The 72,089-nt window shown below is 41.9% G+C and overlaps 2 protein-coding genes across 2 annotated transcripts; both read right to left on the bottom strand.

The window, feature by feature from the left end:
- Positions 1 to 1,565: 1,565 nt before the first annotated feature.
- Positions 1,566 to 8,617, bottom strand: LRRN4 (leucine rich repeat neuronal 4). The gene is made up of 4 exons (XM_075269505.1): positions 7,969 to 8,617; positions 7,394 to 7,598; positions 4,799 to 4,933; positions 1,566 to 2,667 (listed from the first exon to the last, which is right to left on the bottom strand). The coding sequence occupies exons 1-4, from the start codon at positions 8,615 to 8,617 to the stop codon at positions 1,566 to 1,568; spliced, it is 2,091 nt and encodes a 696-aa protein (XP_075125606.1).
- Positions 8,618 to 32,348: 23,731 nt separating this feature from the next.
- On the bottom strand, positions 32,349 to 65,700 carry FERMT1 (FERM domain containing kindlin 1). Its single transcript, XM_075267420.1, has 15 exons — positions 65,611 to 65,700; positions 57,950 to 58,118; positions 56,128 to 56,361; positions 52,526 to 52,666; positions 49,842 to 50,055; positions 48,296 to 48,398; positions 47,504 to 47,611; positions 46,724 to 46,855; positions 45,237 to 45,286; positions 42,986 to 43,110; positions 38,920 to 39,026; positions 37,610 to 37,837; positions 36,023 to 36,147; positions 34,062 to 34,203; positions 32,349 to 32,974 (listed from the first exon to the last, which is right to left on the bottom strand). Exons 2-15 carry the CDS (start codon positions 58,098 to 58,100, stop codon positions 32,801 to 32,803), a joined length of 2,034 nt encoding a protein of 677 aa, XP_075123521.1. The 5' UTR covers positions 58,101 to 58,118; positions 65,611 to 65,700; the 3' UTR covers positions 32,349 to 32,800.
- Between the last annotated feature and the right edge of the window lie 6,389 nt (positions 65,701 to 72,089).

Genomic DNA, 72,089 nt, shown 5'->3' with positions numbered 1-72,089 from the left:
TGCGGTTTTTTGAACCAAAGGCAAGAATGGCTTCAAAAGGACTGGAGAATATATAGGAAGTTCTTCTACTTCTCACTTCGACTCAATCCACTCCTGGCTTTAGCTCAAAAAACTGCATTTCTGCAACATGGTGCCTCAGCCTAAAGTGGTTTTATAAGATTCCTTTTTGATGACCTAACATTAGATCATCTATATCTGATTGCCGGGGCTCTGCCTCCTAAGGATAGGTCATCAGTATCTTGGTGTTGGAAAATCCCTTTAATTGAATGCCTCTGAAGAAAGTGCATGGTCACAACAGGTTGTGTCTACATCACGAGAAAGAAGGCTTGGCCTCACCCGAAAATGTTTGCACTGCACTGTTCTCCAATTGTTGGGAATTATGACACTCACTACAGTATATACTATACATGCACATGTATGTGATCTACTGCCATATATATCACCATGATTACAAGTCTCCATGCTGGCAATGCTGTATACGACTCACCCTTCAGTAGTTATTTATTGATATGACATATGACTGGTCACATCCATAGCTAATCCTAGACCAAAACCTAGTAAATAGTATTGCAGCACCCCTCCTGACCCAAACGCTGTATTAACCCCCTAACAGTCACATTAAAATGGTAAAAACCCTCCCCAAAAAAGTCAGCATAGCATCTAAGGGGTTAAATAGTAAGTATGCATATGATTGATAATGGTGGTGGTTGGGGGGAGGGTTTATGAACAAAAGTCCATGGGGTTATCTGAAGTGACAGGAGGATAATAAGATTATTTCCTTTCCTCTCTGCAGGTTTTCTCCAATACACTGGTTGAAGCGGAAGTAGTGAGTCTATGCAGCTCCGCTTTAACCAGTGATATCCTTAAATCTAGGAGTCTACAGACATGATCATCTCTATTTTAGCTGCTAAAACGTGACTGTGTTCCCTATAGATTTTTCACATACAGGGGTTGATAAATTCCCTCAATGTTTTTGTGCTCATATTTCTAGATAGAGATGGGCAAATCGCTTCATTCTGAGTCGGTTCAACCCAAATATTCTAAATCGTTCAGTTGCTAACTAGAGATGAGCGAGTAGTATTCGATCGAATACCTTGCTCCCATAGGAATGCGTCAAACACCAAGAGGTTAAGTGCAGTGAATATTTGTTGCGCTTAACCCCTTGGTGTTTGGCCGCTTGCACGCATTCCTATAGGAGCGAGGTATTCGTTTGAATACTACTCGCTCATCTCTATTGTTAACTAAACCAACATTGGAGATTTGTCTCTGCCAGATTTTTGCCATCCCTTTTGGATTTGCTCCTTGAAGATAACCCTCACACAGATGTGCTGGACATTGACTGTTGTAGATCTGCTGAGTCGATTTAGGATTTCTGCCATAGATCCCTTAGTAAACACATTGCATTTGTCATGGGCTGATCCGTGATGTGTGAACATACCCTTAGGTGTCTGTAGCTGCTATCACGTCTTATGATTTAGGTATATTCACTGCCTATACACGACCTATACTATCCGCTCCATAGGGATAAAGAAGGGAGTCTACAGAAAAGGGTCAGTAAGAATATTTTAATGATATGATGGGATAGTACAGTGATACTCAAATGCAGGGTTCTTATAGGACACGAGATGGGTATCGTATTTACTAACACTGTTATTTTTACACACTTTATACAGACAAGTAGCGAGCACGGCGATGGTCACTAGAAACAGCCCACCCAGAGCACATAATATGGAGAGGATGAGGATGTAACTCGGCCTGGTCTGGAATTCCGCACAAGGAGTTCTTGATGCCCTGTTTATTACTATGCTATGCCCCTTCCTATTATAGGCCAGTACACAAACCTTGTATGTTGTATACGATGTTAGGTTATATAGAGTGTACTGTCGCATCGTCCGGTAAATGTTATCGACAGTCTCATGGGCCCCACTTTCCGACTGATAGACAAGCTGGTACTTTTCTACTATAGAATTTGGGGAGCACCAAAGTATCTGCGCTGATGTGTCCGATATCTCATATACTCCTTGTAGGTGAGGTGGATCTGGGACAGTATCATCCCCCGAAAGTCCAGGGCATAAGCATGGCCTCAGTAGCTGCAGCTCAGAGCAAGGTGTTTGAAGATGTCTACAATGGTCATAGTCGCAGGCGGCCATTCTGTTCACCACTGTGGTTCCATTAGGTTGAATGTCATCCTCATACTCATCCGGGTAGTCTCTTAGGATTTCTGGCTGGTCCCCATTAGAACTGCCACTCTCTGGGAATTTGTGTTCAGTCACTGGTCCATTGGTGGTGCTAAGGGACAATGTAAGGTCTTTTGGTGAGAAATCCCCATCACTGGTTGAGACAGTCTCTGGAGTTACCATACCAGATTGTGTCATGGAGGAAGTTGTTGAGTCGTTTTCAAGGACGGTGATTGCAAAATCTATAGTGTTTTCTGTGGGAGAATATTTTGGCTCTGTAGTATCCAGTGTTAATGTTGAGCTCAAAGAGTCTTCCGTCATTAGTTCTAGAAAATCAGATTCCATTGCTGTAGTACTAGAGGTGACACGATCCTCAGTTTCAGTACTTGGTTGATTCTGGGGTAATGTGCACAACTTATGAAACTCAGGTATAGATATGCTTGATGTGTCCCCCTTCAAGACTCCCCCTCTGCAGAATGTTTCATTTGCTCTAAAGGATAAAATGGGAGACAGATGTCAGATCTAATGAAATAGAGTAGAACATAGTATAGTACAGTAGAGACTGAAATGTATGTCTCCACTAGAGGGAGCTCAATGTATACAGTGCATTCTATGATAAAACAGTAGGTTCCCTCTAGTGGGCACTGTAGACAGCTGGCAAGTTATTGATCATGGATATGCGAGGAGTTTGGGGATGTACTGCAGAGATATCCTGCTCTAGAAGCATTATTTCTTGGGGTGAAATACTTCTATAATGTGGTGCTGTAAAGAGTTCCCACAAAGAGAGATAGGGGCTCTATGTGCCAGTGTACAGACTCCACAAAGAGAGATAGGGGCTCAACGTGCCAGTGTACAGGCTCCAGAAAGAGAGATAGGGGCTCCATGTGCCAGTGTACAGGCTCCACGAAGAGAGATAGGGGCTCCATGTGCCAGTGTACAGGCTCCACGAAGAGAGATAGGGGCTCCATGTGCCAGTTTTATAGGCTCCACAAAGAGACATAGGGGCTTACGTGCCAGTGTACAGGCTCCACAAAGAGACATAGGGGCTCCATGTGCCAGTGTACAGGCTCCACAAAGAGACATAGGGGCTCCATGTGCCAGTGTACAGGCTCCACGAAGAGAGATAGGGGCTCCATGTGCCAGTTTTATAGGCTCCACAAAGAGACATAGGGGCTTACGTGCCAGTGTACAGGCTCCACAAAGAGACATAGGGGCTCCATGTGCCAGTGTACAGGCTCCACAAAGAGAGATAGGGCTCCATGTGTCAGTGTACAGGCTCCCTGCACACAGCTTCTCTAAACCCAAAGGTGTAATGTGAAGCTCCTAGTCTCCAGCTACAATGTATTATATATAGGACTGGTCTTCCCATATTGAAATGAGACAGCTTATGGGACCCTAACCGCACCCTCTGCATCCCGCAAAGTCACCCCCTTCTTAACCATAACTTTTTAGTATCTCATTGTCAACAGAACACCAAAATGATCAGGGTGACAGCATTGATTAGATGATGGATGTCACTGGGATGTTCAGATCTGGTGATGGGTCTTCCGTAAGAGGGTTGTCCAGGATATACAGTTTTCTGCAAGGAGGCCAGGTGAGAAATAAGAAAAAACCCAAAACATATTTGTCCCCGGTAATACCGGTGTCCCCCACCGCTGTCTGGTCCAGTGGGAGTCCTCGCTGCTGTGACACCTGTGATGTTCCACGTCCTTTTCTTAGGCCGCTGACTGGTCTCAGTGGTCACCTGCAACGAGGACTTCCACCAGGCCTAGACCTTGGGAGCAGCAGGACCGGAGATCAGTGGGAGACACCGGAGCACCTGGGACAGGTGAGTGTAGGGTTTTTTTTTTCACCTTCCCGCCCACCTTTCAGAAAACTGTATATCCTGGACATCCCCTTTAAGTCACAGTCATCTTCAGATTTGTGGTCCCAAAGATCAAGAATGGAATCTTGCCGTCTTTCATATGTCAAGAGATTAACCTTAGAGCCCGATCTGCAGTCTTTGCGGAGTGACTCGCTCTCGTCTTCTGGATCAATGTCTATCTATTTAATTCACATCAGCAATTATGGAAAAATAGCTTCCGGCCCTGTTACTGTGAATAGACATCAAACAGCTCCAATTCTGCAGACTAGGACACATCTTAATGAGTAAAGTTTCTCTAGATTTGGTAAAGTCAGAACAATAACTTTTGCTTTCTATTTGATATGCTAAATTTTTACTGCTATATTTGAGCAAAAATGAAATATGTTAGAAGAATCTATGGCAGGTCTTGACTCCATGTGCACATGTTCTTCTGCAGTCACGCTACATCTCCGATGGTCCCTCAGCGGTAAAGCTGGCTCTAGCCATGAGATATCTATCTGCAGATCATTGGCAGAACCAGCCGTGAATCTTATGTGTATGACCATCACAGATTCTTCAACCTTCACCCCCACAATCTTTACACTGCAAACCTCCTCCCATCTTCTTATTATACACTGCCTTTATAGTATACACAGGGGACTGTGTATACAATAAAGGGGTGGGATGAATGTATAATGTAAAGGTGGGGGTATACTATAAAGATGACAATATTTTAATACATTTAATCCAGACATCACACGTGATCTTTTCACATTACCTTGCCAAGGACAGGTTCCCATGGGTTGACAATAACCAGCCAACTTCACAATCGCACGTTAATGGATTGCCATGAAGGTCAATAGTTAAAAACTCTGAGCTGATATACCAAGGAGATAGAGCCCTGAGGTTACAGCTGCAAAGGTAGAAGATGAAGAATTATTATTCCTCGAACATATAATAACGTAACGTAAATGGGAAGATCTAGTTTCTATCTGGTATTGCAGCTCAGGTACATAAAGGTGAGACGTGGACGGGTGTCGCAATGATTTGGGAAGTAAGAAGTTATTTTTCTCTATAACCCATTTAATAGGGGTTAGACCTCCCCTTCCCCCGTGCACCCATCAATTATATTATCATCATGCGATCATTGGCAGACGCATCTGGTGTTGGCTTCAAAACTGCATCAGTGCAAAATGGCTACCGAACTCAGTGGCCCATACACCTAAACACAGGCGTAAACATGGCGCAGTGTGGTACCTCTAGGTGGGCTTGGAATTTTTGGACATGCTTGAAATGTGGGGGTTAAATCTTATAAAAGGGCGTAGCTTAAATACAAATGGAAACCGCCACAGTGAGATTCCCAGCCGCTACACCCAATATTCACATGCACGGATAAAGTCTTCCGGGTATAGACAAACAGACTTATATGTAGCTTAAATACACCACAATGCACCAAAAATGCGCCAAAATAGTGTCTAAAAAGTCTAAATACAGCCTAGTCAGTCTAAAGACATCCAGCATTAGTCACTGTGATAAATCTGGTGTATTTGCATTGTTAAGCGGTGAGCAGGGAAAGCACATGGACCCCATAGACCAGTGATGGCAAACCTATAGCACGCGTGCAGTCGCCTGGATCACTCAGTAACAGGGAATTCGGTACAGGATTCTCCGTTATTGAGCGATCGCACATCCAGCTGAAAGCTGTCAGTGTAGGCCGCGCGGCCTACACTGACTATACAGAGTGTGACCTCTGCACCGGCGTGGGTGTGATGACGTAAGTCATCAGCTCCCGCAGAGAATAGAAGAGAGGATGCGGCCCTTCAGGTAAGTATATTTGTGTGTGTACTGTCTGGGGAGGGGGCTACTGTGGACCATTTTATGCTGTGTGAGTAGGGGGGCTACTGTGGATCGTTTTATGCTGTGTGGGGAGAGGGAACTACTGTGGAACATTTCATGCTGTGTGGGGAGGGGGCTACTGTGGAATATTTCAGGCTGTGTGGGGAGGGGGCTACTGTGGACCATTTCATGCTGTGTGGGAAGGGGGCTACTGTGGACCATTTCATGCTGTGTGGGAAGGGGGCTACTGTGGACCATTTCATGCTGTGTGGGGAGGGAGCTACTGTGGACCATTTCATGCTGTGTGGGGAGGGGGCTACTGTGGAATATTTCAGGCTGTGTGGGGAGGGGGCTACTGTGGAATATTTCAGGCTGCGTGGGGAGGGGGCTACTGTGGACCATTTCATGCTGTGTGGGAAGGGGGCTACTGTGGACCATTTCATGCTGTGTGGGGAGGGAGCTACTGTGGACCATTTCATGCTGTGTGGGGAGGGGGCTACTGTGGACCATTTCATGCTATGTGGGGAGGGGGAATACTGTGGACCATTTCATGCTGTGTGGGGAGGGGGCTACTGTGGAGTATACAGGTATAATCCTTTGGGGGGCCACTGCAGGACAGATTGTGCTGTGTAGGGGCCACTGCGGGGCAGATTGTACTGTGTGTGGGGGCCACTGCGGGGCAGATTGTACTGTGTGTTGAGGCCACTGCGGGGCAGATTGTACTGTGTGTGGGGGCCACTGCGGGGCAGATTGTACTGTATGTAGGGGCCACACGGGGCAGATTGTACTGTGTGTGGGGGCCACACGGGGCAGATTGTACTGTGTGAGGGCCACTGTGGGGCAGATTGTACTGTGTGAAGGGAACACTGCGGGGCAGATTGTACTGTGTGTGGGGGCCACACGGGGCACATTGTACTGTGTGTGGGGGCCACTGTGGGGCAGATTGTACTGTGTCTGGGGGCCAGACCTTTACCTTTCAGTACAAGCTATGTAAAGGCCCATTCACACGACTGTAATTTGTGGGTCTGCAATTGTGGATGCACAGAGTTTTAAGGTTAAGTTGCCATGTTGGCACTCCGCAATAATTTATTGGCTTTTGGGTTACAGTTTTGGGACTCGGTCTCAAAAAGGTTACCCATCACTGCCATAGACTATAATGGGGTCCGTGTGTTTTCCGCACGAGACATGCAGAGAGGAAAGTAGTTCACAAAATGCTTTTCTCTCCGCATGTTCCATGCAAAAACCGTGCGGAAAACACACGGACCCCATTATAGTCTATGGGGTCCATCTGCTTTCATAAGCTCATTGCTCGTCAGTGTGTTCAGTATTCCGTTCGGAGGTTCCCCAAGCGGACTGCCCGAACGGAATACCAAATGCAGATGTGAACCAAGCCAGAGGGGGAAGCCAAGCACAGTATAAATAGCTTCATTGCGCCTGGTGGCAGATTCCCCTTAATTCTCGTTGATAGCAGCTGCCATAAAGAGCACACACCTCACCGCACTGTCTGTACAGACAATACGCTTTATTTTCCACGTACTTTTGAAAATCCAGATACGTAAGATTTGATGCATTATTGAATATCTCTGTTCTGATGTAGTGAAGTCTCTTGGAATCTGCACAGATCAGACGCTCCAAGTGTGGGAACCAAGTGATGAGGTCATCTTCGAGGACTACCATATTAATCATCCTCCTCATGAGAAGCTCCTTCAGGTTGGGTAGATCTTTGCTCCATGAATGATTCACTGAAAAGCAGATATTAGAAAAAAAAACATGAGATCCTTGGAAGATGGCCGTTTTTTTAACATCAGTTTTTGACAATTGATGGGTCTATTTTTAATGGGCTTAAATACAACGACTGCCGTCCGAGTCATGGCCTTCAAAAGCAGATCATTGGGTTGGGGTAAAAAAAACCAATGAAATTCATCAGTTTTTTAGCAGTCCATCAAAAATAGATACAAAACGAATGATGTTTGGTAATAGGGACACGGAACGGATGCAAGGAGACCTGCAAAATGACCATTATAATTGATCGATTCTTCCATTTTTCACACTAGTGTGAATATCGCCTTATGGTAGACTTTTAGGTTACGTCTGAATTATTCCTTTACTCACCTCTTCTTATGTATGTCTCACTAAGATCGAGGGATTGAAGTGACCTTAAGGAATCCTCTTGGGCTTGTGTTGTGTTCACTGCAAATGCCGACTCATCGATATCTACAGAGGGATTGCTTCCAATCAACGTCATTGATAAATTAAGCGACACCAGATTTGGGAAACAAGAGAAGGCAAATGGATGGATATGGATTATAGGATTTTCAGCCAGAGATAAGCGTCTGAGATTCTTCAGCATAAGGCACTTTGGTACAAACGATAAGAAATTATTGCTCAGGTCCAGGGACTCCAGTTCCGCCAATACATGAATTTTCCAGTGAATGTCTTTGACTTGGTTGTGCGATAAAGACAAGGTACGAAGCTTGGAGAAGTCAACCACATCTTGGTCCCCAATTACAGTTATATGGTTGAAGCTCAGATCCAATTCCTCTATAGTTCTAGAGAAACACGTTGGGAACACATCAAAACTTTGATTCCGTAGATGACATTTGACATTACATTGCTCCCCACAGTAAGTAACATTCACTGCTTCTGTTAGATTCTTGGAGACGGTAACTGTTTGGTCGGTGGTTTGGAGCTGAGACGCTAACATCTCCATCTTACTCACAAGGAGCAGCAAGGTGAACGTTATCTTCTGGAGGTTGTCCATGATCTAAGTCCAAATCTGCAAAAGTAATATCATACCAACATAAGGAAATAATGAGAAAAAGGATTACACATTGGGCCAAATTTACTACTGGGGCTACGACCAGACAATAGAATAGAATTAATTTGGTGGATCTAGCTTGAGATAAAATTTTTGACTTGCTACACATATTGCAGATGGTTTCTCAGAAAATGCACCAAAAATACATCATAAAATTCTTTTCCAAAGTAAACCAATTAATGATTAGTGTAAACTTAGACTAGGCAGCCTAAAGATCATAGAGCTCAGCTTCTCTCCTCTATCATATAACCTATATATCAGAGAACTCAGCTTCTCTCCTCTGTCATATAACCCTATATATCACAGAGCTCAGCTTCTCTCCTCTATCATATAACCCTATATATCGCAGAGCTCAGCTTCTCTCCTCTATCATATAACCCTATATATCGCAGAGCTCAGCTTCTCTCCTCTATCATATAACCCTATATCACAGAGCTCAGCTTCTCTCCTCTATCATATAACCCTATATATCGCAGAGCTCAGCTTCTCTCTATCATATAACCCTATATCACAGAGATCAGCTTCTCACCTCTATCATATAACCCTATATATCACAGAGCTCAGCTTCTCTCCTCTGTCATATAACCCTATATATCACAGAGCTCAGCTTCTCTCCTCTATCCTATAACCCTTTGGCATTGTCTAGCTTTGGCAAAGCCAAATATCTATTCGGACGTGCCAATAAACCTGTTTGATTTGATTTGAACCCTATATATTGCCAGAGCTCAGCTCCTCTCCCTGTATCATATAACCTATATATCACAGAGCTCAGCTTCTCTCCTCTATCATATAACTCTATATATTACAGAGCACAGCTTCTCTCCCTCTATCATATAACCCTATATATCACAGAGCTCAGCTTCTCTCCTCTATCATATAACCCTATATATCACAGAGCTCAGCTTCTCTCCTCTATTATATAACACTATCTATCAGAGAGCTCAGCTTTTCTCCTCTATCATATAACCCTATATATCACAGAGTTCAGCTTCTCTCCTCTATCATATAACCCTATATATCACAGAGCTCAGCTTCTCTCCTCTATCATATAACCCTATATATCACTGAGCTCAGCTTCTCTCCTCTATCATATAACCCTATATATCACAAAGCTCAGCTTCTCTCCTCTATCATATAACCCTATATATCACAGAGCTCAGCTTCTCTCCTCTATCATATAACCCTATATATAACAGAGCTCAGCTTCTCTCCTATATAACCCTATATGTACCAGAGCTCAGCTTCTGTCCCTCTATCATATAACCATATATATAACAGAGCTCAGCTTCTCTCCTATATAACCCTATATATCACAGAGCTCAGCTTCTCTCCTCTATCCTATAACCCTATATATCACAGAGCTTAGCTTCTCTCCTCCATCATATAACCCTATATATCAGAGAGCTTAGCTTCTCTCCTCTATCCTATAACCCTTTGGCATTGTCTAGCTTTGGCAATGCCAAATATCTATTCGGACGTGCCAATAAACCTGTTTGATTTGATTTGATTTGAACCCTATATATTGCCAGAGCTCAGCTCCTCTCCCTGTATCATATAACCTATATATCACAGAGCTCAGCTTCTCTCCTCTGTCATATAACTCTATATATTACAGAGCTCAGCTTCTCTCCCTCTATCATATAACCTTATATATCACAGAGGTCAGCTTCTCTCCTCTATCATATAACCCTATATATCACAGAGCTCAGCTTCTCTCCTCTATTATATAACACTATATATCAGAGAGCTCAGCTTCTCTCCTCTATCATATAACCCTATATATCACAGAGTTCAGCTTCTCTCCTCTATCATATAACCCTATATATCACAGAGCTCAGCTTCTCTCCTCTATCATATAACCCTATATACCACTGAGCTCAGCTTCTCTCCTCTATCATATAGCCCTATATATCACAAAGCTCAGCTTCTCTCCTCTATCATATAACCTTATATATCACAGAGCTCAGCTTCTCTCCTCTATCATATAACCCTATATATAACAGAGCTCAGCTTCTCTCCTATATAACCCTATATGTAACAGAGCTCAGCTTCTCTCCCTCTATCATATAACCATATATATAACAGAGCTCAGCTTCTCTCCTATATAACCCTATATATCACAGAGCTCAGCTTCTCTCCTCTATCTTATAACCCTATATATCACAGAGCTTAGCTTCTCTCCTCTATCCTATAACCCTTTGGCATTGTCTAGCTTTGGCAATGCCAAATATCTATTCGGACGTGCCAATAAACCTGATTGATTTGATTTGAACCCTATATATTGCCAGAGCTCAGCTCCTCTCCCTGTATCATATGACCTATATATCACAGAGCTCAGCTTCTCCTCTCCTCTATCATATAACTCTATATATTACAGAGCTCAGCTTCTCACCCTCTATCATATAACCCTATATATCACAGAGCTCAGCTTCTCTCCTCTATCATATAACCCTATATATCACAGAGCTCAGCTTCTCTCCTCTATCATGTAACCCTATATATCACAGAGCTCAGCTTCTCTCCTATCATATAACTCTATATATTACAGAGCTCAGCTTCTCTGCCTCTATCATATATCATATAACCCTATATATCACAGAGCTCAGCTTCTCTCCTTTATCATATAACCCTATATATTACAGTGCTCAGCTTCTCTCCCTCTATCATATAACCCTATATATCACAGAGCTCAGCTTCTCTCCTCTATCATATAACCCTATATATTACAGAGCCCAGCTTCTCTCCCTCTATCATATAACCCTATATATCACAGAGCTCAGCTTCTCTCCTCTATCATATAACCCTATATATCACAGAGTTCAGCTTCTCTCCTCTATCATATAACCCTATATATCACAGAGCTCAGCTTCTCTCCTCTATCATATAACCCTATATATCACTGAGCTCAGCTTCTCTCCTCTATCATATAACCCTATATATAACAAAGCTCAGCTTCTCTCCTCTATCATATAACCCTATATATCACAGAGCTCAGCTTCTCTCCTCTATCATATAACCCTATATATAACAGAGCTCAGCTTCTTTCCTATATAACCCTATATGTAACAGAGCTCAGCTTCTCTCCCTCTATCATATAACCATATATATAACAGAGCTCAGCTTCTCTCCTATATAACCCTATATATCACAGAGCTCAGCTTCTCTCCTCTATCCTATAACCCTATATATCACAGAGCTTAGCTTCTGTCCTCCATCATATAACCCTATATATCACAGAGCTCAGCTTCTCTCCTCTATCCTATAACCCTATATATCACAGAGCTTAGCTTCTCTCCTCCATCATATAACCCTATATATTACAGTGCTCAGCTTCTCTCCCTCTATCATATAACCCTATATATCACAGAGCTCAGCTTCTCTCCTCTATCATATAACCCTATATATCACAGAGCTCAGCTTCTCTCCTCTATCATATAACCCTATATATCACAAAGCTCAGCTTCTCTCCTCTATCATATAACCCTATATATCACAGAGCTTAGCTTCTCTCCTCTATCATATAACCCTAAATATAACAGAGCTCAGCTTCTTTCCTATATAACCCTATATGTAACAGAGCTCAGCTTCTCTCCCTCTATCATATAACCATATATATAACAGAGCTCAGCTTCTCTCCTATATAACCCTATATATCACAGAGCTCAGCTTCTCTCCTCTATCCTATAACCCTATATATCACAGAGCTTAGCTTCTGTCCTCCATCATATAACCCTATATATCACAGAGCTCAGCTTCTCTCCTCTATCCTATAACCCTATATATCACAGAGCTTAGCTTCTCTCCTCCATCATATAACCCTATATATTACAATGCTCAGCTTCTCTCCCTCTATCATATAACCCTATGTATCACAGAGCTCAGCTTCTCTCCTCTATCATATAACCCTATATATTACAGAGCCCAGCTTCTCTCCCTCTATCATATAACCCTATATATCACAGAGCTCAGCTTCTCTCCTCTATCATATAACCCTATATATCACAGAGCTCAGCTTCTCTCCTCTATCATATAACCCTATAAATCACAGAGCTCAGCTTCTCTCCTCTATCATATAACCCTATATATGACAGAGCTCAGCTTCTCTCCTCTATCATATAACCCTATATATCGCAGAGCTCAGCTTCTCTCCTCTATCATATAACCCTTTATCACAGAGCTCAGCTTCTCTCCTCTATCATATAACCCTATATATCGCAGAGCTCAGCTTCTCTCTATCATATAACCCTATATCACAGAGATCAGCTTCTCACGTCTATCATATAACCCTATATATCACAGAGCTCAGCATCTCTCCTCTGTCATATAACCCTATGTATCACAGAGCTCAGCTTCTCTCCTCTATCATATAACCCTATATATCACTGAGCTCAGCTTCTCTCCTCTATCATATAACCCTATATATCAAAGAGCTCAGCTTCTCTCCTCTATCATATAACCCTATATATCACAGAGTTCAGCTTCTCTCCTCTATCATATAACCCTATATATCACAAAGCTCAGCTTCTCTCCTCTATCATATAACCCTATATATCACAGAGCTCAGCTTCTCTCCTCTATCATATAACCCTATATATAACAGAGCTCAGCTTCTTTCCTATATAACCCTATATGTAACAGAGCTCAGCTTCTCTCCCTCTATCATATAACCATATATATAACAGAGCTCAGCTTCTTTCCTATATAACCCTATATATCACAGAGCTCAGCTTCTCTCCTCTATCCTATAACCCTATATATCACAGAGCTTAGCTTCTCTCCTCCATCATATAACCCTATATATCACAGAGCTCAGCTTCTCTCCTCTATCCTATAACCCTATATATCACAGAGCTTAGCTTCTCTCCTCCATCATATAACCCAATATATTACAGTGCTCAGCTTCTCTCCCTCTATCATATAACCCTATATATGACAGAGCTCAGCTTCTCTCCTCTATCATATAACCCTATATATTACAGAGCCCAGCTTCTCTCCCTCTATCATATAACCCTATATATCACAGAGCTCAGCTTCTCTCCTCTATCATATAACCCTATATATCACAGAGCTCAGCTTCTCTCCTCTATCATATAACCCTATATATGACAGAGCTCAGCTTCTCTCCTCTATCATATAACCCTATATATCGCAGAGCTCAGCTTCTCTCCTCTATCATATAACCCTTTATCACAGAGCTCAGCTTCTCTCCTCTATCATATAACCCTATATATCGCAGAGCTCAGCTTCTCTCTATCATATAACCCTATATCACAGAGATCAGCTTCTCACCTCTATCATATAACCCTATATATCACAGAGCTCAGCTTCTCTCCTCTGTCATATAGCCCTATATATCACAGAGCTCAGCTTCTCTCCTCTATCATATAACCCTATATATCACTGAGCTCAGCTTCTCTCCTCTATCATATAACCCTATATATCACAGAGCTCAGCTTCTCTCCTCTATCATATAACCCTATATATCACAGAGTTCAGCTTCTCTCCTCTATCATATAACCCTATATATCACAGAGCTCAGCTTCTCTCCTCTATCATATAACCCTATATATCACTGAGCTCAGCTTCTCTCCTCTATCATATAACCCTATATATCACAAAGCTCAGCTTCTCTCCTCTATCATATAACCCTATATATCACAGAGCTCAGCTTCTCTCCTCTATCATATAACCCTATATATAACAGAGCTCAGCTTCTTTCCTATATAACCCTATATGTAACAGAGCTCTGCTTCTCTCCCTCTATCATATAACCATATATATAACAGAGCTCAGCTTCTCTCCTATATAACCCTATATATCATAGAGCTCAGCTTCTCTCCTCTATCCTATAACCCTATATATCACAGAGCTTAGCTTCTCTCCTCCATCATATAACCCTATATATCACAGAGCTTAGCTTCTCTCCTCTATCCTATAACCCTTTGGCATTGTCTAGCTTTGGCAATGCCAAATATCTATTCGGACGTGCCAATAAACCTGTTTGATTTGATTTGAACCCTATATATTGCCAGAGCTCAGCTCCTCTCCCTGTATCATATAACCTATATATCACAGAGCTCAGCTTCTCTCCTCTATCATATAACTCTATATATTACAGAGCTCAGCTTCTCTCCCTCTATCATATAACCCTATATATCACAGAGCTCAGCTTCTCTCCTCTATCATATAACCCTATATATCACAGAGCTCAGCTTCTCTCCTCTATTATATAACACTATCTATCAGAGAGCTCAGCTTCTCTCCTCTATCATATAACCCTATATATCACAGAGTTCAGCTTCTCTCCTCTATCATATAACCCTATATATCACAGAGCTCAGCTTCTCTCCTCTATCATATAACCCTATATATAACAGAGCTCAGCTTCTCTCCTATATAACCCTATATGTAACAGAGCTCAGCTTCTGTCCCTCTATCATATAACCATATATATAACAGAGCTCAGCTTCTCTCCTATATAACCCTATATATCACAGAGCTCAGCTTCTCTCCTCTATCCTACAACCCTATATATCACAGAGCTTAGCTTCTCTCCTCCATCATATAACCCTATATATCACAGAGCTTAGCTTCTCTCCTCTATCCTATAACCCTTTGGCATTGTCTAGCTTTGGCAATGCCAAATATCTATTCGGACGTGCCAATAAACCTGTTTGATTTGATTTGATTTGAACCCTATATATTGCCAGAGCTCAGCTCCTCTCCCTGTATCATATAACCTATATATCACAGAGCTCAGCTTCTCTCCTCTATCATATAACTCTATATATTACAGAGCTCAGCTTCTCTCCCTCTATCATATAACCTTATATATCACAGAGGTCGGCTTCTCTCCTCTATCATATAACCCTATATATCACAGAGCTCAGCGTCTCTCCTCTATTATATAACACTATATATCAGAGAGCTCAGCTTCTCTCCTCTATCATATAACCCTATATATCACAGAGTTCAGCTTCTCTCCTCTATCATATAACCCTATATATCACAGAGCTCAGCTTCTCTCCTCTATCATATAACCCTATATACCACTGAGCTCAGCTTCTCTCCTCTATCATATAACCCTATATATCACAAAGCTCAGCTTCTCTCCTCTATCATATAACCTTATATATCACAGAGCTCAGCTTCTCTCCTCTATCATATAACCCTATATATAACAGAGCTCAGCTTCTCTCCTATATAACCCTATATGTAACAGAGCTCAGCTTCTCTCCCTCTATCATATAACCATATATATAACAGAGCTCAGCTTCTCTCCTATATAACCCTATATATCACAGAGCTCAGCTTCTCTCCTCTATCTTATAACCCTATATATCACAGAGCTTAGCTTCTCTCCTCTATCCTATAACCCTTTGGCATTGTCTAGCTTTGGCAATGCCAAATATCTATTCGGACGTGCCAATAAACCTGTTTGATTTGATTTGAACCCTATATATTGCCAGAGCTCAGCTCCTCTCCCTGTATCATATGACCTATATATCACAGAGCTCAGCTTCTCCTCTCCTCTATCATATAACTCTATATATTACAGAGCTCAGCTTCTCTCCCTCTATCATATAACCCTATATATCACAGAGCTCAGCTTCTCTCCTCTATCATATAACCCTATATATCACAGAGCTCAGCTTCTCTCCTCTATCCTATAACCCTATATATCACAGAGCTCAGCTTCTCTCCTCCATCATATAACCCTATATATCACAGAGCTCAGCTTCTCTCCTCCATCATATAACCCTATATATCACAGAGCTCAGCTTCTCTCCACTATCCTATAACCCTTTGGCATTGCCTAGCTTTGGCAGTGCCAAATATCTATTCAGACGTGCCAATAAAGACTGTTTGATTTGATTTGAACCCTTTATATTGCCAGAGCTCAGCTCCTCTCCCTGTATCATATAACCTATATATCACAGAGCTCAGCTTCTCTCCTCTATCATATAACCCTATATATTACAGAGCTCAGCTTCTCTCCCTCTATCATATAACCCTATATATCACAGAGCTCAGCTTCTCTCCTCTATCATATAACCCTATATATCACAGAGCTCAGCTTCTCTCCTCTATCATATAACCCTATATATCACAGAGCTCAGCTTCTCTCCTCTATCATATAACTCTATATATTACAGAGCTCAGCTTCTCTCCCTCTATCATATAACCCTATATATGACAGAGCTCAGCTTCTCTCTTCTATCATATAACCCTATATATGACAGAGCTCAGCTTCTCTCCTCTATCATATAACCCTATATATCACAGAGCTCAGCTTCTCTCCTCTATCATATAACTCTATATATTACAGAGCTCAGCTTCTCTCCCTCTATCATATAACCCTATATATGACAGAGCTCAGCTTCTCTCCTCTATCATATAACCCTATATATCACAGAGCTCAGCTTCTCTCCTCTATCATATAACTCTATAAATTACAGAGCTCAGCTTCTCTCCCTCTATCATATAACCCTATATATTACAGAGCTCAGCTTCTCTCCCTCTATCATATAACCCTATATAGCACAGAGCTCAGATTCTCTCCTCTATCATATAATCCTATATATCACAGAGCTCAGCTTCTCTCCTCTATCATATAACTCTATATATTACAGAGCTCAGCTTCTCTCCCTCTATCATATAACCCTATATATGACAGAGCTCAGCTTCTCTCCTCTATCATATAACCCTATATATTACAGAGCCCAGATTCTCTCCCTCTATCATATAACCCTATATATCACAGAGCTCAGCTTCTCTCCTCTATCCTATAACCCTTTGGCATTGCCTAGCTTTGGCAATGCCAAATATCTATTCGGACGTGACAATAAAGACTGTTTGATTTGATTTGAACCCTATATATTGCCAGAGCTCAGCTCCTCTCCCTGTATCATATAACCTATATATCACAGAGCTCAGCTTCTCTCCTCTATCATATAACCCTATATATTACAGAGCTCAGCTTCTCTCCCTCTATCATATAACCCTATATATCACAGAGCTCAGCTTCTCTCCTCTATCATATAACCCTATATATCACAGAGCTCAGCTTCTCTCCTTTATCATATAACTCTATATATTACAGAGCTCAACTTCTCTCCCTCTATCATATAACCCTATATAGCACAGAGCTCAGATTCTCTCCTCTATCATATAATCCTATATATCACAGAGCTCAGCTTCTCTCCTCTATCATATAACTCTATATATTACAGAGCTCAACTTCTCTCCCTCTATCATATAACCCTATATATGACAGAGCTCAGCTTCTCTCCTCTATCATATAACCCTATATATTACAGAGCCCAGCTTCTCTCCCTCTATCATATAAACCTATATATCACAGAGCTCAGCTTCTCTCCTTTATCCTATAACCCTTTGGCATTGCCTAGCTTTGGCAATGCCAAATATCTATTCGGACGTGACAATAAAGACTGTTTGATTTGATTTGAACCCTATATATTGCCAGAGCTCAGCTCCTCTCCCTGTATCATATAACCTATATATCACAGAGCTCAGCTTCTCTCCTCTATCATATAACCCTATATATCACAAAGCTCAGCTTCTCTCCTCTATCATATAACCTTATATATCACAGAGCTCAGCTTCTCTCCTCTATCATATAACACTATATATAACAGAGCTCAGCTTCTCTCCTATATAACCCTATATGTAACAGAGCTCAGCTTCTCTCCCTCTATCATATAACCATATATATAACAGAGCTCAGCTTCTCTCCTATATAACCCTATATATCACAGAGCTCAGCTTCTCTCCTCTATCTTATAACCCTATATATCACAGAGCTTAGCTTCTCTCCTCCATCATATAACCCTATATATCACAGAGCTTAGCTTCTCTCCTCTATCCTATAACCCTTTGGCATTGTCTAGCTTTGGCAATGCCAAATATCTATTCGGACGTGCCAATAAACCTGTTTGATTTGATTTGAACCCTATATATTGCCGGAGCTCAGCTCCTTTCCCTGTATCATATGACCTATATATCACAGAGCTCAGCTTCTCCTCTCCTCTATCATATAACTCTATATATTACAGAGCTCAGCTTCTCTCCCTCTATCATATAACCCTATATATCACAGAGCTCAGCTTCTCTCCTCTATCATATAACCCTATATATCACAGAGCTCAGCTTCTCTCCTCTATCATATAACCATATATATAACAGAGCTCAACTTCTCTCCTATATAACCCTACATATCACTGAGCTCAGCTTCTCTCCTCTATCGTATAACCATATATATAACAGAACTCAGCTTCTCTCCTCTATCCTATAACCCAATATATGATATAGCTCAGCTTCTCTCCTCTATCATATAACCCTATATATCATAGAGCTCAGCTTCTCTCCTCTATCATATAACCCTATATATGATATAGCTCAGCTTCTCTCCTCTATCGTATAACCCTATATATCACAGAGCTCAGCTTTTTTCCTCTATCCTATAACCCTATATATCACAGAGCTCAGATTCTCTCCTCCATCATATAACCCTATATATCACAGAGCTCAGCTTCTCTCCTCCATCATATAACCCTATATATCACAGAGCTCAGCTTCTCTCCTCTATCCTATAATCCTTTGGCATTGCCTAGCTTTGACAGTGCCAAATATCTATTCAGACGTGCCAATAAAGACTGTTTGATTTGATTTGAACCCTATATATTGCCAGAGCTCAGCTCCTCTCCCTGTATCATATAACCTATATATCACAGAGCTCAGCTTCTCTCCTCTATTATATAACCCTATATATTACAGAGCTCAGCTTCTCTCCCTCTATCATATAACCCTGTATATCACAGAGCTCAGCTTCTCTCCTCTATCATATAACCCTATATATCACAGAGCTCAGCTTCTCTCCTCTATCATATAACCCTATATATCACAGAGCTCAGCTTCTCTCCTATCATATAACTCTATATATTACAGAGCTCAGCTTCTCTGCCTCTATCATATAACCCTATATATCACAGAGCTCAGCTTCTCTCCTCTATCATATAACCCTATATATCACAGAGCTCAGCTTCTCTCCTCTATCATATAACCCTATATATCACAGAGCTCAGCTTCTCTCCTCTATCATATAACCCTATATATCACAGAGCTCAGCTTCTCTCCTCTATCATATAACCCTATATATCACAGAGCTCAGCTTCTCTCCTTTATCATATAACCCTATATATTACAGTGCTCAGCTTCTCTCCCTCTATCATATAACCCTATATATGACAGAGCTCAGCTTCTCTCCTCTATTATATAACCCTATATATTACAGAGCCCAGCTTCTCTCCCTCTATCATATAACCCTATATATCACAGAGCTCAGCTTCTCTCCTCTATCCTATAACCCTTTGGCATTGCCTAGCTTTGGCAATGCCAAATATCTATTCGGACGTGACAATAAAGACTGTTTAATTTGATTTGAACCCTATATATTGCCAGAGCTCAGCTCCTCTCCCTGTATCATATAACCTATATATCACAGAGCTCAGCTTCTCTCCTCTATCATATAACCCTATATATTACAGAGCTCAGCTTCTCTCCCTCTATCATATAACCCTATATATCACAGAGCTCAGCTTCTCTCCTCTATCATATAACCCTATATATCACAGAGCTCAGCTTCTCTCCTCTATCATATAACCCTATATATCACAGAGCTCAGCTTCTCTCCTCTATCATATAACTCTATATATTACAGAGCTCAGCTTCTCTCCCTCTATCATATAACCCTATATATGACAGAGCTCAGCTTCTCTCCTCTATCATATAACCCTATATATCACAGAGCTCAGCTTCTCTCCTCTATCATATAACTCTATATATTACAGAGCTCAGCTTCTCTCCCTCTATCATATAACCCTATATATTACAGAGCTCAGCTTCTCTCCCTCTATCATATAACCCTATATAGCACAGAGCTCAGATTCTCTCCTCTATCATATAATCCTATATATCACAGAGCTCAGCTTCTCTCCTCTATCATATAACTCTATATATTACAGAGCTCAGCTTCTCTCCCTCTATCATATTACCCTATATATGACAGAGCTCAGCTTCTCCCCTCTATCATATAACCCTATATATTACAGAGCCCAGCTTCTCTCCCTCTATCATATAACCCTATATATCACAGAGCTCAGCTTCTCTCCTTTATCCTATAACCCTTTGGCATTGCCTAGCTTTGGCAATGCGAAATATCTATTCGGACGTGACAATGAAGACTGTTTGATTTGATTTGAACCCTATATATTGCCAGAGCTCAGCTCCTCTCCCTGTATCATATAACCTATATATCACAGAGCTCAGCTTCTCTCCTCTATCATATAACCCTATATATTACAGAGCTCAGCTTCTCTCCCTCTATCATATAACCCTATATATCACAGAGCTCAGCTTCTCTCCTCTATCATATAACCTTATATATCACAGAGCTCAGCTTCTCTCCTCTATTATATAACTCTATATATTACAGAGCTCAGCTTCTCTCCCTCTATCATATAACCCTATATATGACAGATCTCAGCTTCTCTCCTCTATCATATAACCCTATATATTACAGAGCTCAGCTTCTCTCCCTCTATCATATAACCCTATAAAGCACAGAGCTCAGATTCTCTCCTCTATCATATAATCCTATATATCACAGAGCTCAGCTTCTCTCCTCTATCATATAACTCTATATATTACAGAGCTCAGCTTCTCTCCCTCTATCATATAACCCTATATATGACAGAGCTCAGCTTCTCTCCTCTATCATATAACCCTATATATTACAGAGCTCAGCTTCTCTCCTCTATCATATAACCCTATATATTACAGAGCTCAGCTTCTCTCCCTCTATCATATAACCCTATAAAACACAGAGCTCAGCTTCTCTCCTCTATCATATAATCCTATATATCACAGAGCTCAGCTTCTCTCCTCTATCATATAACCCTATATATCACAGAGCTCAGCTTCTCTCCTCTATCATATAACCCTATATATCACAGAACTCAGCTTTTTCCCCTCTATTATATACTTCTATATATTAGATAGGGCAGCAGAAACCTGGGAGGATCCCTTTAAGGCCTATAATAGCTGTATCTTTAAAAAATAAAAGACGTTAAGCTTTGGTGGTGATACCTTAGTCTTATTACATCATGATACAAACCCTAATGGAATATAATAAGTGATATATAAAGAGAATCTTCAGATCTAGCTGAAGCATATTATTCAGTGAAGCAGATCGCACCTCATTCACACAAGGAAATCTTCATCTATTTGTTCTGCTTCAGTAAAATTCATGAAGATTTAATATTTTGAAATAAGTTTGACCCTACAACCATGGATTATACAGTATAATATACAATCTGCGTGCACTTCCAGGCCCGTGCACAGAGCTATACAACCGCCAGGGGACATTTGTGGACAAAATAATAAAATTGGTGCGTTTCATTAGACCAATCTCAAGATGGAGATCCCTCTGGTTTTATCCAATGTGGCAATGAAAACATTTTTGTAGGGTTTCCAGCATTTGAAAATCCATAATTGTGACCCTTGTATTGTATTTAGGCCCTGCTTAGATTCCTGGATTTCCTAATTTTAGCATTCAGGGCATAGCACCTATCATCAGTGGTGTAAATGCAGCCATAGTGGCTGACACAGGACCCGCAAACTTAGGGGCCCCAGTGGACCCCTGCTGTTTTTTGGGTTTTTTTGATAGGTTTTTACCCGCTGGAGTAATCCTAGCACATAATGGGCCCTATTTACTTACTGATCCCCGTTCCTGCTCATGGCCACCTCCGCCCTCCAGGGCGTCCCATGCAACACTGGGGCCCCCCGGAGGGAAGAAGGGGAATCAGAAGCAAACGTGAGCAGGAACATGGATTGGTAGGTAAGGCTGTGGACCATTGGCAATAGTAATTGTTGGGTGAACCCCAATATATACTGCTATCATTATACACTGGGTTCTCTTCAGACCCCAGGGTATAATGATTGTATATAGAGGTTGAGCATTTGACTACACTGAGGTCTTATATATCCCTTTGCAGTTGTCGCCTCCTAGTGTTGGCTTTATGCATTAAAAATTGCATAATTATCAATCAATAACAACAATAACCATCTCTCCTATACAGACGTAGAATGAAATACACCAGTAGAGGATACAATCTGAACAGTAAGCTGAAGCTCGAGGACTTGGCCCAGCTCCTAGAAGGGAGTAGAAGCCATTCAATTTTTCCTACAACCCCCAATGATCTTTGGCTGCCCCTTGGCCTGTGTGAATTCCCCCTAAGTGAATTGCACAGCTTTAAGGCATTACTGTAATAGTTTTTTTTAGGACTTTGGCTTTTTTTGGCTGCATTTTCATCAAAAGAATGAAACAAATAGGATGCGCTGATGTTTTATATAAAAATATAACTCATTTCCTAAAATCCTATTTATTACAGAGTAACAATAAGAGGCGGGCGGTGCGGCCCAATGTGATCCTACAACCATATAACAGTGAGACAGATGGAGACTATCAGATCGCTTACAGATGACCTCTCACCTCTCCTGACATGTCTGCTTAGTAGAAGCTTCTCCTCCCCATAAGATAACAATTCTGTAGCAGATTTTAATATAATGTTCCCCTCTGTTAAGGTGACCGTACACATCAGTCTATGGTTGGCTGTGATGTTAGCCATCCGTCAGTCATCAGACAAAAAGACACTGAGCCAAAAATAGCAATGATGGGCCAAATTCATCCGATCATATAATACAGCTGTATTTTTGGCTGACCACCCCCCAAGATTTTCCAACAGATGGGCCAGAATGCTGTTGTCCATCACAAATGAGGACGGTCACTGTCGGAGAACATTGGCCATTTTGGCTGACTTTTATGCTGGGTCTGGCTTTCTATGGTCCTCCTAGAAATAAATCATCTGGGTGTCCCTATACAATGTGAGATTGTCAGTGCCCCCAGGTAACACCCAGTTGTCACTAATTCATAAATTTCCAGGAAGAACAACAGAGGGACGTCACAATGTGCACTGGTTTTTACTGCAAATACTGATCTGCAATCTGCATGTCATCCACAAACATGGATCTGCGACTTGTATGATCCCCTACACTTATAGGACATGTTTCATAATATATGGCACGGACACATGGCTGAAAATACTATGGCTGTGTGTGTGAGCCCATAGAAATGAATGGGGCAATACTTTACCCACAATTACAGATCCGCAATTTTGGATGAAACCTAGGGTTGTGTATATGGGACCTAAAACAGAGCTCCAGGGTAACATCACAATGAGAACCCGAGGCAGAATCTTGTGGATCTCTAGGAAATTATTGCAGCTTTTCAGTGGTATCATACATGTTAAAGGGGTATTCCAGACTAAATAATTGATAACCCCCCATTAGGATTTTACAACAATTTACAGGGCTCACATAGGGAAGTGTCTGATCTCTGTTTTGTTGCGGCCCTTAGGATCTTCAATTGTTGACTTATTATAAGCAATTAAAAGTCCTGAAACATGTCTGCAAAACCCGCACGGAACTACATTTAGAACTATATAAGTGCACGCCATAGTGTCCAGACCCGGAGTACTACATGTGACCTCGCCCCCTATAGCGTGATGGGGTCATCAAAGCCTTCTGCAGCTGGTTTATGCAGAAAATACAGAGAATGTCCAAATTTACGTCCTCTAAAGAATTAAAGGCACAGATACGTATTTTGTTACTTTTGCAGAAACGTGATGTATATGTGGACTGTGATCGACCCCACTGACCAACCATTGTCAGAAGAAGATGCTACATGAGAGTCGGCCATAGGTAATAACCTGGGCTGGATAGTAACTGAGAACTAGTAGCTGCAAATATAAAAATAATCTTAATATAATATATAATATCTGACTTATAAATTATCAGGAGTCACAGAGAAATAGATATAAAGTACAGGCAGCAGGTGCAGAACTCTGATGCGACTTCTTACATTTTTGCAAAAAGATTTGAGGTTTTGAGGTTTTCATTCTAATATTCTGCAGTCGCTGACCTGTCTAATACACGCTGCAGCTGCTGAAGAGCCTCTTTATAAAGAGAAAGGGAGGCTGCGTGTACAGTAAGTCAGTCATTGGCTGGCACAAGAGAAAGAACGTCCTACAAAACAATGGGCGACAGATGAGAGCTAAACAGCGTCTAAGCAGCGCCGCTTATCTCTGTATCACCATCACAATGCAATGTTCATACAGATATTATTGGCAGAAAGTTTACAGTGAGTTGTGTTATAATCTTAGTATCTTCAACATTATCATGGAAGGATTATAAGGAAACCAATTTGTAATACAAAGTATGATGAAGATGTAGCAAACCATACATAGAATTACAATGTATTACATAGTATCATCTATCTATCTATCTATCTATCTATCTATAATCATACCTCTGAATTTGCAATAAATCTTGACGGATTCTCTTTCTTCTTCTTCTACAAGCCAAGGATAGAGCTGTGTACAGGATGTCTTTGGTTTCTTTGCTCTCCCACCTATGTGAGACGCTGCTGCCTCTGGTATGTGGTGGGAGGTCTTTGTTCCCTTTAATCACTATGAGCCCTGGACATTGGTTATTGTGTAGAAATTACATATTATTTAGTAGGAAAAAGCAAGCACATGATGCTAATGGCACAGGGCACCCAATGTACTAGACAACGACATCTATGATAAGTGCTCAGCATTGTCTGGGGAGCCATTGGACAGTCATTACTCTGAGTTCCCAAAAATAAGGGGTTTATCCTCAAATCAGGAAAGGGGCTGTCATGGACAGTAGAGGTATAGGCTTCATTACTAAAAAGGAGTAAGCCTACAGTCAGACGGCCAAGGTGCTCTGAAAAACGTACACGATTTTTGCCCTTATACATTGCAGTGTACAGAGGGATTCTTGGAAAAGGACAAAATTAGGTCATGACCTATATTTTGAGGGTCTGCTACAAGGACTGTCAAAATATTAGTCATGTGAATATCCCCATTCACCGACACTGGCTGTCACAACAAGGCCGATTTTCACTGTCATGTGAGTATAGGGTAAGGAAACTTTTGACCAAGTGGGCTGGAAATTACCACAGGCCAAGATCCAATGTAACAGGACCTTGCATTGATTCTGCTTCTGCCTAAGGTTCACATCTGCACTGGAGTCTCTGCAGATTCTGCTTAAATTAATAATAATAAATATTATTTATATAGCGCCAACATATTCCGCAGCGCTGTACAATTTGTAGGGTTCAAATACAGACAGAAAGATACATTACAAAGAAATAGTCATTTCACACAATGGGACTGAGGGCCCTGCTCGCAAGAGCTTACAATCTATGAGGTAGAGGGGGTGACACAAGAGGTAGCAGGGGCGGTATTGCTTATGCAGAGGTCAGACACTTTTGTAATAGAGGTGACTGTCATTACACAAACATAAGACTTTATGAGCCGTCGACAGTCGTGTCCTTTAACATGTGGAAGTAGCTTGGACCTATAAAGTTAACCTGAAATGGCATCATATCGTGGGGTAATGTGGGAGCGGGGACAGAGGAGGGTTAAGGGTTTACGTTAGACATTGTGATCGGCTTGTCTGAAAAGATGTGTCTTTAGTTTGCGTTTGAAACTGTAGAAATTGGGAGTTAATCTGATTGTCCGGGGTAGAGCATTCCAGAGAAGTGGTGCAGCTCGGGAGAAGTCTTGTATACGAGCGTGGGAGGTTCTGATAATAGAGGATTTGGTGGAGAGAAAAGTCTTTCAAAGAAACCGTGCAGAAACCTGGCGCTGGCGGACCCCATTATAGTCTTTGGGGGTCCGTGGTTTTCCACGGGTAATGATTTTTAAGCAGATAGGGTCACCATATAACATAAATAATATCAATCTGAATCTAGAAATAATAATAATAATAATAATAATAATTTTATATATATATATATATATATATATATATATATGATGAATAAGTGTTTATATAATAATATTATTTTATTTATATATTTCTATTATTTCTAGCATTACAGTTTTGTCTGTTTTTGATGTTTTTGGTCATCTTTACATCGTGAACCCTATTGTGGAATGTGAACGGTTGCAAAATCTGTCCAGAGCTTCTGAAAATGTCAGAGCTGTATAAACAATCTAAACTTGAGATATATATATATATATATATATATATATATATATATATATATATATATATATACCTTATGCTACCAGTTTTCTTCTAGGATGTCTCAAGTTTCAGCTAAAAGGAAATGTATTCTTTCAGACAACTAAACAACAAGATATTTGGGTGACCTCAATCATTCCTGGAAACTGCAGAGAGACAGAGGGGCCAAGGATCCTGGAGAGATTAGAGTCTTCTAAAAGCAGGTGCTAAAGTGCAATTCATTGTCCCATCTGCTGTTATCTCCAGGAGACTGCTGATAAGGGGCTGGTGGAGGGATAAGCAGCACTTGTCTGTTATTTAGGATCCTGTGACCCCGCACCAGAGGCCATGGCAGGGCTGGGGGTAGGACATGTGTTAGTACTGACACAATTGCTGCTGGAATTTTCTACTGGTTCCAATGGGGTAACATAGAATTTCTTAATTAATGGTTTATTTCTAAGTTCTTAAATAGGGGTCCCCTCAAAATTCAGGTCTCCTCCTTTTGAGGAGGCCAGAATCTGCCTCCCATTGAAAAAAAGAGGTGTGCTGCTCGATCCTTCCACCCCACACTCCAACTGCAACGATTAACCTCTTTGTGTCTGCAGCTAATTGATTAGCAAAGCCCAGCTTTGACTTTCTGCCACAGTATCCACAGATAGCAAGACTTGTAATGGCTCCCCCTCTACCATGACCAGTAAATTCACAACATGTAGGTGTCTTGGGGGTGCAGACATGTTCCTCCTCTTCTATGTAATGCATGGGGTAAAATCTTTGGCAAATGAGCAACAACATTTGCAACAAATCTGCACATAATAGAGAGTTAACCATGGATTTTTGCTTAAATCTTTAGTGGAAAATCATAGCAGAAAATTGTGACCTGAGTAGTTGAGGATTGACCACATTTACTGCTTTTTATGTTTCCTCACCTCCCTCCGATCATCATACTTGGGGGTCTAAAGAGGCCCCGGAGTATAATGATAGCAGTTTTGGTTGGGACATATGTGGTCTGAACAGAACCGCCATGTGAACCTCACGAGATGAATCATGAATCTTGCAAGGGTTCACCCAACAAATACCCTTGCCACGGACTCTACTAGTCGATCCCCGCTTCTGGCCATGGCCACCTTCACATTCATTTGAGCCTTGTAGGGGGCCTCGTGCACCTCATATCACATCAGCATCAGCTTAGTTACATCATTGCTGTAGGTGTTGATGATGTGAAGTCTAAGTCTAATTTTTGTTCTCAGACCCATAGGTAACAACACCTTAAGTCACTCACAAAAATTGTTGCAAGTGTAATTTATAAGGTGCGCTCACCAGGGGGCAAGACCATTGGCCTCCCCATACATATTACTAGACTTAGCATGTCATTCTTCTCCTCTCACAGCAGTAAGCTCGCTGCAGCCCTGGGTTCAAGAGTGAAATATATAACATGTTTATTCATATGTGAATTTATGGAATGGGAAATGTCATGAAGTTTTATGGCCATTTTATCACATTACTCCTCAGGTATAAACATGATATAATACTTAGGGATATTTCATGTGGAGTGGACGTGTCTGTGGAATGTAATATAAGAGATATAGAGCAGATGTGATAAGAAATCATAAGGTCATGTATATAGCAAAGGAATCTCTGATGTGCTCAAATCTGGGTAATGATAATAGATCCTATAATAATGGGGCAAAAAAAGTCCAACACACTTCATAGCGGGGTGGTGCAGTTGGAGTTGGGACTGATTTTGGGTAGAGTCCATGGCTGTCAGCCATTTATGAAAGAATTGGAATCGGGCTGTGGGAAAATAGAGGAAATGGAGCCAGAGTTGAAGTCAGGGGTTTGACCTGCCAACTCCACAGCCATCATTTATAGAGGATTTTTGTATTTATTTCTGCAATAGGGTGCTACAATTTTTTGCGTGATCTGTTCCTACCAGAAGTTGGTGACATTGGGCTTGTTCCTGCTCCTTGCATTACATAGTTACATAGTAGATGAGGGTGGATGAAGACACCAGTCCATCCAGTCCAACCTATAACCCTACAATCCCTACAGTGTTGATCCAGAGGAAGGCAAAAAAAAAAAACATGAGGCTCATGCCAATTGCCCCATTTCAGGGGAAAAAAATCCTTCCCGACTCCAATCTGGCAGTCAGTATAAATCCCTGGATCAACGTGTCCTTAAAATCTAGAGTCCTACAGTGCCCTATAGTATATTGCATTATTTCTGTTATACACAGGAGGTACATGCCTTGGGCAACTACCCTTTAGGATCTTTCCAGTGTAGTTCCAGTATAATAAATGATTCAGGGGTGGGAATTCTGCTCAATACATGTGATGTAGCTACACAGTCTTGCACTGACCCACAGAGGAGCAGGTGACTCCCCTAGTGGGCCCCTAAACCAGGGTGGGCCCAAACCCCCAGCCTCCAATCCTGCACAGTCTACAGCACAATACACTCACTATACTATATACAGATTGGCAGTATACATAATCTCAGCCAACCTACATGTCCATATAATAAACTGGTAGACTATTTAACAAACCACCTAGTTTATAATTACATAGATACATTGTCGGCTGAGATACATCTGGACGCAGAAGCAGCCCAGCCTGGAGACATTCCCCCCCCCCATCTTATTGGTGCCCCTCATCTAGTAAATGACCATCTAGTAGTGATTTGCAGCTAGATGAGGTCTGCTGATGTGTGAGCTTGTGTCCCGGGCTCACAAAGCTTTGCGTACCCTACTTTATGGTAAGAGTCAGTCAGCAGACTAAGGTGGTCCTCCTATATGGCTGCCCTCTAGAAGGCGCCTACATGATATGCTAATATAGGACAGCCCTAGTGGTAAATGATAGGCTCCACAGGGGACTCCATATGTGACTGTCTGCTGCTGGACCTTTGGAGCCAACTATTAGGTCATACCCTGTACTCATTGGAGGACTCTCTGGTAATCTGGGCTCAGTCCAATAGTTGAGACCTTCAATACATAAATCCCAGAAGATATTAGAAAATCATTGAATAATATTCTGCAAATTCTTCCCAGTGCAACATTTTATTAAATCAAGTCCAATGTTTCCTCGATGCTTGAGACTGTAGTAGCTCTTTATTACTTCTTGGCAGCCCGACCTTCCCCAGAGGGGTACAACAGACCCCTGACTCCGATTGAGAAATCTTGCTCTTATACTGACCCAGTCACACATTCTATGTCGGGCTTCTACAACCTTTTGGTCTCCACTCCTGCTGCTACATACTTCCCTTTCTAGAGAAGTGGGCAAGTGGTCTTGTCTTCTCTTTGACTCCCATCAATGTTCCAGAGCACTGGAACTTGGTAATAAAGCGAGTAAGTACTAGGAGGCCGGTTATAAATTGTTGACCAAACTTCACAACATTTTCCCATTCAGATGGCGGTGGGATGTGGAGGAGGAGACATTACTTCATGTCTTTTGGGACTTTCCCAGGAGTTTTTGGGAAGTTGTACTGCAGGTGATTTCTAGGGTGTTTCAGATTGATCTCTATTGACTGTCGGCTTTATTTCTCCTCCACCTGTCTGATCTCTTCCTGCGCGCTTATCGAAAGTCATCTCTCAAACACTTTATCAACACAGCTAAAGTTTGCATACCGGCCCTCTGTAAGTCTGGTACTCCTCCGCTCTAGTCCATTGGATTCATAAAGTGGGGGACATCCAATGCATGGAGAGCCTTACCGCTTCTGGACCTGCTTTGAGGTGTTCTACCTCCTTGAGTTTCCCTTGTTCAGAATTTAATTTGTTTCTCTATGCCAGATATACTCCTCCTTTTTTTTTCTCCATCTCCTTTGGCTCCTGATTGTTATGGTTTATGTACTGGTGATTTCGGGCGTTGTATTGATGTGCTTGTTCATTGCCTACCCCGTTCTCAGGCTCTGTCCTGCTTTGGATTGTCTTTATTGTCCGGCCTTTTGGCTTGGCAGAGTTATGTCGCTTGTTTGTGTTCAGCTTTCACCTCCTCATTGATCTGGATGTAATGTTAGGAGTGAAAGTAATAAGCAGCCAGTTCTCAAGTCCTGTTAGTTTGTCGCTATATTATAGCATAATGTTTGATTCTTTGCACCATATGGCGGCACTACTTATACATGACACATATATGAGATTTCCCTGCCTTTGTATGCTGCTAGAGGGCAAGGTGCTCTTGTGTGACTTATCTTAATGTTGCTGCTGGACTGATACCCTGTGACACGTACATGGAAGAAGCCGGATCTGTGGAATGTTAAGGATGAGCCGAACATTCCCGACTGACAGGAGGGATAAGCACGGCCTGATATGAAACATTTGTGTGAATGGTACCAGGTTTCAGCGTCTCCGGCCTGGGCACCCCCATCAGAATGCAGAGCCAAGTACATTTGCAGACATGATGTACACTTGTATACATTACATTCTCATTATCTTACAATGTTCATTTATCATAAGCAAGTGTTTCCATGTGTGCAGTGTATATTTGGTATGGTAGACATTGTAGGATATGTTTAGGATATCTATAGGATAGGTCCCGGACTCACCTCTCTACAATGTGTGGCGGTCAAGGTGGGTCATGGCAGCTCCTATTCAAGTATATCCCCAGTATACTCTATAAATGCCTGATCGATGCGGGTCCCAGAGATGGGACCTTTGCCGCTGTACATGTATACCCATAAATACCCATTTACACATGTACTCCATTCACATGTATGGCATGTATAGAAAGAGTGAAAGGTGCCTGCTCGCATGTAGCCCCTCTCTATTCACTTTCTCAGACTGGGATTGACATTATGCGTCAGGTATTTGTGATGTAACCTAAGGATATAGCCCTAAATACTGAGATAGAAAAACACCTGTAACACTGTCTATTCACTCTCATGGGCTGTCTACGTAATGCAGGACAGGGGAGCGAGGGAAACCCCATGGACAGCACAGTAGCTGGTACTCAGCGCTTGAGCACCTGGGTTCAAATTCTCCCAACATCTCCAAGGCGTTTGTATGTTCTCCCCGTGTTTGTGTGGGTTTCCTCCAGATACTCCGGTTTCCTCTCACACTACAATGAAATACTGATAGAGAATGTAGATTGTACTGTATAATACAATGTCCATTTCTTATGCGTTTCAGGGTGTATTGCTAGGAGAAAGGGGCCATACATCCTGAAACGCGTAAGTAACGGACATTGGGTTTTTGTAACTTCGAGTTGCCTTTTTAAAAAAAAAAAAAAAAAAAAAAAAAAAAGATAATAAAAGTTAATTTTTAGACCTGTCATTTCTTGGATTTGCTCTTCGTTGGATGCTAGAACATTTATTTTTGCTGTATGTTACTCTGTCGAGTCCGGGGAGTATTTCCGAGCACCACAAGTCGTGAGCTGTTTCAAACCTAAGATCTGGGTGATCTGTAAGGAAATATATTTTTGGCTGTAACAAGTTTGCTTGACTGAAAATGCTGGACATTCCTTCCTATTGCAGATAAAGTCAATCACCGATGTAGAAAATTTTATTGTTTATTGAACTTCAGATGGTTAAGAAAAAGTAACATCTAGACAAAGGATGTAATGAAAGGCGATGGGATTGTATAACTATAGCTGTTCATATGTACAAAATACTAATACGCCTGCATTTTATGTTTTTAAGATCATAGCTGGACAAGTAGGAGTCGCGGTGCCATATTATGTCTTCAGAAGTCTCCAGTAACTCTATGTAGAGCTTTGTAATAATCTTTTACACAGTAACTGTACACACACAACTGCATAGATGCATGTGCGCAACCATAAACGCGCATAGAATCTCATACACAACCATACACACAAACACTACCGCATAGAATCTCATACACAACCATACACACAAACACTACCGCATAGAATCTCATACACAACCATACACACAAACACTACCGCATAGAATCTCATACACAACCATACACACACACAACCGCACAAACATTGTAGAACTGTGCAGGAATCATTCTTGGCCTCCGGTCAGTTTGTGGAATAGTTCTTCATCCAAAGTTTCATTCTGGTCTTTGGAACGAGTAGAGAGGAAGATGTAGCCTCCTATGTATTCATGGATGACTTTGCAGCTCGCACCTTGACATGTAAATGCCACAGCAATGTTGGGGTCAAACTCAATAGCGACCTAAAAAAACATAGGAAATGAGATATAACCAGTAAGATGATTTTTGTTGCATCAAAACCTTCGGCTTGCAGCGTATTCCAGAGGCGCTTCAATTACTGGGGGCGGCATTCTTTTTTTTTTATTTGCCTCCACCCATTGCATTATTATTATTATTTTTTCCCCTATCAGTATGTCTTTGGAATGTGGGAATACCTGGAGGAAATGCAAGCAAACATGGGGAGAACATACAAACTTCTTGCAGATGAGGTTCTTGGTCAAATTCGAACCCAGGACTCCAGCGCTGCAAGGCCACTGTGCTGGCCCCATTGCATTAGTGTAATAGATAGTGGCCGATAATTTACTCAGCTGTCCACACTCCTGTCCAGGCTGGCCTCCGCTGCTGCCTCTAGGTGGCACTGCACATTGCATCGCAACACTAAAGAACACCATGAGGTCTATGGGGTCTTCTAATCAATTCCAATAATAATAACATAAGTCCTATCCGGCTCTGTGTCATCTGAACGGAACGGATTGGAAGTCCTCATAGAGGTTAGTGTTTTATGGATAACACTCGTCGGTCACTCCTAGTGTCATCCCAGCAAATTATGCTGCAAACTCGGCTCCACATTGGAAGCACACTTGGTCATGTGCATGGGGCCTTAGTTTATGCCACATTTGGGTTTTCTTTCATTAATTTTAATAAAATCACTGTTTATGACCTGTATCAGGAGACAAGCGCTAGAATCCTCTCAATATTGTGCACATGCTGTATAGTCCTCCATATGTTGATGGTTCCATCTTTTCACCAGCGACTGACTAACAGCTTTCTCCCTATGCACAGTATAGGGAAAAAGCTGTCAATCAGCAGAGGAGGGCGGGGAGCTCCCACAGGCCAACTCCACTTACTCAAGAGATGTTGTAAGTGATCTTAAGTGAACAGAGTCATGGGAAATATAAAGTTATAAAGTTAAAATCCTTATCTTTCTGAAAACGTGGCAATATGCAAAAACTGGAAACAGCAGCGAAAGCAACTCAGATAGAAACCTCGCAACCCCCTACTCTAAAAAACATGTATGTTGGTAGAAGAATTGATGGGAAGTTTCTGTACCTGTTGTATTTCCCAGTTGACATTCCATTGCTTCATGTTGGAGAATCTCCAGGTTGTTACGGGGTCTCCAGTGGTAATGTCTATCCGGATCAGCCTGTTGTAAGAAACTCCAAGCAGCTCCTCCTTCTTGGCATCTTTAAATCTGGAAAAACAATTGTAAGAAATTGCTATCACAATTCTATGAATTTGCATATTTAACTTAAAAGTTTCTTTTAGATTGTGTTCACATTGGTGTCGGAGCCTCCGCACAACTCGTCTAAAAGCATGGACAATAAAGTCCTGCAAGCTAGACTATTTCCACCTGGCAAAATGACAGATTTCTGATATTAGACAGATCTGTCTTAATGTTTAGTCCATTCTTCTGTTACTATGATTGAACAGAAGAGCGGATCATAACAACACAGATGTGAGCCTTAAAGGGAGTCTGTCATTACAAAATTGAGATATAAACTAATCATAGTACCTTGTAGGGTTGTCAGCACAGTTTACAATTATGTATTTCTTACTCATAACCGCTGCTCCATATGGGTAAAAAAGGGCTTTAGTGGCAGTGATTTTCATCAATGGGCTTCACTATCTGCTGCTGCTAACTGCTGCTCAGCTCGACCCACTAACTGTACTGTGCATGTCTGATGATGTCACACTGCACCCAGAAGAGAAGGAAGCTGGCGTCAGATGGGGAAGTGTGACATCATCAGACATGCACAGTACAGTTAGCAGCAGCAGATAGTGAAGCCCATTGATGGAAAGCCACATCCCTAAAGCCCTTTTCTGCTCATTTGTCTAGGGATAAAAGGACAATTTTTACAGTATATCACCCCAGCCCCACAGATAGATAGGTTAGTGTCACAAGAACTCAGCACATCACCCCAGCCCTGCAGATAGATAGGTTAGTGTCACCAGAACCAGTATATCACCCCAGCCCCACAGATAGATAGGTTAGTGTCACCAGAACTCAGCACATCACCCCAGCCCTGCAGATAGATAGGTTAGTGTCACCAGAACCAGCATATCACCCCAGCCCTGCAGATATATAGGTTAGTGTCATCAGAGCAACATATCACCCCAGCCCTGCAGATAGATAGGTTAGTGTCACCAGAACCAGCATATCACCCCAGCCCTGCAGATAGATAGGTTAGTGTCACCAGAACCAGCATATCACCCCAGCCCTGCAGATATATAGGTTAGTGTCACCAGAACCAGCATATCACCCCAGCCCTGCAGATAGATAGGTTAGTGTCACCAGAACCAGCATATCACCCCAGCCCTGCAGATAGATAGGTTAGTGTCACCAGAACCAGTATATCACCCCAGCCCTGCAGATAGATAGGTTAGTGTCACCAGAACCAGCATATCACCCCAGCCCTGCAGATAGATAGGTTAGTGTCACCAGAACCAGCATATCACCCCAGCCCTGCAGATATATAGGTTAGTGTCATCAGAGCAACATATCACCCCAGCCCTGCAGATAGATAGGTTAGTGTCACCAGAACCAGCATATCACCCCAGCCCATGCAGATAGATAGGTTAGTGTCACCAGAACCAGCATATCACCCCAGCCCTGCAGATAGATAGGTTAGTGTCACCAGAACCCAGTATATCACCCCAGCCCTTCAGATAGATACGGTAGTTTAGGATCACCTGCTTTCACATTGAGAATAGCTGTTTTGGACAATATGCAAATAAACTCTTTGGAGCAATAAGGGTGTTGCCACTTACGTATTTGGAGCAACAGCAATACCTTCATTGCTACAAAATTCTCATTTGTGAATTGACAAAAGTGACAGCGTTTCTTTCTGCCAGCAAAAAAACTGTGTTTCCGCAACGTGAGGCCTTAGTCTTAAATAATTATTTATTTCTACCTTGTTCACCCTCTTAAACACAGTACGTATGATAATCTGATATAATTGGAGAGGAAGTTGAATCTGCTGGTACAACCTGTAAAATATTAAATATATTACCTGACAATATAGTAGGCGATGCCAAACTCAGGGAGAGACTGCCATGCCTGAATAAACCTCATTTTGGCTTCCACAAGAGGCATCTGTGACATGTTCTGCTGAGCCTCCAAAATACGGGACGCTAACTGTAAGAAAAAAAAAAGTAATCGCAATGTGATGTGGTATTGTAAAATACAGTATGTATATACTTTTGTGTCCATGAGAGACACTAGAACACACTGGATCAAGGGTTGCCAATTTTACAATAATTCCAAAAAGGGGGCACCCCCACTAAATAGGATAAAACGTAACCTTTATTTATAATATTTTTTATAAAATTAAAATACCCCAACACAGTATTCGGCCCCTATAATTCTTGCAAAGGGCATATGTGTAAGTGTGTCTATCCACTCTACAGATTGAATAAGAGTTCCTCCCAGTTGGGTCTGGGAGGAACTTAATTCACTCTTATTCAATCTGTAGAGTGGATAGACACACTTACACATATGCCCTTTGCAAGAATTATAGGGGCCGAATACTGTGTTGGGGTATTTTAATTTTTTTAAAAATATTATAAATAAAGGTTACGTTTTATCCTATTTAGTGGGGGTGCCCCCTTTTTGGAATCCATGAGAGACACTGCCAGACCCTATATATACACTGTAAGGGTGAATTCACACTGAGTAAACGCTAGCTTATTCTGAACGTAAAACACGTTCAGAATAAGCGGCGTCTAAAGCAGCTCCATTCATTTCTATGGGAGCGGGGATACGAGCGCTCCCCATAGAAATGAATGGGCTGCTTCTTTCACTCCGTGCAGTCCCATTGAAGTGAATGGGGAGTGCCGGCGTATACGGCAAGCTCTGCTCATGCCGGAGCGTATACGCCGGCACTCCCCATTCACTTCAATGGGACTGCACGGAGTGAAAGAAGCAGCCCATTCATTTCTATGGGGAGCGCTCGTATCCCCGCTCCCATAGAAATGAATGGAGCTGCTTTAGACGCCGCTTATTCTGAACGTGTTTTACGTTCAGAATAAGCTAGCGTTTACTCAGTGTGAATGCACCCTAAGACTGAGGACCCACATTGCGGAAAAACTGCTTCTTTTGTTGCAGATTTTGCTTTGTTTTTTTGAGCCAAACCTAGGAGTGACTGCAAAAGCAATGGGAATTATCTAGGAAGCTCTTATATTTCTACTTTCTGCTCAATCCACGTCTGAATTTGGCTAAAAAAACCGCAACAAAATCTGCAATAAAAAAGCTGTGTTTCCGCATGTGGGATTTTTTTGTTTTTTGTATTCACTTTGCGGACTAACTGATGGTTTAGTTGGATGCGACAATGACAATTATTTATAGATTTGAGATTCAGTGATAGAAAGCAATCATGTTGGAAAAGGTGAGGATAAGACACCCAAAGTTTATTAGAAAATTGCAGAATTTCTCATTTTTGCACTCATCAAGCTTTATAAACCTATAACTGGAAAAGCCGAGTATTGCAGCAATATACACAAGAAGTCTCCGAACACAACAAATGGTGAGACTATTAAAGGATTATCTTATCTTATCTTATCTTACTTCCGGTCTCCATCAATGGCTGAGCATTAGGTACCTGTTTAGATTTGTATTTCTTGGCATACTTAGGTGACACAAAACACTCCGGCTTCATGTCCACATTTTCCATGTTGGGTTTTACTTGACTTGTGTTTGTAGTGTTTGTGTTTTTCATCCTCAGAAATTGTTGGATGTTTTGCACTTCTGACCGATAGGAGCTGTCCGCCATTGTCTTTCCTTTTGATGCCAGTATACAGGCAGCCATCCATTTGGAATATTGGGATTCCTGGTGATCCAAAGTAGAAATAGTAGATTAGACAATGCTGAAAGGTGATGTATTCGCTGCTCATGAGGTGCTCAACGACTGACCAACCATGGATCCATAGTAAAGAAGAAGACACAAGCAAACGGACAACATGGTGCTCTGGCCGCAGCATAGCCACACAATGGACTGGGGACACTGCTGATATATTATGGGATATTTCGCATGGCTTTCTGCACAGATTTGCTGCCAATTAGAGACAACTTTCTGCCCCTTGGGATTCTTCTCCTCACTACTTCTGACTGAGTATGGGTGATAACAGGTGTGATAAGGAGAAGCGAATCCTGAGGGTGGGGGGCTCAACTAAAAAACACTTAAAAAATTCTGAACTGTGGTTCTGGTGTCATATGAAAGATCATATTCCAAGCTATCATATGACCCGAACAGAAACCTAATCTGCTTAAAAAAGTGGCTACCCTTGGAAATTCGCAAACCCCATAGACTATAATGGGGTCCACCCCATTTCCGCCCAAAAAGGGTGGAAAAATACTGAGAGACAAGAGCTATTTGCAGGACTTTTCTCTCCACATTTTTAAAGCGGAATGGGGAATGGAATTCCCAAACGGAGACTAAGTGCAGGTGTGAACCTAGCCTTAGTTACAGACAGAGGAGTAATTTGAGGGGGTGCGGAGGGTGCAGTTGCCCAAGAACCTTAGGGGGTCCATAATCACTGGCATCAGTATTGAGATTGCAGCTTCCTTCTGACCCATAAGCCAAGGAGACCCACAGATTACCCTAACCACACTAAGGTGGATTAAACTCCTTAGCTCCCGTAACCATCACTATCAAGAGTTCATTGTAGGGATGAGATAGCAGGCCCCGACAATCTGGTTACAGGTCACGACTACTCAGTTCCTCCTATGCTGGAACCTCCAGGACTCAACTATGGGGAAACCAGGATGAACCAGCTCGATTTACCTGCAGCGCCACCACTGGGGATACTGAGCATTACATATGAACATGTATCACTAAGTAGGTGCTAGGTACAGATGTACATAGTGTTGCAAAATCCAGTAAAACCTCCAGTTAATGACATTTATACTCACATTATCGCATCTTAGATGTATTTCGTTCATTCCTTCTGCAAATGGTATTAATAGTTTTATCCCAAATCTTCTCTGTGTTACACTGACATCTGGAACAACTTCACAACCTGAGAACAAATAGCAAGACTTCAATTCTCAGGAGGTCAGACATGGTGTAATGGCTGACTTATTGTAGCTATACAAGGAGGTATGAAATAAATGTCCCCCCAATATTGCTGGCAATGATAGGTTATGGTCGGTGACATTAGTAGCATCTAGGCCTCAGTAATTGATGGGGCTCAAAGTCCACAGAAGAGGACCCCAGGATTGTGTACTAGGTAGGTGGGGAGCCGGTGACAAATTTAGTTTCAGATATTGATGGTGCGGCTCTGGTAACCCATAACAAAGAGCAGATAATAATCCAGAAATGTTTCATGCAGCTAGGCCCGTAGTCACATCATGGGGTAGGCCTCTAACATGGTGCTGCTGAAATAGCCTATTAAGGCTAAGGCTCCACGGGCCGTATCCGCAGCACTAAAGCGCTGCGTGAACGCATTGCAGTTCTTTCCGCAGCACTTTTAAGAGAAAGTTCACAGAGTTTTCCTCTGCAGACTTTCTCTTCCCATTATATCTACGGGAAAACCGCCGGCGTTTCCGTAGATATAATCGACATGCTGCGATTTGCAAAGCTGCAACAGCTTTGCAATTTGCAGCGTGTCCGCGCTGCGATCTTTTCCGCAAAGTGGGGATGGGATTCGCATGAATTCCATCCACTTTGCCTGCACTGTACAACGCTGCGATTTTTCCCACAGCATCTCCGGTGCGGGCAAATCGCGGCGTTTCCAATCCGTGGGTCCCCGGCCTAAAATGGCTTACTGGGATCTTAAGGCCCCATGTTGTTTTGTTCTATTGTTTGAGACATGTCAGAAACCCACATACTGGTCCATGTAGTGTTTCTGCCTGATAACCCGGCTACTATGAGGAAATCATGGCTGGGTTTTGTATCCATTGGCAACCAATTATGGCAACAGACTGTCACCACTAAGGCCCGGTTCACATGCTTGCAGGACTTTTCTTGTTTTTTCATGTTTCACGCGGAAACCACACACATCCCATTATAGTCTATGGGGTCTGCTGGTTTTCTTAGGTAACCACTTTTTTGTGTGGATAGGTTTCCTTTCGGGGGGTCTCCAAGGGGACCCCCGAATGGAAACCCAAACAAAGATGTGAACTGGGCCTAAGATAGTTAGAGGAAATCTATAAAACTGCAAAAATTACAATTATTTATATTTGCAAAAATGTAACTTTATGTTCATGGAAAATTCCTTAATGAAATAGGTTTATTAAGCAAGTGGTTACCCAATTAACTGGTCAATGTGAACATGTCCCGGTCAGTAGGTTAGGGGCCTGCAATCATTTGTGAGTCACAGTGTGATTAGTTAGGAATGTGGTGTCTTCGGAGGAGTTGTGTGATGCCGGGATGTGCTGTTTACATTAGCGACTCCTCTTTCTGGAGTTTCTGGCTCATGGTAGGTGCGGATTTGTTTTTCCATCGCAGATATTTGTGCAATAAATCGGCCATTTGTGAATATTTCCTAAGAGGGGATTATACTATTGTAGAATATGGTTTGGAGGGAATGTTTTTTTATCCCGTAAATTCTGTTTCCATTTTAGGCAACATCATGATACTGCCGAGCTAATATATGTGTCAAATCTCCACCTACGCATGGCTAATAAAATCTTAGACTACATGCACACAATATTTTTATAAACTGTTTTTTATCAGATAGCACACAGACTCATTCCTATACATGGGTCTGTCATGACAAGTCCAGTTCCATTCATTGTAGTGCACTGGCTGGTGTGAAAGGCCTGTCTATGTTTTGGACTTCATTTGATTGATTTATATCACGAGTGTCTTATTTTGTTTATTTTAAGTGTCCTGAAGAAGGTCTGTGGGACCGAAACGTTTATAATTTTGGATGTAATAAAGCGTGTCACTATTCTGGAAGTTCAAATGCCGGAAATTTCTTATTTTATGAGTTTATTTCGTAGTCATCGTTCATAGAGACAAATGTCGTGATAGGTGCCGCATACACAAAACAATGGGAATAAAGACTTATTGTGTTTCTATTAGTCCGCTATGACAATGAGAAATATAGCTACAAGTCTTTTTTAAATATGTAACTGAGCAAATATGTAGAGATCTTTGGGGAGACCATTTGCATAGCTGCCAGCTGTCCCAAATTTGCTGGGACTGTCCCCGATTTTCAGTAATGGTACCAGTAAAAATTTGTCTGGGGCATCGTCCTGGCAATTTGGAAGCACAGTGAGCACTTCCATCCATGTGATGGGGCCCCTCATTATGGAAGGTATGGAGGGTGAGGGGTGAGGAATAATTACTCAGGTTACTGTTTCCCACTCCTTCTCCGCACTAGGTGCAGCTGTGTTGTGTTCTGTTGCCTGGACCACACCCTGCAGGGGCATTAAACAGTGTATGGATCTGTAGGGGGCATTATACTGTTTGGGAGCATTATGGGCCATTATAGTGTGTAGGGTTAGTGAGCAGTGAATTATACAATGTGTGGACCACTATGGGAGTATTATACTTTATAGGATATGAAGGAGTGAATTATACAGTGTGTGGACCACTATGGGGACATAATATATTATGTAGGGGGCACTGAAGAGTAAATGATACAGTGTGGGACCACTAGGGGGGCATTATACTGTGTAGGATACTGCAGAGTGAATTATACAGTGTGTGGACCACTATGGGGGCATTATACTGTGTAGGGGCACTGAAGAGTAAATGATACAGTGTGGGACCACTAGGGGGGCATTACACTGTGTAGGGGTACTGAAGAGTGAATTATACAATGTAGGGAGCACTTTGGGGCATTATACTATGTGGGAGGACTTAAGGGGCATTATACTATGTAGGGGTACTGAGGAGGGATTCATACAGTGTGTGGACCACTATGGGGGCATTATACTATATTGGTGCAGTCTTATCTAAAATATGGAGGGGAGCAGCATTAGGGAGACTGGAACATTACCAGACAACATAGCGCAGCATGCTGATGTATCTTGTTCAGGTTTTTTGACCTTTAAATAGTGGAAATTCATTGCAAATAGAGGGGTGTAAAAAGAGACATGGCCACTTTTTTGTCCTTGACGATTGTATATTTTGTGCCATTCCCCCGCCCCATTCACTTACATGGAGACATCCCCTGAGATAACAACAAACACCATCCCTGGAAAAAAATGATAACTTTGACAACTGTGTATTTGATATCTCTGGTCCGGTCACCTTTAGGCAACATATCCCCTAAACAAAATCTCATCTACCTTAGGGTGAATTCACACTGAGTAAACGCTAGCTTATTCTGAACGTAAAACACGTTCAGAATAAGCGGCGTCTAAAGCAGCTCCATTCATTTCTATGGGAGCGGGGATACGAGCGCTCCCCATAGAAATGAATGGGCTGCTTCTTTCACTCCGTGCAGTCCCATTGAAGTGAATGGGGAGTGCCGGCGTGTACGCTCCGGCATGAGCAGAGCTTGCCGTATATGCCGGCACTCCCCATTCACTTCAATGGGACTGCACGGAGTGAAAGAAGCAGCCCATTCATTTCTATGGGGAGCGCTCGTATCCCCGCTCCCATAGAAATGAATGGAGCTGCTTTAGACGCCGCTTATTCTGAACGTGTTTTACGTTCAGAATAAGCTAGCGTTTACTCAGTGTGAATTCACCCTTAACCTGCATTTAGCCAAATGTCTCAGACTACAATGGTAGGCCTCATGCACATAGTCACATCAAATCTGTTGTACGAAGCCATAATGCGGCACTTATGAGATCTTACGGTATCTCTGTATGCTTCTATTTTCGTATAGAAGACTCCATATCTGGTTGACTTCTTATGATAAAAACTGTGCCATGTCCACTGGATGCCATATTGTGGAGATATTGTTACATGGAATGACTTCATAATTCAGTGCCACATGGTGCCCATAAACAGTGTGCCCATAGAGTGCCTATGGTTTCAAAGTAGGGAGCATTTCTTATTGTTTGCACATTTTCTTACCTCTTAGGTTTAGTTTTTCGATGGGTTCTCCATGAGCGGCTTCTTTATTCTTAAAATAAGATATCGATGTATCTTTAAAAACAAACCAATATTGCTTGTAAGCCTTGAGTGTTAGCTTTTTAGGTCTGAAAGGCAAACAGAAGCGGATTATCTACTACTTGTGGAATGCTAGTACATGCTCTTATCACAGTAATACTTTGCTAAACCTCACCTATATTGACCGAACTTCAACATCCATGTTTTAGGTCTATTAACCCCTTCATAACATATCTTGTTTTATAGATTGTTCTATTTATGGGAACGGTGACCCATATAGGGTCAAGGATGGGGAGTTTGTTAATTCTTTATATAAAAAGTGTTTAATATCATAGGAGATTTTTGCAATTTTTTTGTTTGTTTTGGATTACAGCAATTACATAATCCTTGAGATTACATCATGGCAAAATTGTGAATTGCGTAACTTCTTATTCCTGCCATTGTAACCTTTATTAACCTTCTGGATTTTTTCATCCTCTTTACAAAAACTTCATAACAGCCATTGACACCAAAAACGATCAGTATTAACATTAGTACCGGTAGTATTATTACTATTATTGTGAAGTTTATAATTATGTAATGTATGAAAAAAACATTGTTACGCTTAAAAGTTGAATGCTAAATATAGTTGCTTATGCTTGAAACTGGTATAATGTTATATGATAAGATGGCGCCTGTATCCAAGATGGGTGCAAGAAAAACAAATGCTTGGCTTGCTACCAGAAGACAGCTCCCCAAGGTTACCACACAGGACCGGGAGTAGCTGGCTGTATATGGCACTGCTTAAATGTTTTCTGTTTGATTGACATGTACCATACCAATCAGGAATGAATATAAAAACTTATGTTGTTGTTATATCACTTCCTTTCTCTGATACTATTTAACTCTGTGTTCTCAATAAAAAAAGTGCGTCAGCATACATTTTTGCTGAGAGAAGAATGAATACCAATAACAGAGTGGTGAGATTTCTTGACCGCCTGGGACTCAGCCTAATTAATTAGAACGATGACAGTTACCCGAGATTATTGGTCAATTAGTCATAAATGCGACTATGACCTTATCATTATTAGCATTAGTATTATTAGTATTAAAAAGAGGGAGAGGGAACCCTTTTGTCACCCCATTTGGCCCTCTTTGACAAAACTGCAGGGTCCAGGTAAGTGGCCATGGCAGCAGGTCTTTGGGCTGTCATGCCTATTAGGCCCTGCCAGAAACAGAATCTAATAGGCATTTAGTATTTAATACAATTTGAAATTGTACAATATACTGTAATATCAATGTATTTCCATAAAAAACAAAAGTGTAAAATGTATTTTTTTCTCTATAAATAAAAAAGTTCTAAAATCCAACTTTCCCTTTTCTAACATAAATAAAATGAACAAATAAAAAACAGACATAAGCGGTATTTCTGTATCAGTAAAAGTTAAAACTACTACTACAATATAACACTATTTATCCCGGTATCAAAAAATATATGCAAATTGAGAATTGATGATTTTTGGTCATTTTTCTCACCCCAAAATAAGAAATAGAAAGTGATGAAAAAGTCAGGAAATAGTACCAATGAAAACTACAGCTCACCCTGCAAAAATAAACTTCATATAGCTCAACAAGAAAATAAAAGCAACACTTTTCTCTCCACGTGATTCGAGCAGACAACGTGCAGAAAATATACATTATAATCTATGGGGTCCATGTGGTTTCTCTGCTAACCACTTTTTAATGAGTTCGGTATAACATTCGGGGGGTCTCCAAGTGGACTCCCCGAACGGAATACCGAATGCAGATGTTTACCAGGCCTAAGGGCTAAATAAGACCTCAAAATGGTAATATGTTAAAAATACAAGTCATTGTGCAAAAAATAAGCCCTTACATATATAGCAAAACAATTATGGATTATATATTAATGCCCAAACTAGGCAGGGTCTATAAAGAGTTAATGTCTCTTTAATTAATACAGGGACTAAATAGATTTTATGATAAATTGTAAATCATTAATTAAAATTCTATTTCTACTACCAATAACCATACCAAGCGCAGCTGCCTAACACAAGTACAGGACTGGGCTCGGTTACATAGTACATGTGGCTTCTTGGGTTAATGATTAAGCTGCTAGCAGAGCTTTGAAGTTTGCAGAGAATGGCCAGAAGTGCCCACGTGGCCCAGGTGGCCAGTGTTATGCAAAGACAGATCTGAAAATGGTGCAAATACATACCTGAAGAGCTTAAGATTATCTGCAAGTTTTGGGATGTCTGTGATATCCTCCTGTGAAATAGGTAAAAGTGCAATTGAATGTCTTTATACATTTTGCAAGCAATGAAGTCGTATTCCCAGGACAGACAATTGTGGCACCAAATATGTCTGACGTGATGGCCGCATAGCTCTATCCATTCAGGTCTATAATGGAATAATTGGACCATTGACTATTTTAGATATCTTCGCTTAGTCCTATTCACATGAAATGAGGCATTGTTTTGGGAGGAAATCACATATCACCCCTGTTCCATTACAGGAATACTGATGGTCTATCCATTGGAAAGCCAACTGTATTTGGTCGATAAGGGTCTGACTTTTGGAGAGTTCCTACTCCCCATAGTTTCAGACTAAATATTGAGTGCTACATCCGCAGCCATAACACCATATATATGGTTGTGATGGCGCCCAATACTGCAGCTCAGTCCTATTTACTGGAATCAATGCAGAACTTGAAGTCCTTGGATCCCAATGCAAACCCTGCAATGGAGCTCCACTGACTGTGTGCAATCTATAATACTGGTCAGGAGGGGGAGCAGAAATTCCCAGGGTCCAGGAGCCCTGAGGGGGCCCATAAGGTGTCTCTTTCCTATACGAGGAGACCACTACTATACATGATTATAGTTGGGGGATTAGACACAGATTTTGCATTGGTGCCCAGGACCTTCATATTACGCCTCTGTTACTGGTGTCTTCTTATGTTGTATGCTAAGCCTTTAGGCCCCCCCATGCTCAAGGGCCTAGTAATGATTGCAGTGGTGTCTCTGCACCCTTTATAGCCTGGAGTGGGGCTAACTTGTGGTTACTTTGCTGCTCCTTTCTAAATCTTCCAATCCTATTATAATAGGGTGTGTACACATGTAAACTCTGTATTAAAATGTCATCTAACCTAATGAATCTAATGAAGAATGTGATAATTATTTCTATCGATATAGCAATCTCTTTCCTCCCAGATTACATGCTACTACCTGCCTATAGTATGTTCTGCAAGACTCAGATCCCAAATACAATCAGAAGAAGTCATAAAACCAGAGAGACGGTACTACCAACCACTCAACTGTGCTGCTATAAGGCTTGTGGATAGGTCATGTTATTATCTTCTGGAATTATAGATGGCGGATTTCTACAGAACAGAAGCAGAAGGAAGAAAGACACCAACAATTATACTGAGCTGCGATGGCTCCACATTAAGTGCTTGACATCATAAATGCCAGGTACGGTAACTACTGCTTAAGGAGCCTCAGGTAAAGTGACCTGCTGTGCTACTATACGTCAGTGACCGTGTATACGAAATGTCTGCTGTCAGGGTTTGTAGGGTCCGGACATAATACACAAGCCCAGTAATTACCACCCATGTAATCCTATAAGTGGAAATGGTGTCTTCATCCCATAAAAGACCATTCAGCCTATAAGAGAATATTATACAGTATATATAACTTCAACACCTACCAAGATTTTGTTGGATCTTCCTCCTTCCAGGGCTACTTCTAGGTTAGAAAGAGCTGCTTCGATTTCATCGGTCTCTCCGTCTGTTGTTAACTCTTGAGTCTCCGCCGATAACGATAATTTGCTTATGTGATACTATTTTAGATGTGGAAGAGGATAAAGATTAGGATCTACGTGCATGTACATGAGAAGTTATGAAAACTATATAGATTTGTGCGGCGTGTGGCAGCTGTAAAGAATGGCAGTTAAAGGGGTTGTCCAGGATTTGGCAGGGTGCGTGTAAAACAAGACAAAAAAAACATACCTATCCCCAGCACTCCCATATCCAGTCCCGTTTTCCTTTCCTTGCCACACCAGAAGCACAGAGGCTGAGACCAATCCGTGTCCTCATTGGTTAATGGTAAGGAACCAGTGACATACGTGAGTGACATCATCAGTTCCTCTTCAGTCACTGCTGAGGTCACTGTTTAGTCTCAGCGGTCATGTAAGGTTCGCCAAATCTGGCGCAGCGAGTCCCAGCATGGACGGGAAAAGGGACCAGGACTGGGCATTGATGCAACAAGGATAGGTGAGTATATCTTATTTTCTTTTGCTTTGCATCCACTCCTGCCACCCCTGAGTTTGCTTCAATTCTTGGACAACCCCTATAATAGATGCCCTCGGAAGCGTCCAACTCCGACTCCAGAGACTAAAGAAAGGCAAGAGAGATGCCTAAAGAGTTGCTGATCCAAGTCTCCATCATTAGAAAAGGGTAAAACTTTTCATGCAAAATGTAAAACTTACTTGTAATGCTGCGAACATTAACATCTCTTCCTCGGTGCAATCTATTTCTCCCAGTAGGATCGCCCATCGTGCCTGCTCAAACAGCTGGTTTATCCGGACAGCGTCGTACTAAGAGAGAGAGGTGGACAGGTTTACACAAAAGTCGACGTCAACAAAGAAGATGTTTTTACAAATAAGAATACAAGTTATAATGGAGGGTCATACAGTCATGGCCAAAAGTTTTGAGAATGACACAAATATTATATTTTCACATGATCTGCTGCCCTCTGGTTGATGACTGCACGTGTTTCTTTAGAGATAACCATGGTTAACAGAAGAGAAACAATGATGCCAAGCACCAGCCTCCTTTTCAAGTGTCCAGTGGTGTCATTCTTACTTAATCATGACAGATTGATCTCCAGCCCTGTCCTCATCAACACCCACACCTGTGTTAATGGAGCAATCAATGAAATAATGTTAGCTGGTCCTTTTAAGGCAGGGCTGCAATTATGTTGAAATGTCTTTTGGGGGATAAAGTTCATTTTCTAGGCAAATATTGACTTTGCAAGTAATTTCTGTTAAGCTGATCACTCTTTATAACATTCTGGAGTATATGCAAATTGCCATTAGGAAAACTGAAGCAGTAGACTTTGTAAAAATTAATATTTGTATCATTCTCAAAACTTTTGGCCATGACTGTAAGTTATATTGTAAGGCTGTGTCCCCGCATTGCAGAAACACAGATTTTTTGTTGGAGACTGTCTGTATAGTGACACATTTTACAGGATATAACCATACAGTATACGCTCCTACCTTTGGATTCAGATCAAAGAAGCAGTAATACTTAAATCTCAGCATAAGTAATTCATCTTCTTGGATGCCTTGTTCCATAAGAGACCGAGATGAATCCAACCACCTGTAAAAGATGGAATTAAATTGAGGAAGTCATTGTACAGCCATGCGTGGTCTATTGCCAAGTGACACCAGAAATCAATGACCGGCCTGTTTTGTGATCACCAATGTCGCCAGCTATTGATAACCATGGCCGTTTATTGCCAACTACTAGATGGCCGTACTTCGATTGACGTATTACTAATGTAGCCGGTAAGTGTCATGTGGTGGGAAGTATTGGCTCCTGTTCTCACCTGGCCATCACTGACCATCAGCAATGTAGTTGGCCATTGGTGTTTGCCATTTGTACTGGCCCCTTCTGTGACTCTATTATGTCACTAATGTAACCAGTGACTGTTGACTGGGGTAACACCAATGTAGCCAGTGATTGGTGCCTACAGTAATGTGTTGCCAGTTCTCCCCCCCCCCCCACTGTGACCTTACTGTGATCGCCAAAACAAGAATGGAACCAGTGACCAATGGTCATGACCACATGGTGCTGATCACTACTCCTGTCCGGAACCTCCTGTGACTGACACACAATGTAGCCAGCAATTGGTGATGAAGATCTTGTGATGACCGACAATATATCATTGTTGTGTATTGGCAACAAGAAGTGGTTGGAGACCTTGGACTAGTTGCAAGAGGCTGATACAACCCTTAAACGGTCGCAGTATTCAATTACTTTTTTGTGTTAGTATTTGTAGAACAGTTTTTAGGGGTTGTAAAGTTCCTTTAACTGTAGTCATATACTATAGACTGGAGTTTCAGGGATCATTTCAGGTTTCACTACCCCATCCCATCCTTCCTCTCCTCCCTATTTTTTCTTATCTTCTTGATTCTTTCATCTTAATCTCGTTTCCTTCCTCTCTTCCTAGACTATTTACTTATGATAAGACTTTTTATACAGATTTTTTTTTCTTTTTGACATTGAAAAAAGTTTTTAACCAATATCTGGTGTAAGTTGCTGAGCCTGCTAACCCCAAGTCACCCCCGTACAACCGGTGGATCAGGTGTTGTGTATGGGTACTTGTTGAAGGCATTGACCTTATTATTTGCTGTTTGCTCCTTCATTGACCACTTATTGTGGGTAAACGTAAAAGGAAAGTATCGCCAATTTTTATTTATTTTTTTTAACTCTATCAGTTTTTCACATTTTTTAATTTTCTGATTGTATAATTTTGAATTCTATTTTTTTATATATGATTATGAGGGCTGGCTTAGTGGTCAGAGTGAATATTGGTGGAAATAATCTTTTAAAAAAAAAAAAAAAAATATAGATAGTAACATATAATATTAAAAGTGAAATTATCAAAAACTGTTTAACATAAAAACTTGGTTTAAAATAGGCCATTTTTGGTGACACATTCCCTTTAAGGTCATATAACACTAAGCCATGATGAACTAAACTATGTAACGCCTCTACGTGTATATCCGGTGACTTGTATAAAGGTGACTGGTGACTTACCCAAAATTTAGTCTTGCTTTATCGATGAGTGTCCGGGGCTGATACATTTGAGTGAGGATTTCAGGGGATGAAATTGGTTGACTAAGGGCTAAGATGTTGCAGTTCTGATCTGCCAGTGGACTGTCATTGAACCATGTGATGGTGGCAGAGGCAGGAGTACCATTCACAGGGTCGTACATGGGGGTCATAGTCTTGCTGTATAATCCAGGACTACCTGCAAAATGAGACAACAATCAGAATCAGTAGGACATTCTTAACCCTTATACGGTAAGAATTTGTCTGAAACATTTACTTAAGAGATATTAAAGGGAAAATCCATAGGGACTTATGGTACAAATCATAATATATATATATATATATTTCAAAACCGATTGTGGATGGTAAAACAAAGAAACCTGTAATCATATCTTAAAGGGGTTGCCCTCAGGATAGGTCATCAGTAGCAGATTGGCAGGGGCCCAGTTCCTGGCCTCCAGATGATCAACTGTCCACCAATTTGTAGATCTGAATATCCCCCTTTATTGGCCCCCAGACAATATAGCACCCCCTTTACTTCCCCCATAGTACATATCCACCTTTACTGGCCCTCCAACCTTAGCTGATCCTCACATGGTACATTGCTCCCTTCTATGGCCCCCACTCTAGGCAGTTGCCAGTTGGATTATTCCAATAGGTAATGCTGATATTCACCCTCCACTCCTCTTTAGGGTCGCCTATGCTGTGGCCTTTAGGAGGTTGTGGGTGCCATGTCCAGTCTTTGACCAATATCAGGACATGATGTTGACATGTTGTTCAGTATCTGGACCTGGTGTGTGGCACCAACTGTAAGCTGAAGCAGAGCAGGCCTGGCCCAGAACTCAGAGAGGTAAGTAACACATTGTCTGCTACTTGTTGGAATAATAGGTAGTGGCTAGCGATGAGCGAACAGTGAAATGTTCAAAGTTCGATTCGAGTAGCCGCTCAATACTCGACTGTTCGATCGAACCCCATTATAGTCTATGGGGAATAAATATTCGTTTAGGGGGAAACCACTATTTGACTCAGGAGGGTCACCAAGTCCACTATGACACCCCAGGAAATGATGCCAACACCCTGGAATGCAACTGGGACAGCAAGGGAAGCATGTCTGGGGGCATCTAACATGTCCAAGTCACTGTATTACGTCGGGATCCCTGTCAGCTTGCGATATGCGCAAGCTGACTTTTTCCAATAGGAATGCATTGACCAGCGTTGATTGGCCGAATGCCATACAGAGTACAGCATTCGGCCAATCAACGCTGGTTCTGCCGGAGGCTCGTCTGTGAGGAGACAGAGTCTAATATTGGACCAGAATAGAGACTACTGTGGACTGATATTAGACTCCGCCTCCTCCGGCAGAACCAGCATTGATTGGCCGAATGCTGTACTCTCTATGGCATTCGGCCAATCAACGCTGGTCAATGCATTACTATGTCGAGATGTAGCAGTGCTGGCCGTGCACTCAGCACTGCTACACCGGAGATGAAGCAGAGCTGAGTGTGCGCTGAACCCTGCTGCACACTCAGCTCTGCTGCATCAGAGATGCGCTGAACCTTACTCAGCGCCACACCTCCCATGAGGCGACCTGAAGCGAGCGCTTCAGGCGGCGCTATGCCAGGGCCTCAGGGAGGGCGGCATTTTTGGTTACCTAAGCCAGTCCAGGACAAGCTGTTCTGGACTGGCTTAGCACCGAGCGGTGGTTTGGGGAGGCCACTGGAGCAGCGCTGCTCCAGCAGCCCCCTCTCACGCTCAGGCAAAGAGCAGGTCGTCTCCGTGCCTGCCCTCTGCCGGCGAACGGCGCTAAGCCCCACCCCTGCTTGTCGCCACGCCCCCTCCGCTCCGCCCCCTCCTCTCGGCAGGGGGGGGGGGCGCCTTTCTGTAGTTCGCCTCGGGCAGCGAAAGGGGCAGGTTCGCCCCGACCCTACTGCACACTCAGCTCTGCTGAATCCCCAAAATTTAACGCTCCTCTGTTCCAGCTCCCACATTACTCCACATGATATGATGCCATTTCATGCTAACTCTATGTGTCCAAGCACCATCTACATGTTAAAGGACACGACTGGTGATGGTTCAAAGTTTTATGTTTGTGTAATGACAGTCACCTCTATTACAAAATTGTCTGACCCCTGTATAACTAATGCTACCTCCAATGCCGCCCCTGCTACCTCTTGTGTCACCCCCTCTACCTCATAGATTGTAAGCTCTTGCGAGCAGGGCCCTCAGTCCCATTGTGTGAAATGACTTTTCTTGTAATGTATCTTTCTGTCTGTATTTGAACCCTACAAATTGTACAGCGCTGCCGAATATGATGGCGCTATATAAATAAAATGTATCATTATTATTATTATATTAGTCTATGGTCATGTGATGTACAGTCTATGATCATGTGATAATGACACAGGTGTACGGCTCGTTACAAAACAGATCTCTGATGATTGAGCTATTTCTATAGCTATAACGTTTTCGCACTGATTCCAGAATACTTGTACACAATCTCGATATTTTGGCTTCTATTCTGAAATAAACAAATCCCCATGTCCTGTAGAGGTACCAGTATAAGTATACAGAATAGCGGAGAGGAGACATATTCTGTTACAGGACACAGACAGAGGTAATATATGGACGGGGACAGTCTGTGACCATCATGAACAGCTCATTGTCTTTACCTAATGATCCGGAGTTACTTGTTGGACTGTCCAAGTTTATAACTTCTTCCAGGATTGTTTCCTTGGTGTCTTTTTTCTTTTTCTTCTTCACAGAATCTTCCAGAGGTTTTAACAAAGAAAGTTCTTCGGGTCTTCTAATATCTAAGACCATAAAGTCAGTTTAGTAAACTCAGCAACTCGGCAACTATCACTTGCACTAGTCTAAGAATACTAGTACGTAGGGGTCTGGATACCATCATGGAGACAATGCATGATAATATCCAGACATACATCCCCTTATGAATCGTTGCTTTAGATATCACAAATGGCGCAATGGGATTATTGCCATTGCTCCAAAGAGCTCATTTATATATTGACAAAAATGGAGATTTCTCAACAATGGCGGCAAAGAATTACACAGAGAAGTAAGCTGCTGTTAGACACCTATAGTTATGGCTTGCCTTCCCAAGAACAAAAGGATTGTGCAAGTGGAAACCAACATTGGCTGTCAGGGGAGAGTCAGGAGGACGCCATATACATTATGCTGAAATTAATGGTGAGATGGACAATCCCCCAATGGCTTACATCAGGGTTAGGCGACCTTCAGCACTCCAGCTGTTGTAAAACTACAACTCCCAGCATGCATACTTGCTCTACTGTTCTTGGAACTCCCATTGAAGTGAATGAAGCATGTCGGGAGTTGTAGTTTCCCAGCAGCTGGACTTTATTCTCAGGAAACTAGACGTTACAATGGAATATTACTCTTCTGTAATACGTAGACCAGAACAAGTGTAGACGTGCAAGGCTGGAGTAATATCTACATTGCTCAATGACATTCCTGATCCCCCGGGGGTGTGCATTATCTGCCAGACACTGCTATGCTATGGGTACATGCCTTTATTGTAAGCTTCACTTGGCAGGAAAAACAATAGATATTATTATATAAAACAATGAGCCATTTTATGACATTGTCTGCATGCTACAGTAGTTGCTCACGCAATTGCAGCTTCGGGGATTTCAGTGTAGTAGGAAAGAAGACGAGAAAGTCCAGGAGAGAGTCCCATAGCAAAAAGAAATCCTTATAGTGGTTGTAGTTGTGTTTTTCTAATATACGTCCAAATTCATACATAGATATAAAACATAAATGCTGTATGATACCGGACACTACTAGAGGGAGCTTACATCACAGATAATACACACAGTGATGTCACCGTAAAGGGTTAATACACACAGTGATGTCACCGTACAGGGACAATATACACAGTGACGTCACCGTAAAGGGTTAATACACACAGTGATGTCACAGTACAGGGATGATACACACAGTGATGTCACCATACAGCGATAATACCCACTATGACATCATAGCATCAGGATAATACACAATATGAAGAAATATATATATATATATATATATATATATATATATACTGATATCACATTTAGGCATTATGATGTCACAGTAATGTAATGGAGGAGCTTTCAGTTTTACACAACCCTTCCATCATCCATAGTTATCAGTAATTGCATCCTAGAGCCTCCTTGCTCTAGAGATCCCAAATTGTGTCACAAGATGACCATCTTTTTTAAAACACCTAATTTTTTTGATATACTGTCACGAGGTAGCTAGATGATGCGTTCCTGTGTGTGGCCACCTAGTGGCTGTTATTGTGAACTGTGGCCTTTGAAGGGTTTTGCTAAGATGCCATCAGATTGCAATGAATTTGTATTCAATGGGAGGCAGAAACCAAAGCAGGAAGCAGAAAAATTACGCGTCATGACTCCGATTCATGTCAGGCTTAACAGCTTCGGCAGAAAGTCAAAGTTCTACTCAAGCTTTCTATCATTGGGAAGACAGAGGACTGGAAAGTGGAGAGGAATTTTAGGAGAAAGCCCACCTCAGACTCCTCTTCACCTTCCACGATGCAAATTTACCCTTGGGCTTCATCCACATTATATGTAAAAAAATGTATGTAATCAATCATTGCAAACAAAAATTGATCTGTTTTGATCCATTTTTTGAGGACAGATAAGTGTAATATTCTAAACTTTTGTGGATTTCCAAAAAACAGACATAAATGAATCAGTTTTTCTTTGCATTGATCCCTATGTATGTGTGACTATCTGTTTCCATCCATATTTTGCATCTGTTAAACAGATCTGCTAAATGAATATATAAAATGTAGTGTGAATAGACCCCAAGTCTCACTGTGTTGATTTCCATTGTGTGGTGCATTGTGGATATGACACAGTGGTCACCAAATGCTGCAGATGGGGGTAACATATATGGAGGATGCACAAAGGAGACTTCAATGTAAATTTTCTAGTGCAATATCTATAACTTTAGGTACTGTATAATGTCAGAACAGGGGCAAACACCCCACTGGTGCAGCTGCACAGGGTCAGGGGTCCCTATTACTTTAACAGGAGCCTTCCACTGTCTATTCCACTGCAGGTGAATGCCTAAACTAATGGAATTCATTTCATGGCTAACAATTACTGAAAAACAAGAGGCCCATAACTATTCTCACACAGGGGCCCTCAGCTCCAGGGTGCCCACCCAGATTGGAGAGGTTTCCACAAAATCAACATGCATCACCCTTCTGCAAGTTTACTGTGAACCCCACTGATAAGATAAGTGGTGGCCAATCTTGAGCGATGACGCTCTATACAAATTCTACGTCCCGATGAATGAAGAGAATCCTATAGACATCCAATGGAGCAGGCATGTATTCTAATGATCATGATGTCTTAGTGTGTGTGTGGGGGTCAGACTTATATCACATATACCCTTTAAATAAGTATACGCCTTTACAGGGTTGTTTTGACACATTAGTGAACTCATAAATGCCCCCCCCCCCCCCATCACCACCCATGTAATAGAAATACCTGATTTGTACAAATTATAATGCTCTGTAAGTGGCTCCCTAATGGTATAGTGCCCCTCAGTGGCCCTCATACAGTATAACGCCTCCTTAGTGGTCCCATACAATATAATGCCCCTCAGTGGCCCATCACACTGCAGAGGCATCACACATTAACAGGCCCCACTGTGGCTCCTTGTCCCACCCTAGTAGCCCCTTAGACATTACATTATAATGTCCCCCTAAGGATGCCTATCCACAGTATAATGTCCCCTTTCCAGGTTGCCCCCCCCCACAGTATATTGTCCCCCTATCCCGGTTGCCCCCACCTTATATTGTCCCCCTTATCTGGATTGCCCCCCACAGTATCATGTCCCCTTTCCAGGTTGTCCCCCCCCCACAGTATATTGTCCCCCTATCCTGGTTGCCCCCACCTTATATTGTCCCCCTAACCAGATTGCCCCCCCACAGTATCATGTCCCCTTTCCAGGTTGCCCCCCCCACAGTATATTGTCCCCCTATCCCGGTTGCCCCCACCTTAAATTGTCCCCCTATCCGGATTGCCTCCTACAGTATCATGTCCCCTTTCCTGGTTGCCCCCCACAGTATTATGTCCCCTTTCCAGGTTTATCCCCCACAGTTTATGTTCATTTGCCAGGTTGCCCCCCCACCTATCACTCAAATAAAGAACAATAACACCTAGGACTGACACAATAATATGACTGCAGATAGGCAGATAAGGTTTCTATTGATACTTACTCAGTGTCCTACAGATCTCTGTTACTGCCTTGAAGACCAGCGCTGAGAAGCTGACTTTAAGCCGGACAGTTTTCATATTTGGTAGTCGGAGTCGCAGAATCTTGTGCTGAGGGGTAAAGAAGAGCTTTGCGTTTGCTTGTACTCCATATTTGTCCAGAGTCCAGTGAGTCTTCAGTAACCAGGAGTTTTTTTGTTCCCACCATAGTGCATAGTCAGACCAGTCGCGGGCCACCCCTGGGCACAAACAAGAACATCACTAGATGGTAGAAAATCTTATCAACTTGTTCACAAATTACCTACAATGTTTGAGGGCAGAATTTATGCCAAGATTGACATCAAGAAACCCCAACAGGCCATGTCTTGAGGATTTCTGTTACGAAGTTCACTAGGCAGATGGTGAACCTGCTGTGTTCCTATCAGATGTTATTTGGGCTAGACCAGAGAACAGAAATCTTAGGTATTATCCATTCTCAAAAACAGACTGGTGGTTGTCCAACAAATCCTACAGATCAGATAGTCGAATAGGCCATGGCACAGTGTGGATGAATGCTGAAGGCTCTGCACTGATTACCGGGCATAGCGCCATGTACTACCTAGTGGCTGTGCCTGGTACTGCATCTTAGTCCCATTTACTTGAATGTTTTGCCACTTGGTCTCATACAACTGGTGACCGATGGACATAACATTGTGGTTAGTAAGTCAGACATAGATCTTGAGACTGTCTTATTCAGTGGACTGGAACTTGGCTTTAAATCAGGTAGAATACTATACTGTTTATTAGAATATATATATAATTCTATGGAGTTTTTCATGCTTATACTATATATACAGTGCTTCCATGTACTCGTCTTCCTATACTGTATATTCTACTCTATTATACAGCTATGGAAACTACTAAAAATGAACAAACACCTAGATACGGGATACACAACATATAGTACCTGATATATATTACAGGGTTTACAATTCAGTTCCTTTCTTGCCTAAGGCACCGAGAGATTAAGTAACTTCTAAAATAGAACATGTCATTGAGATGGGTCTCCATTGAGTGGAAGAAGTTACCTTACGGCCACTAATTCCTTTTAGTAAAACGATACCTAAAACCCATAGACATTGGGCCGCTCCACCCGTGCTTGTAAAGACTCCGTGTGGTCCATTGTGTGCTCAGTCCAGCTCATTCTCAACACACTCACCTAACATGTAATATACTCAGCATAAAGCCATATATTGCATAGAGCTGTATATAGACTATACGTCACCCAGGGCAATGACTACATTCATCATTGGTCTAATAGCCTCAATGGCTTGTGTGTGCACTCATTCACCCCGGCCCTCTAGTTAGGGTATGTTCACATATTGCAAATATTGTACAACAAGATGTGTCAGAAATAGGAGGATAACGCTCCAGAGATCTGCAGGACTAGTCCCATTGGCATTGAATTTTATGTCCATTTACGGTACCTGATTAGGATGTGGATTGTCGCTGGATCTGATGTTGATTTTGTAGCGGAATGGCCAAACGCAATATGTGTCAATGGGGCATTATTTGGAAAAATGCCACAATTACCAGGTTAGTACACAATGGGGTTGATATTACTATCCCATCTGCTCCAAAGATGCACCACATTGTTCTTCCTCGTGCCGTTCATCGCATTTTACAAAAAATGGGGAAAGACCAAGACGGGCCAAGGTGGGGATGCCTCAGGCCAACAAATTTGGAATAATTCATTGGAGTGCATCTGAATTATTAAAGGAATTTTGGACAGTAACCAGATGTGAAATCCTTTAGTAGTAACTACTATGGTGTAGCGATAACACTCACCAATTTGTTCCACCAGTTTGAACATTACGCCGCCGATATGCAGATCTCCGGAGACTCGTATGGTGACATCGAGGTTTTCGAACTCGTTCTGCTGATCCACGCTGACACAAAGCTCCCATGATGCGGGGCCAATAGCAGCGACATGAGTCATTGTGGAAGGGTCACAGGCCTTGGAAAAGAGATAGAAAAGGTATTATAAAGTAGTCATAAACTCAGCAAAGTTTTACACGTGTGGTGGATTAGTCGCAGGCTTTAGCTACAACATACAGTACAATACAGGCACTATATGTACTTCAAACACCAATTCACACAGAGCAGATTTATCTGCTGTACAGTTAGGTCATGTTGCAAAGTTTTACATCTCCATTGTGTTCTATGTGTAAGAATTTGCCACCAATTTTTCAGCCAAGATTAAGCTCACCCGTGCAGATACCTTTGTAATATCTAAGTATCAGATACAAGGCTTTCTCGGCCCTATCTGCGTATATATCCAGCGTTATATCCCATGTACAGGTGATTGACTTCTGCTCTTCCACAAAGACACACCTGTACAATACAAGCCGGGGCAGAGATCCTGACAGCGATCCTGACATGTCTATTTTAGTAAATACTTGTATTTCTTAAAAAATAAGACTCCTGAAGCTCTCTTTCTTGTAAGTCTGTGTTCTGCTGTTCCTCTGCTACTCCTCCTGGATTAAATTAACAACTGGTTCCCATTGTGAAAGGGGGGGCTCCCTATTATTATTGATTATGATTGGACAGATACATTTAGTGGAGGAACACGGCCCCTACTGGTAACACCCAGCTGTCAATGGATTTCTAGGAGGAGTAACAGAGGAACAGCACAATCTAGGGTTCAAAGAAATGATATTCCAGGATTGGAATGGGGTATACATGGGGTTAGACATGTCAGGAGCGGGGACAGGTCTCTCTAAATCTTACTCGTATCCATGTTTGGGCCTGTAGATGTTATTACATGGCCGCACATTGTTGCTATCATTGTTATTACACCTAGGCACTATATATGATAGCATGTCTATAGAACCTGTTGGATAGATATATAGTGCTATGCAAAAAATTGTGGAAAAAAAAGCTGTAAGTAAGAATGTAAGTAAGAAATAGAAGTATTAATAGTTTATTGTTAGCAGTTACCAAAATGAAGTGAATGAAGAAAATAGAAATGTAATTCCATCAATATTCGGTGTGACCTTTGCCCTTTGCCTTCTATGAGTTCTTCTCGGTACTTGCAGGCATTTTTGAAGGGACTCCGCAGGGAGGATGTTCCCACCATCTTCGAGAACTAAGCACAGATCTGTGGATGTAGGCTTGTCCAATCCGTCTCTCTCTTCACGTCATAACAGACAGACTGGACGATGATAAGATCAGGGCTATATCATCACTTCCAGGGGAATGGGCACACCAAATATTGATGGGCTTTAGATGGCTCTTTTCTTTATTTGCTTCATTTTATTAACCAACGAAAATAAACCATTAACCCTTCTTGTTTTTTCAGGTAAGGCATGACTGAGGCGCGATCATTGCCTGCATGCCGGCTCCTCCATATGCAAGATTACAGAAAAAGTTACAGCTATCGACACCAAGCAATCTGGAATTTACAGTCAAATTCTGCACCAAGGCATGCATCAGGTTTATCTACATTCCTGCAAATATCTCTCTCCCGAGGGCAGGCACTTCTAGGGAAGCAAGTCTGTGCTTGTGTATGTGAGCAGGCAAAGATGGAGTCCTGCAGCTACGAGAAGCTCTGAGACTCCAAGAAACCGCAGGACTGAAGAAAACTACGTGCACTGACAGCAATCAGACGCTGCAAGAATGGAAGCTCATGTCATAAGATAGGAAATTACTGTGACTAATTCAATGTAGTGTAGACTAGACTATATCATTGTGTGTGTGTGTATATATATATATATATATATATATATATATATATATTACAAACACACACATATCTATCTATCTATCTATCTATCTATCTATCTGTCTATCTATATACACATACGTATATATGTATGTTTCACCCAGTACAGGTGGTGGGTGACAGAAGGATACTGTCCGTGGTGAGCTTCCATCCCATGTATGAGACCATGATAGCACTGGGCAGTACTGTTAGTGGCCGACTGCTTCACCCTATGTGTGAGAAGGAGCACTATCGTAGATCCTTCCTCCCAATCGTGGTCAGGCTGTATAATCAACATCAGGCTAAGCGAAGATCACTCCACACAGAGAACTAAATGATCCTGAAGTCTTCTTTTCTCTTTAGTATAGACCTATAGGAGTATAGACATATAGGAGTACATATCTATAGGATATTAGACTTATAGGAGTCCCTTCACTCACAAAGACAGAAGTAATTGGTCTCTTTTAGGGATGCTCAAGGAATCTCATTCTATTGTGTTGTACAGTAGGTAGGAGATAATATTAATTCTAATAGGAAATCTTACAACAAGTAAAATAGTAGAGAATTTAGGAAGGGCCCTGCACAACAAATATGGCATAAAAAAAGTTGATTTTTTTTATTTTACAAGCCCTACTTCTTGTGACTTTTTCCTTTTTCTCTCCTTTTTTCTAAAAAGTTGAACATCGTGGACATCACTATTCTCTTAGTACTAGTTTATCTTCCCATTTTAAGAACACTATGTAACCTTTGTAACCCTAAACTAGATAACAATCCTCAATATTGAAAGTCATTGCTGCACATATTGGGTAATATGGTCCCCTCTGATAACCCTTCATGACCTGCTGAACAGGCTGAAGTCTATCATCAGTCAATGAGGAATACTAGTAGCTTATAAGATGTGCAGTAAGATGGCTGTATACTTCTATAGCTGTTACCCCATAAATATTCCAACAAACTCCCCAGAATCCTACAAGGTTGGTTCATCCAAGCCTGCATTTATTCTCAATGGGAAGTATATATATATATATAAGGTCTTAGGCTACACTCACATCTGTGTTGGAGTCTTTATTTGGAGCCTCCGGCACAAAGTCTGTCTAGAATTGCTAATGGAAAATTCCTTCAAAAATGTTATGTCAGTAAGAAAACAACAGATGCCAATGGACCCCAATATAGTCAGTAGGGCTCCTTGGGATCTGCTGTCTGTCAATTGACAGAACTTTACTATTTAATAGAAATGAGGGAACAGTAAAATGTTCGAGGTTCGATATTCGTTTCGAGTAGCCCCTCAATATTCGACTACTCGAATGGAATATCGAACCCTATTATAGTCTATGGGGGAAAATGCTCGTTTCAGGGGTAGGCAACATTCGATCAAATTATACTTACCAAGTCCACAAGTGAGGGTCGGGCTGGATCCTCTGAGAAGTCTTCTCCTTTCAGCGTCCCCACGGCATCTTCCGGCTCTGAATTCACTCTGCCAGGCATCGGGCCTGGGCAGAGCCGACTGCGCATGTCCGCACTACAAGCAGGCATGCGCAGTCGGCTCTGCCCAAGCCCGATGCCTGGCAGAGTGAATGAAGAGCTGGAAGACGCCGCGGGGACACTGCACGGAGAAGACTTCTAAAGGTAGGAGAAGAACCAGTGTTGATTGGCCGACTGTATAGCATTCGGCCAATCAATGCTGGTTCTGCATCAAACTTTTACATTCGAATAGCGAGTGGTACTCGGTCAAGTACGAGTATTTCGAATACAGTAGTATTCGATCGAATACCTACTCGATCGAGTACTACTTACTCATCTCTACTATTTAGTCCATTCTTCCATTCCTACAACAGATCAGAAGAGCTTAAACAACACAAGGTGACACCTCTGGCACCATCGTATCTTCCCTACCAACAAAAGGAATGGTTATTGTAATTTAGCATGACTTATTCTTCTTTCTTCTGACATCATTTGTCGGGGAGAGTCTGAGATCCCCATATACAGCAAATGGTATGCTGGTCCTACCAAAATCAGCGTGTATGTTCAATATAAATCAGTGTATATGGCCAATATAGATCAGACGTGGCTCTGCAGCCGGCGCACTGAACAGCTCATTTGCCTATAGATTAAAAGTTCACATTCTTTACAGCAAGCTTGCACTTTGACACAGAAAGTATAGCTCACTATGTCACTAACAGTCCTTACAACAACATATAAGTGATTTTGGTGATACACCATTTCAAAATCTCCACCAACTCCAACTCTTTGCATCGTTTAGTAGTCGATGCCCCACAGATTCTTGAACAGTTGGAATTTTTTCTCTAGCCCTGACTGTTCCCAAGCAATCGGCGCCGTTACTTTCATCGCCCAATATGCTAACTAGATTGTGTACTGTCGGTGGGTGGAAGCAGAACGTTCAGAACCACCCACTTGACAGTAGAGAGCCTAACTAGCATATAATGTGTTTAAAGTATCTGCACTGATAGCTTGAGAAATCTCCAACTGCAAAACTATCAGTGGAACAGAACCTAGTAAAAGATACAACGAGCTGGCGGAGGGGGTGAAGGGTCCTCTTGAAACGTTGATACATTTGTAGGTGTTGGTATCTGGACATTTGGTTCTGAGTTGATGGTTATAGCTTACATTTGTGTTAAACTGTATTTAATCCGGTTTCCTCCTACAGTCCACACTTGTGTACCTGAGTAAATCAAGCTTGGTCCTAATTTAGTTAAAGGGGTTGTCCAAGAAAAAACGATTTTTCTCTGGCGGCTGGATAAGGTGAAACATAAAACAAACCATAGTTGCTGATTGTCCAGTGTCCCAGGCCATTGTACGGTCCTGCAGCACCCTGGAGCATTTCTGCACATGACCACTGAGGCCAATCAGCAGCCTCAGTGGCCTAAGTAAAGGAACTGGAAGGTCACACGTGACTTTTCCGAATGAAGTCCCGTGCCCTATCCTTAGGCCTCAGCGGCCACTTGCAGTGGTGACTTCCTCTGCCAGAAAAGTCCCAAGGCTCTGCAGGACAGGACAGTGGGCTGGGACACTGGAGACAGGTGAGTGTTTGGTTTTTTTTCCACCTTCCCTGGCCTCCAGAGAAAAATAGGTATTTCTGGACAACCCCTTTAAGTGAATTTTTGTTATGTACCTGTAATATAATTTCAAAAATTAGGCAGGGATTGTTTGGCTTGGACTACAACTCCCACATTTCAGGCCTTGTTGTGGGTGAGTATCTAGAATGTTGACACCCTGTATTGCATCTAATAGGCCCCTACTAGGTCATACAAGCCTATCAGCTAGTATGTAACACCTTTAATATAAGTAGATAGCAGTATGTAACGATTATGTCATGTCGCAATGTCACTCAGAGAACTCCAAGTAACAAAGTCTTTGGCTCACAGGTTCATACAGTATAATTCCTAGTCAGCAGATCAAAGGAAGGTGAAGGATACAGTATACAGCATATACAAGGCCCTAACATGGAAGTAAATCCTTAACGGAAAATACTAAATTATTATCATGTTTACAATTGCAACGGACATTTCTGAACCAGTTATTAAGAGATATATAATAGATATACAGGACCTGAGCAATGGGCAACATAGACAGTTCTTACATCGGAGCCTCAGGCTTTAATACTAACATTGACATCTATAATAGTATGCTATAACTATAGATATAATACTACTGTATATACAATGCAGTATATATTAGCGTAACATTACTTACAATAGTGAATGCAGTAAATCTACTTAAATAGAAGGGTAAATGTTTCTGCTGTATGAGAGCCTTGACTGTTTCAATACTGATAGAGTTATAAAGAGTGACCAAGAGCACGAAGGACCCCTGCACCGTAGGCAACATGGTCGTGTTGGATGGAGGGGGTGGTAACTGAGGCCCGTCATTCTTGTAATAACGAGATATCACCCTTCAGAGCCCCATCAATCTAACATTTATCATCTACTCTATAACATAGTTATAGTGAGATAGAAAAAACACGAAAACCGGTTTCATATCTTCGCTGGAGTCTCCATTGCAGTGATGGCTGAAAATTGCCAGACGCTGCAAATCCGACTCTTTTATAAAGCGCTTTCAGTTTTAAACAACAGACATCCAATGGGTTCAATGGGCTCGTCAGTCATCATTGGTGTCCGCTGTTTTAATGGTCTGTGTGTCCGTTATTATGGTCTTCTGATGGACCAGAACAATGGACACCCAGGCTCAGATCTGAACAGTTCAGATTAATATGCTAATGTTAACCTAGAGGATAAGTGATAAATACTGTCCAATGAAAACCCCATTAAGGCTAAGACCCCACGTAGCGAGCCGCAGCAAAAAAGCACTGTGGGAAAAAACTGGCAGCAATGCATTGCAGTTCTTCCCAGAGCACTTTTGACATAAAGTTCGCAGAGGTTTCTTTTGCGGACTTTTAGCTTCCATTATACCTATAGGGAAATCCGGCGTTTCGGTAGGAATAATTGATATGTTGTGATTTCCAAAACCACAGGGTTGAATGGAATCCACTAGAGTCCCATCCACTGTACGGTGACTGTAAAATATCATGGTTTTTCGCGGCATTTCCACTATGTTATAAGTAAGACTAAGGCCACGTGTAGTGATACGTAGATAAAAAAACACTGCAGAAAATAAATGAAGCAGAAAAAATACTGCTTAGGGCGGATTCACACCTGTACCTGGTCCCCGCTTTAACCAATCGGGCGGGTTTCTGTCTTCTGCCCGAGAAACTGGACAGGGGACGGGAACCTGGCGGTCATTCACTTGAATGGGTTTGCAAAGTGATCGCCCGTGTGCGCTTTCTGCTTGTCCACGGTGAAACCGTTTTTTTTTTTTTTTTTTAACTGGACACAAAGTTCCGCATGTCCAACTTTGTGTCTGGCAAAATAAAAAATGGTGAGGCAGAAGACGCACACAGGCGGTCACCTCTGCAAACCCATTCAAATAAATGGCTTTGAAAACTGACCGCCGAGTGTCCGTCCCCTGTCTAGTTTCTCAGGGCACAAGATGGAAACCCACTGGATTGGTTAAAGCGGAGACTGGTGCTGTGTGAACCTGCCCTAAGCCGCTTTGCACTTTTCCCTGCTATTCTGCAGCATTTTTCCCTTCTTCGCTCCACACAGTGTTTTTTTCCCCACAATATACAGCTGAGAGTAAATATGTTAGTCGCTCTGCCACGGCTATAACATGTAGTATATTCCACTACATTTCAGCAGCGGCCAAAAGTGCAATGTGTGGCCTTAGACTAAATGTGGCCTAACAACAATCCTGCCTTTTATGTTATTTTAAGGGTAAAATGAAGTAAGACTCTGTTCACATCTACATTGTTCATTCGTATTGTCCTGTTCTATCAGGCAGAAAGGCAAAAACGTTGGATCTGAAACACAATGGACACCAACAGCGTCTGACAGCTTCATTATGGAGTCGGTCAGGTTTCCAGTAGGGCATGTGACGTATGATCAGTATGCTGTCACATTTTGTCCACCATTTTTTACATAATCTGAGATAGAGATTTCTAATCCTACACAGATGTGAACACAGCCTTAGACGTCAATAACCATATAATATAATAAGCACATACATCTATATATGTAAGTCCTTACAAATCTAGCAGTGACCTTAGACTAACAATGTACAGATACCTATCATTGCCACCACTACAGTCTATGAGATGACCCTTATATAATAACGCCAGCTCCATATACATAGCAGTATTGTACGATCACAAGGATGTATACGATGGTCTCACCTTGGTTTCCTGTGTTCTGTTCTCTTCAATGCCTTGTCCACCTGGATTCCAAAGAGAACAGGAACAAACAGTTGAGGTAAGCTGCAATTCTTAATCTCCACCCAACTGTGACGAAGGACAAGAGGAGCGAAGGGGGCAGGTTAGGGGGCAGGGAGCTGAGAAATTGCCCTCCACTTGTTATTCAATGTCCCGCCCAAGATTTCTGGCACAGTTTGTCTGCAGGTAACAGCATGTCAAAGATGAGACTAGTACCTATACAGCCAAGCGGGAACTCTCCAGACTCCTTCCTATGTGGATCCCCCTTTGGTTTTTATACTTATCATGTATAGTCGTGAACATTTCCGAAATTCCTCCCTAGCATTGTAGCACTTGCCAAGTTTGTGAGAGGTGCAAACAATGTGGTGTGTGAGAGCACAAAGCTATATCCTGGAGGCGAAGGAATTACGCTTGGACTTTAGTACCTGAGGGCTGCGTTCCTTGTGGATTGTGAATTTAACTCTTTCCTGTAGTACGTCATCACAATACGGTCATCTCGCTGCCTGCTGGCTGGGATCACTTACTGTTATTTAGAGTAGTTTATGTCAAATTATGTTAGATACCATTAAGTAAAAAAAACACTTGAAAAAAAAACAAAAACAGAGATAAAGTTGAACAAATGTAAAGGGTCTGTAACATGCCACAAATGTAATATACCACAAGAGGGTTAAAAAACTTAAAGGGATTGTCAGGGATATGTATATTCTTATATTGGGCCAGGGAAGGTGAAGAATTAAAAAAAAATTCCATATTCACCTGTCCTCGGTGGTCTGGTGTTTCCCATTACATTTGCACAACTGGATCACGTTGGCTTCCTAGATGTTAGCCATTCCTAGGTTTGACTCAAAGAAATGCAGAAAAATCTGCAACAAAAAAAAAGCAGATTTTCTGCAACGTTGGGCCTCAACCTAAAAAAGTTTTACCCACCTGGGACATTTTTGGCATACACTGCCTACCAATAAGTATTTGGACACTGGTGGTAGAGTAGAAAAACAACATTTCTTCCTATCCAATAGTTGGTAGACCCCAGCAGATGCTTCCTTACGGATGGTATTGATGAACACAATACTCCCGGATGCCTGGTGAGACTCCTGGTGTATGTGAGCCATCGGTTGGGTGCAGTTTCTCTGGCCAGCACTTGTCAGTCTCTATCTCTCAGTTTCGGGGGTCTGCAGACTCGGGTCATATTCCGACAATCACCATTCACCTTCCACTTCGTAATCACATAGAACACTGTCGATTTTGGATAATTCAGTTTGCTTGCTATGTCCCTTAAGGATCGACAATTTCTGTGATACCCCACAATTACCGCTTTCTCGAAATTGGACAACCCTGCACTTCATGGCATCTTGCATGCGACTAATTCCAATGCACTAAAGCCAGTGCTGCTTCCAATTTAACGGCAGAAGACGTGACATACATCACGACCACAGATGTCTTCATTTGCATGGGCGTCCAAATACTTATTGGTAGACAGTGTATCCCCATCATATGCCATAAGTGTCCCATAGATTGGAGAGTATGTTGCATATGTTCTGCTCCATTGACTTCTGCGGGACTTCCAAGAGTAGTTGAGCAACATATAATAATAATAATAAATTTTATTTATATAGCGCCAACATATTCCGCAGTCCTGTACAATTTGTAGGGTTCAAATACAGAAAGAAAGATACATTACAAAGAAATAGTCACTTCACACAATGGGACTGAGGGCCCTGCTCGCAAGAGCTTACAATCTATGAGGTGGAGGGGGTGACACAAGAGGTAGCAGGGGCGGCATTGCTTATACAGAGGTCAGACACTTTTGTAATAGAGGTGACTGTCATTACATAAACATAAGACTTTATGAGCCGTCGACAGTCGTGTCCTTTAACATGTGGATGGAGCTTGGACCTATAAAGACCTATAAACATATGACTTGTGAGAACAGACTCCCAGCTTCTGTTCTTCTTGGAGGTCCCAATAGGGCATAACCCTTTAACCCCATTTATGTAGGGGCCACACATTTGAAAAAACAGTAGAAATGTTTTTGGCCGTTGCAGAAATGCAGTGAATAAAATGTTGTGTTTTCCAGTCTCGGCCAAGTGAAGGTGATTTTATTTAATCTCATCCTCATCCTGCAGAAAAAATGTAAGAGAACTTTCAAAAAGTCATGTGTTTTTGAATTTTACTCATGAAAACGCTGTGTTTTCCCCATAGACTAAAACAGGGGGGAAGCAAAAATAAAAGAGCCTCAAAACAGGATTTAGTTACGAGTGTAGCATAGGATAATACCAGATCTACAGCTGCCATAATCCCAGTTTTTGCCCAGTGTTTGCATGTACTATAATAACACAATCCTTCACAAATGTATAAATCCTATACTGCTTTTTCCCAATTGTATAAGTAAATAGATGGATACTGTCAGTGACGTACTATGGAATGTGATGAATACATGGATGTGTACATTGCTTGTTCTGGATAATTTCTTCATATCGCTGCTATCAGTTGTGGATCAGATATAATCTGTGGAATTCAACTCCTTCTATGCTTCAATAGCAACAAACCGTAAAATACTGTATATCGTGTAGCCATAAATAAGGTAGAAATGTATCCAGAAGTTCTTATTCATTTATAATAAGTTCATATTCTGGGGTCAGACCCTAGACCAGGGGTAGGGAACCTTGGATCTCCATCTATTGCAAAACTACTACTCCCAGCATGCATACCTGTTCTTCTGTTCTTGGAACTCCCATGGAAGTGAATGGAGCATGTTGGGAGTTGTAGTTTCACAGCAGTTGGAGAACCAATATTCCCAATCCCTACCCCTGCCCTAGACCGCACCCTATAATTATTCCAGACACCTACCATTGATCAAACCATAGACCAGACCATAAACCTAATCAGACCAAGAACAAAAGGACGGAAATAATGAATTGTACGCTCCCAGGTCCTCTTCGCGGTCATCCTCAGTGGGGTCCGGAGAGCTCGTGTTCCTGGTCGGTATTTAAGCTAGGGGTCTACCATTTGTACCCCATTGTTACAACACAACTATAGGAGATTCCGTTACTTACTATGAAAGGGGGTTACAAGAGTTGTCCATGCTTTTTTTTTTGTAATCTATGGCTTATCTTCAGTATAGGTGGGGCGCCAATAGCCAGTCCCTTGATGGATCAGCTGTTCGGAGCAGCACCAAGCCTGTGTACTGTATATTAGTGACCAGGGGCCTTTACTGCAGCTCAGCTCCCATTGACTTTTTTGGTCAATTTCCTAATAAATAATATATGTATTTACTCAGAGTGCCCTGCCCATCTGCTTATACTATGACGGTAGGCACAGTCTCAGTCTTTTGTGATTTAGTAAGGACTTTCCACTATTTGTTTGTGTGGTTATCACACTTCAGACATGAGCAATGTGTAGCAGACGGGATTAACCGAGTCATAATTAAAAGTATTCTGTGTATTGTACCTCAGATTACTAACCAGGATTACTGTAGCAAACTGATATCAACATCCTGGGCTGTGCTACCGGCGGTGGAATGATGATGTCACTGTGTTTTTTTACTACTATGTTGTTTATTCACACCCTTAACAACTATGTCTAGTGAGCAAAAACCGGGAAAATGAGAGTGTTGTAACCGGTGAGGATGTGTGAGTCAGTCATTCATCAGCATTGCTCATGTCCATGACCATCAGCTGACTACAGAACCCATAGAAAACAAACAATTACAACCTCATAGAGAATACTGGTAATTACCGGGGACAGTAACATAACACATGGAGGCGCTCTACTCAGTTATACATTGTAAGAATACGAAGAATAGATTATGGAGATCTCCTCCGTCCCTGCAGACATGACTTTATGTCCTAGATGTGAAGATCTTCCAAGAATGAATGGAATGTGTCCTGACATTATTACCGATCAATGGGAATATCCGGTAGACGGGAGGTTGTGCTGTATATACTGCATAGAAAAAGCGCTGCTCGCGATTTCCACATGGTACTCAATATTAATTGAGATACAAAAATTAGTACAAAACAATTTGGGCACACATGTAGAATCTCAAAGCAATAAAAGCACTTGCAATCTGAGAATGAGACACAACCAATACCTTATTGGCTCCCCTCCCATCCAACCTCTCTGTCTATCCTCAGTTATCCTACAGAATCTTTTAGATTTTCTAAGAGATACACTGTGTATGGGTGAAAGGTCAGCAAGGTCACTAAATTGACCTTCTCCTCTCTAGACAAGTGTGTTACATTCAATGCCTTCCATTTACGAAAGAAGTTCCCAGTGGTGGAATCCTTCTGCCTCTTTGTCTCAACTCAAATGGTTGGATCACTTTGTAACCAGAATTGTAATAGACATCTCTTTGCCACCAGGCATACAGAACAAAATAATTTAGGCAAGCTTCATCATCCTTCAGGTTCTGACACATCGACCTCATGACTAGACTCATGGGGTGAATATTCAGTTACTACATGGAGGCAACCATTTGAAGAACCTCTGTTCAGAAAATTTGGCTCTTGGAGCAGGATCAAAAGTCACGATATAAGTTGGACTAAGATGTTGAAGGCCAAGATCACTTAAGGCATGATCCTGAAATGGGAACTCTCCTCACCTTCTTCAAGACCGAACCCTTAAGAATATACTAACCTTGAAGAATTCTCTCGCTTTGCGTCAGTTATATTCAGTTGCCTTCTGCAGGCAGAAATATTGTTAGGGTGACAATAGGACTAGAGATGAGTGAGTAGTACTCGATCGAGTAGGTATTCGATTGAATACTACGGTATTCGAAATACTCGTACTCGATCGAGTACCACTCGCTATTCGAATGTAAAAGTTCGATGCAGAACCAGCATTGATTGGCCGAATGCTATACAGTTGGCCAATCAACGCTGGTTCTTCTTCTACCTTTAGAAGTCTTCTCCGTGCAGCGTCCCCGCGGCGTCTTCCGGCTCTGAATTCACTCTGCCAGGCATCGGGCCTGGGAAGAGCCGACTGCGCATGTCCGCTTGTAGAGGATCCAGCCCGACCCTCACTCGTGGACTTGGTAAGTATAATTTGATCGAATGTTGCCTACCCCTGAAACAAGCATTTTTCCCCCATAGACTATAATAGGGTTCGATATTCGATTCGAGTAGTCGAACATTGAGGGGCTACTTGAAACGAATATCGAACCTCGAACATTTTACTGTTCACTCAACTCTAAATAGGACCAATCGGGCATAGGTTAGTGATATGGTAGGGGGATTTGGATAACAATAATTTGTCTAGCTTGCTCTGGGATGTTTCACGTTGTACAAATTGCAACCTCACTGTTATTAAGTATGTAACTTGAGCAAATTGTAGGAATTGGAAATGGCCTAGTTGGTATTTCTGTACTATTTCATCTCTGTTCAGGCAGTGAGGTTCATTGTAATATAGTAAATTATGTACCCATAGAACACCCCTCTATCTTCACAGCTGAAAGCCCCTGGAGAAAATTTGGATATTTGTAGGCTCTATAGGGCAGTTTTAACTTTTTGTGGGTGGCTCTCCAGATGTCAGTGGTAGTTAAACTAGTCAATGTGGAAGAGTCTCCAGTGGGGAACAGCATACAAGGTGCCAGGGGGGCACAGAGCTCCGCCTCCAGTGCCTTGTCTGAAAAACTTCTAACCCTATCATAAACATACTGTGAGAGGCATGCCAAGTTTCACACCCTTATGTTTGGCATGTTTTACCTGCCATGTTCTCTGGAAGCCATCACCATCTGAACATCGATCCTAGGCCTCCTGCCATTCCACAGGAATTCAGAGATATCATTGTGTTTTAAGGACAGTGAGTGTTCTGATCGTGTCATCTATGGTTATTAGTCAAGTTTTAGGTACTAAGGATAGGCTTAAACAAAAATCTATTCTCCACCCTGTTTGGATATGTGAGTAACAAGTGACTTCCCTATCCTGTAGGTGATACTGTCTCCTACTGTTTGTCTGAAAAGTTGATCCCGCAGAGCAGACATGGCCTGTTCTCCACATATGCACAAAATTAAAGAAACATTAACCCTGTAGGTTCTCTGTAAACAGAAACTAACAAGGATATTACACGTTGTACAATCTAACAACATAACATAGTTTATCATATCAACTTCCATTATTCGTGTCACTGGGGCTCAACTTTGTCCTCCCCGAGACAATATAAGATATATTCAGCTCACACACGGTGCCAAAGACACAGTTATAGTGGATATTATAACTAGAACAAAGATGAATGTACTTTATTTACAAAACTATGGACACAAAGATCAGGACGCACCAGGATTGAGTGGATTTGTGTCCAGGACCTATAGTCCATAAAGGCCCAGAGTCATAAGTATCATTCCAATTTAGGCCCTTTGTTTGTGGCCCTCTTCATTAGTCTTAGTCCTTCAGGGTGCCCAGTGGCCATTCTCCTCATGGGTACAGGAATTTCATGTGGTGTAAAAA

The sequence above is a fragment of the Leptodactylus fuscus genome, chromosome 3, assembly GCF_031893055.1.
Source record: "Leptodactylus fuscus isolate aLepFus1 chromosome 3, aLepFus1.hap2, whole genome shotgun sequence".
NCBI lineage: Eukaryota > Metazoa > Chordata > Amphibia > Anura > Leptodactylidae > Leptodactylus > Leptodactylus fuscus.
This window is presented reverse-complemented; position numbering and strand designations above follow the sequence as displayed.

Bases quoted from the DNA above. Each gene is read 5' to 3' on its own strand.
- LRRN4 (XM_075269505.1), bottom strand. From the start codon at position 8,617: ATGGACAACCTCCAGAAGATAACGTTCACCTTGCTGCTCCTTGTGAGT. The intron at 7,599-7,968 runs GTGAGTAAAGGA...TCTGCTTTTCAG, and splicing joins TGAGACATACATAAGAAGAG to TGAATCATTCATGGAGCAAA. The intron at 2,668-4,798 runs GTAATGTGAAAA...TTTATCCTTTAG, and splicing joins GGGAACCTGTCCTTGGCAAG to AGCAAATGAAACATTCTGCA.
- FERMT1 (XM_075267420.1), bottom strand. From the start codon at position 58,100: ATGACTCATGTCGCTGCTATTGGCCCCGCATCATGGGAGCTTTGTGTC. The intron at 48,399-49,841 runs GTAAGTCACCAG...CATCTTTTACAG, and splicing joins AAAGCAAGACTAAATTTTGG to GTGGTTGGATTCATCTCGGT. The intron at 43,111-45,236 runs GTATGTATTTGC...TTTGCCTTTCAG, and splicing joins GATAATCTTAAGCTCTTCAG to ACCTAAAAAGCTAACACTCA.